We start from the raw sequence: 72089 nt of genomic DNA on the forward strand, positions 1-72089 counted from the left end.
AAATGAGGCTGCTGTGATCTGTGATCCTGATCCCAGAGGTGGCAGCTGCCACCAGCTGTGAGCAGGCACAGGTTACTGCTCACACACTGCTGGGAGCCTAAGCAGTTTGACTTTTCCCGGGGACCCACGAACTGAGGCCAATTCCTCTGGGAGAGAGTACACAACATCCAGTAGGTTTCTAGCACTGCAGACACTCCCCAGTACATCGTAATTGTGGCTGCCATACCCCTCTCTTTTCCCAATCCAAGTGAGCAAGTGAACTCTGATAAGCCTTGGCCTTTGTCCCCTGTTGCGTGGGTAGGGAACAGACACTGGAGATCAACCTACAAACAGAGCCAGGGCCCAAACCAAAGCAGAACACCAAGGGACGTGTGATGGAAGAATAGAAAGGGAATTAACTCCTGCAGCCACAGGTGCAGTGGATTAAATCCCACAGTTACCCTGAGACTATAGACTTTAGGGGCAACTATGTGCTTTGGGTGAAGAAGGTGATGGCAGCCCACTCCAGTACTCTTGCCTGGAAAATCCCATGGACGGAGGAGCCTGGTAGGCTGCAGTCCACGGGGTCACGAAGAGTCCGACATGACTGAGTGACTTCACTTTCACTTTTCACTTTTATTCATTGGAGAAGGAAATGGCAACCCACTCCAGTGTTCTTGCCTGGAGAACCCCAGGGATGGGCGAGCCTGGTGGGCTGCCGTCTATGGGGTCGCACAGAGTTGGACACGACTGAAGCGACTCAGCAGCAGCAGCAGCATGTGCTTCGGGAGCCAGTATAAGATGGTGTGGGACTCCCCTGGTGGCTCAGTTTGTAAAGAATCTGCCTGCAATGCAGGAGACCCAAGTTTCATCCCTGGGTTAGGAAGATCCCCTGGAGAAGAGAATGATAACTCACTCCAGTATTCTTGCCTGGAGAATTCCATGGAGAGAGGAGCTTACCATGGACAGAGGAGCCTGGCGGGTTAAGTCCATGGGGTCACAAGGGTCAGACATGACTTAGCTATTAAACCACCACCACAATTAGCTGGAGTAAGGTCAGGTCTGAGACTGACCTGACCCTCCACTGCCTACAAAAGGTGCAGAGACCTTCCTAGAAATACTAGAGGGCTTTGTGAGTATGCAGATTGACTGAAGCACACTGTCTGGAGTAGAAAATAGAGGAACCATGAGGACATTCCTCTTACTACCACTCTATCTAATTTTTTCTGTTTTTTTCTTTCCCTTTTTCTTTTTCATATTCTTATTCTTTTTATATTAATCCTTTAATCTTTGATAATCTTTCATAATTGAGTTTATCCTTTTTAAACATCTTGTTCTTAAATAACTTCATTTTATTTTATTTGCCTATTTTCCCAGGACCCTTTGTTGTATTTTTTCCCATGGTTTTGATTTTGTATTCTTTCTGGGCTGATTCTCAGTGTTCATTTTCTATTATGGCTTTGTTTATTGGCTTGAATGCCCTACTGTTTTTTTGAGTATTATTATTTTAAATTTATTTATTATTTTAATTGGGGGATAATTGCTTTACAATATTGTGATGGTTTTTGCCATATATCAACATGAATTAGCTATAGGTATACATGTGTTCCATCCATTTTGAACCACCTTCCCATCTCCCTCCCACCCTATCCCTCCAGGTTGAAATAGAGCAGTGACTTTGAGTGCCTTGCATCATACATCAAACTCATACTGATTATCTATTTTACATATGGTAATATTCATGTTTCAATGCTATTCACTCAAATCATCCCACCCTCTTCGTCTCCTACTGAGTCCAAAATCTTGTTCTTTACATCTGTGTCTCCTTTGCTGCCCTGCACATAGGATTGCCAGTACCATCTTTCTAGATTGTGTATGTTTACATTAATATATGATATCTTTCTTTCTCTTTCTGACTTAACTTCACTCTGTACAATAAGCTCTAGGTCCATGCACCTCATTAGAACTGACTCAAATGCATTGCTTTTTATAGCTGAGTAATATTCCATGTGTACACATACCACAACTTCCTTAACTATTCATCTGCTGATGGACATCTAGGTTGTTTCTGTGTTCTTGCTATTGTAAATAGTGCTGCAATGAATTTTGGGGTGCATGTTTATTTTTCAGTTCTGATTTATTCAGGGTATACGCCCAGTAGTGGGATTGTTGAATCCTATGGTAGTTTTATTCCTAGTCTTTTTTTTTTTTTAGGAATCTACATTCTATTTTCCATAGTGGTTTGTATCAGTTTGCACTCCCACCAACAGTGTAAGAGGGTGTGCTTTCCTCCGCACCCTCTCCAACATTTATTTTTTTGTAGACATTTTGATGATGGCCATTCTGACCAGTGTGAGATGATAACTTATCATTGTTTTGATTTGCATTTCTCTAATAATGAGTGATGTTGAGCATTTTTTTCATGTGTTCATTAGCCATCTGTATGTCTTATTTGGAGAGATTACTGTTAGGTCCTCCACCCACTTTTTTATTAGATTATTTTTCTGATATTGAGCTGCATAAGCTATTTTTGTATATTTTGGAAATTAATTTTTTGACAGTTGTTTCTTTTGCTATTATTTTCTCCTATCCTGAGGGCTGTCTTTTAACATTGCTTATCGTTTCCTTCATTGTGCAAAAGCTTTTAAGCTTAATTAAGTCCCATTTGTTTATTTTTGTTTTTATTTCCATTTCTCTGGGAGGTGGGTCATTAGAGGATCTTGCTGTGATTTGTGTCAGACTGTTCTCCTTTTTATAGTTTCTGGTCTTGTGTTTAGGTGTTTAAACAATTTTGATTTTATTTTTGTGTATGGTGTTAGAAAGTGTTCTAATTTCATTCTTTTGCACAAGGTTGACCAGTTTTCCCAGCACCACTTGTTGATAAGATTGTCTTCTCATTGTACACTTTTGCCCCCTTTTTCAAGGATAAGTTGTTCATAGGTGCATGGGTTTATCTCTGGGCTATCTGTTTTGTTCCTTTGATCTATATTTCTGTTTTCGTGTCCATACCATACTGTCTTAATGACTGTAGTTTTGTAGTATAGTGTGAGTGGATAAGGAAGTTGTGGTACATATACACAATGGAATATTACTCAGCTATAAAAAGGAATGCATTTGAGTAAGTTCTAATGAGGTAAATGAAATGAGCCTATTTTACAGAGTGAAGTGATAGCATATGGTGAACGGTGTCAGATTCATGATCTCCAAAGATGATTTAGCTTTGGGACCAGGGACCAGGCTTGATCACTCAAGAGCTTTTGTGTAGCAGAGTTTTATTAAAGTATGAAAAGGGACAGAGAAAGCTTCTGACAGACATCAGAAGGAGGTGGAGAGTGCCCCCCACAATTATTAATACCCAGGGTTCCTCAGGTGTAATTAGGATGGGAGCTTGTGTGGGGACCCCTGGGCACTTTCAGTCCTGCTTGTCTTGAGAGTCCGACCCCTGAAACCTATGCCTTTGGGGGCAGTCTCTCCTCCAGTGTGGTCCTTTGCAGACTGGACATGGAGCTGGGGGCGGTTTAGATGCCTGAGGGCAATCCCGCTTGAGGTGCCCCTCCTTTCCACAGTAATAACAAGCCCATCCTTTTCACCTGGGTCCCTCTGGGCATTTTTCTCAGGCTATTTAAGAATGGTTCTGACAGCCATTACAAGGGCCTCTGCCTGTTCCTTCATCTTTTGCTACTTCTCTTTCTTTTCCTCATATTCCCTCCATAATAGACTGAGCCAGTTGCAACAGATGGCTTGTAAAGACTGATTTGGTCCATACGCTTGTTTTAATAGCTTATGGTGGATACCTGGAGCTGAATGAGTGAGAAATCTATCTTTTAAGATCACTCTTCCCTCTTTGCTTTTGGGATCAATCTCAGTGAATCTGGGAAGGGCTTCCCTTAGTCTATCTAGGAATTTACCAGGCGCTTCCTTCTCCTCCTGTTCTATGTTCACCAATTTGGCATAAAGTCTTGGCCACATGCTTGCCTGAGTCCTGCAAGAACACATCTGACAAAATGACTCTGATCCCATCTTCCTTTAGCTGTGTTGTAGTCCCAATCTGGTTCTATAATTGGGACAGCCTGATTCCCACTGGGGAGAGCGGCTATCTCATCCTTCCTCTTCCCTACTAATTTATTACCAAGCCATTCATCTCCACAGGGAATTGCTTTTCCCAAAACTCAAGTTCTTGAGTCAGGAGTTAGCGTCTGTCCCAGAACATACATCACATCCTTCCAAGTAAGGTCATAAAGCAGAGTAACACCCTTAAAGGCTCTAATATATTTTTCTGGGTCCTCTAAATAGTCTCCCAGATCCTCCTTGATTCTTTGTATTTCTTGATAAGAAAAGGGCGTATTAACTCTCATAGACTGATTATTTCTCCCAGTGGGTGCTTTATGGAGAGGCAACAGCTTGTGTGGCTGTTCCTCAGCCTCTCTGGCTGCTCAGCACATATGATCCCAGGGACAGATTGGAGAGACCTCTTTTTCTTTATCTCTTTGTCTCCTGTCCTCCATCTCATCCTGCATTTCACCCTTAGCTTTTGCTGTCTGAGCTTCTCTTACTTCGATTGTCTGAATTTCTATTGAAATCAGAGTAGTCTGAGGTTGTACTGAGACAGGGGTTGTTTGGACCTCTACTTGGGCATTTTGAATCTCAGTTTGGGTTGTTACTGAGACCAAGGCAACCTTTCCTGGGGCGGGGGTTGGGGGAGGCAGGTTCCTCTGACTTTCAGTTTGCTCAGTTTGCAGCCTATGAAACGGGGAAAAAGTAGGAGGACAGGAGGGAGCTGAAAGTTTCATATCCAAGTCTATACTCTTAGGACATAAATCTGGGATGTCTCACAGAGAGAAAAAGGACAACATGTATGCTACTTCTACCCTTTTCCCTTGTTTTCTACAGAACTGGACTAATTGTCAAACAGTATTATAATTAAGAGATCCTCCAACTGGCCACCATCGCCGTCCTCCAGTGGGTACCGTGGCCATGCAGTATCACATAGGAATATCAGGAGTGTCTCCTTTAAGCCCTGGGGATTAAATCTACCCCAGTTTTTCAGGATACAGTTCAAAGGAGTGAGGCTGGAATTGTTAGCTCCCATCTGTAAGAGAGAAAAAAGCAACCAGCACCATCTTTCTACTGGAAGCAGCCTTCCCTGCTCTAGATGGGAGTATAGACAGACTTTATACCGAACCTTTTCTTCCCTCGTCAGACTTAGCCTGTCCCTTACTGATGCAGGCACCATAGTTGTCCCTCCTGTTTTTACCACCGAGGTGGGGTGGAGATGCACCAAGGGTAGACCTGATGGCCTCCCAGGCTAGTGTCCAGTTCCTCACCATTAAAAACTTTCCTTGCCTCTGATGCCACTGGGGTGCAATCAGAGTAACCTTCCAGAATGCCTTCCAAGCTAAGACTGCTGGGGGAAACATTCATCATCTAAGTGCCCGTGTATGACCCTGAGTATATTCCTGACCACAATAAAACTGGTATGAACATAAAACCAAGATGTTCCTTCCAAGCAACACCACACCAGTATAAGCGATAGCAAAAGAGATGGTGAAGGGCTGGCTAGTGAGGAAAAAGTGATTTTTGTCCTCGAGTTATTAGGGCCAGTCCTTCCAGTTCATTCCCACAGATTCCACAGAAAGAATATCTGAGGAGTTGGGACAAAAGCCACCAGAGAGCCTCCTCTGGTTTACTAAAAGCTAGCACTACCAAAGGAAGATGCCACTGTACTTTCTATCTGAGCAACTTTTAACCTGAGAGATGCTCTTGGAGCTAGAGCGCCATCTAGCTTCTGAACTTTAAACTCCCAGTGAAGCTAGGCACTTCCTGACTACCAATCTAAGATTGGGACCTAAGTAACAGTATACAGTAAGAGCATAGATCATAAGTCCCTTGAAAGTCTATGGTCTGACAGATTAGGTTAGTAGTTCTAATTCCCCAAGCAATTAAGAAATGGTCAAAGAGACCAGGAAAATGTGACCGAGAAAAGAAAGTTCGGTCCACATGCTTTGCCCATTTCTGGCTGCTCCCCTCACAGGGAGGTTGGGTGTCTCTTGGCATTGGCAAGTCGGTATAAACTTCAGTCATTATGAGGCACCTCGAAACCACAGAGCAGGGCTCATCACTTGCTTCATGCAGGTGTGTCATTTATTCATACAAGCACATCCTAGAGTTAGTGAAGTAAAGCAGAAAACGTGTATACTGAGAAAGCAAAGAGGCTACAGATCTGAGTGCTTCTACCTTGTCCTGAAGATCCCAGATGAGGCCCCAAGATGATAGCTTACTGTGAATGGTGTCAAATTCAAAGATTTAACTTTGGGACCAGGGACTAGACTTGATCGCTCAGGAGCTTCAGTATAGCTGAGTTTTATTAAAGAGAAAGGCACAGAGAAAGCTTCTGACAGACATCAGAAGGGGGACAGAGAGTACCTCAAGCTAGCTTTAGCAAGCTGTTTTATGTCTGTTAGAAAGCCATTAGTCAGATAAGAGAGACACCTCAAGGCTGATGGAGTTTCACCAGGCCCCTCTCCCACAATATGCATTTTTAAGATAGGATGGCATGAGGTGTGTCATCCCCCAGCCATAAAATAATAGATATGAGTACTGGTTTGTTGAGCTGTTATCAGCCCAAGGTTTGAGAAAAGAAGAAAATGTGAGTCTTGCCTTGAAGAAAGGCAAATTTGGATGGAAATACATAGTTTCATTTAGCATAGATTAAAAAAATTTCCATAGAGAGTTTGTTTCCTCCTGCCATTTAAGGGGGAGATAAAAAATGTTTGACACTTGCAATTAAACTTAAAAGCTTTTCCACAGCAAAGAAAATGATAAATAAGTTGAAAAGACAACCTTCAGAGTTGGAGAAAATAATAATAAATGAAACAATTGACAAAGCATACAAGGAGCTCTCACAATTCAATACCAGAAAAACAAATAACCCAATCAAAAAGTGGACAGAAGACCTAAACAGACGTTTTCCAAAGAAGACATGCAGATGGCATTCCGTTGTCCGACTCTTTGTGACCCCATGAATCGCCAGGCCTCCCTGTGCATCACCAACTCCCGGAGTTCACTCAGACTCACGTCCATCTAGTCAGTGATGCCATCCAGCCATCTCATTCTCTGTTGTCCTCTTCTCCTCCTGCCCCCAATCCCTCCCAACATCAAAGTCTTTCCAAAGAGTCAACTGTTCATGTGAGGTGGCCAAAGTACTGGAGTTTCAGCTTTAGCAACATTCCTTCCAAAGAACACCCAGGGCTGATCTCCTTCAGAATGGACTGGTTGGATCTCCTTGCAGTCCAAGGGACTCTCAAGAGTCTTCTCCAACACCACAGTTCAAAAGCATCAATTCTTCAACTTTCTTCACAGTCCAACTCTCACATCCATACATGACCACAGGAAAAACCATAGCCTTGACTAGACGGACCATTGCTGGCAAAGTAAGGTCTCGGCTTCTCAAAATGCTGTCTAGGTTGGTCATAACTTTCCTTCCAAGGAGTAAGTGTCTTTTAATTTCATGGCTGCAGTCACCATCTGCAGTGATTTGGGAGCCCCCCAAAATAAAGTCTGACACTGTTTCGCTGTTTCCCCATCTATTTCCCATGAAGTGATGGGACCGGATGCCATGATCTTCGTTTTCTGAATGTCGAACTTTAAGCCAACTTTTTCACTCTCCTCTTTCACTTTCATAAGGAGGCTTTTTAGTTCCTCTTTTTATGCCATAAAGGTGGTGTCATCTGCATATCACTCATATTCAGTAAGTTCAGTCGCTCAGTTGTGTCCGACTCTTTGCGACCCCACGAATCACAGCACGCCAGGCCTCCCTGTGCATTACTAACTCCCATAGTTCACTCAGACTCACGTCCATCGAGTCAGTGATGCCATCCAGCCATCTCATCCTCTGTCGTCCCCTTCTCCTCCTGCCCCTCATCCCTCTCAGCATCAGAGTATTTTCCAATGAGTCAACTCTTCGTATGAGGTGGCCAAAGTACTGGAGTTTCAGCTTTAGCATCATTCCTTCCAAAGAAATCCCAGGGCTGATCTCCTTTAGAATGGACTGGTTGGATCTCCTTGCAGTCCAAGGGACTCTCAAGAGTCTTCTCCATCACCACGATTCAAAAGCATCAATTCTTTGGCTTTCAGACTTCTTCACAGTCCAACTCTCATATCCATACATGACCACTGGAAAAACCATAGCCTTGACTAGACGGACTTTAGTTGGCAAAGTAATATCTCTGCTTTTGAATATGCTGTCTAGGTTGGTCATAACTTTTCTTCCAAGGAGTAAGTGTCTTAATTTCATGGCTGCAGTCACCATCTGCAGTGATTTTTGAAGCCCCCAAAAATAAAGTCTGACACTGTTTCTAGTGTTTCCCCATCTATTTCACATGAAGTGATGGGACCAGATGCCATGATCTTCGTTTTCTGAATGTTGAACTTTAAGCCAACTTTTTCACTCTCTTCTTTCACTTTCATCAAGAGTCTTTTAGTTCCTCTTCACTTTCTGCCATAAAGGTGGTGTCATCTGCATATCTGAGGTTATTGATATTTCTCCTGGCAGTCTTGATTCCAGCTTGTGTTTCTTCCCATCCAGCATTTCTCATGATGTACTCTGCATATAAGTTAAATAAGCAGAGTGACAATATATAGCCTTGACACACTCCTTTTCCTATTTGGAACCAGTCTGTTGTTCCATGTCCAGTTCTACCTGTTGCTTCCTGACCTGCATACAGATTTCTCAAGAGGCAGGTTAGGTGGTCTGGTATTCCCATCTCTTTCAGAATTTTCCACAGTTTGTTGTGATCCACACAGTCAAAGGCCTTGGCATAGTCAATAAAGCAGAAATAGATGTTTTTCTGGAACTCTCTTGCTTTTTCAATGATCCAGAGGATGTTGGCAATTTGATCTCTGGTTCCTCTGCCTTTTCTAAAACCAGCTTGAACATCAGGAAGTTCACGGTTCACATATTGTTGAAGCCTGGCTTGGAGAATTTTGAGCATTACTTTACTAGCGTGTGAGATGAGTGCAATTGTGCGGTAGTTTGAGCATTCTTTGGCATTGCCTTTCTTTGGGATTGGAATGAAAACTGCCCTTTTCCAGTCCTGTGGCCACTGCTGAGTTTTCCAAATTTGCTGGCATATTGAGTGCAGCACTTTCACAGCATCATCTTTCAGGATTTGAAATAGCTCAACTGGAATTCCATCACCTCCACTAGCTTTGTTCGTAGTGATGCTTTCTAAGGCCTACTTGACTTCACATTCCAGGATGTCTGGCTCTAGATGAGTGCTCACACCATTGTGATTATCCGGGTCGTGAAGATGTTTTTTGTACAGTTCTTCTGTGTATTCTTGCCACCTCTTTTTAATTATCTTCTGCTTCTGACAATACCCAGCTGTGGATGTGACTGGTGATAGAAACAAAGTCCAATGCTGTAAAGAGCAATATTGCATAGGAACCTGGAATGTCCGGTCCATGAATCAAGGCAAATTGGAAATGGTCAAACAAGAGATGGCAACAGTGAACGTCGACATTTAGGAATCAGCACACTAAAATGGACTGGAAGGTGCGGATTTAACTCAGATGACCATTATATCTACTACTGTTGGCAGGAATCCCATGAGTAGCCATCATGGTCAGCAAAAGAGTCTGAAATGCAGTACTTGGATGCAATCTCAAAAACTCAGATCTCTGTTCGTCTCACAGTAATCCAAGTCTATGCCCCAGCCAGTAATGCTGAAGAAGCTGAAGTTGAATAGTTCTATGAAGGACCTACAAGACCTTTTAGAACGAACACCCAAAAAAGATGTCCTTTTCGTTATAGGGGACTGGAATGCAAAAGTAGGAAGTCAAGAAACACCTGGAGTAACAGGCAAATTTGGCCTTGGAATGCAGAATGAAGCAGGGCAAAAACTAATAGTTTTGCCAAGAAAATGCACTGGTCATAGGAAACACTCTCTTCCAACAACACAAGAGAAGACTCTACACATGGACATCACCAGATGGTCAACACCAAAATCAGATTGATTACATTCTATGCAGCCAAAGATGGAGAAGCTCTATACAGTCAGCAAAAACAAGACCAGGAGCTGACTGTGGCTCAGGTCATGAACTCCTTATGGCCAAATTCAGACTTAAATTGAAGAAAGTAGGGAAAACTGCTAGACCATTTAGGTATGACCTAAATCAAATCCCTTATGATTATACAGTGGAAATGAGAAATAGATTTAAGGGCCTAGATCTGATAGATAGAGTGCCTGATGACTATGGAATGAGGTTCGTGACATTGTACAGGAGACAGGGATCAAGACCATCCCCATGGAAAAGAAATGCAAAAAAGCAAAATGGCTGTCTGAAGAGGCCTTAGAAATAGCTGTGAAAAGAAGAGAGGCGAAAAGCAAAGGAGAAAAGGAAAGATATAAGCATCTGAATGCAGAGTTCCAAAGAATAGCAAGAAGAGATAAGAAAGCCTTCTTCAGTGATCAATGCAAAGAAATAGAGGAAAACAACAGGATGGGAAAGACTAGAGATCTCTTCAAGAAATTAGAGATCACTCATTATTAGATAAATGCAAATCTAAAGTATAATGAGGTTATCACTTTACACCGGTTAGAATGACTATTGTCAAGAAATTTACAAGCAATAAATGCTTGAGAAAGTGTGGAGAAAGGGGAAACTTCTTATATTGTTGGTGGGGATGTAAATTGATATAGCCACTAGGGAGTTAACTATGGATATTCCTTAAAAAAATTAGGAATAAAACTACCATGTGACACAAAACACCACTAGTGAACATAAACCACAAGAAAACCACAATTGAAAAAGATACATGTAGTCCAATGTTAATCACAGAACTGTTTACAATAGCTAGGACTGAGCGACTTCACTTTCACTCTTCACTTTCATGCATTGGAGAAGGACATGGCAACCCACTCCAGTGTTCTTGCATGGAGAATCCCAGGGACGGAGGAGCCTGGGGAGCTGCCGTCTATGGGGTCACACAGAGTCGGACATGACTGAAGCGACTTAGCAGCAGCAGCAGCAGGACATGGAAACAACCTAGATGTCCACTAATAGATATTGTGCTCAGTCACTCAGTCGTGTCTGACTCTTTGCAACCCTATGGACTGTAGCTTTCCAGGCTTCTCTTTCCATGAGGATTCTCCAGGCAAGAATACTGGAATGGATTGCCATACCCTCCTCCAAAAGATCTTCCCGACCCAGGGATCAAACCCATGTCTCACACATTACAGCCAGATTATTTACAATCTGAGCTACCAGGCAAGCCCCAAAATACTGGAGAGGGTAGACTATCCCTTCTCCAAGGGATCTTCCTGACCCAGGAATCAAACCAGGCTCTCCTGCATTGCAGGCAGATTCTTTACCAGCTGAGCTACAAGGGAAGCCCATATGGATAAAGAATTGTGGTACATATATATAATGGAATATTACTGAGCCATATAATGGAGTGCATTTAACTCAGTTTTAATAAGGTGGATGGACCTAGAGCATATATTATACAGTGTAAAGTAAAAGAGAAAAGAGAAAAACAAATATCATATACCAATGCTGGCTTATAACTCATTACTCAAAAAACCAAGATAATCACATCTGGTTCCATCACTTCATGGCAAACAGAGGTTCCAAAATCACTGTGGATGGCAACTGCAGCCATGGACTTAAAAGAGGCTTGTTCCTTGAAAGAAAAGCTACTATAAACCTAGACACTATGTTTAAAAGCAAAAACATCACTTTTCTGACAAAGGTTAATTATAGTCAAAGCTATAGTTTTTATAGTAGTCATGTATGCATGTGGGGTTTCCCTGGTGTCTTACATGTTAAGAATGCACCTGCAATGCAGTAGACCTGGGTTCAATCTCTGAGTTGGGGAGATCTCCTGGAGAGAAGAACAGTTACCCACTCCAGTATTCTGGCCTGGAGAATTCCATGGACAGAGGGGCTGGAAAGCTACCGTCCATGAAGTCACAAAGAATGTCAGATCATAAAAAAGGCTGAATGGCAAAGAACTTATGCTTTAAACTGAGGTGCTGGAAAAGACTCTTGAGAGTCCCTTGAAAAGCATGGAGATCAAACCAGTCAATCCTAAAGGAAATCAACTTTGAATATTAATTGGAAGGGCTGATGTTGGAACTGAAGCTCCAATACTTTGGTTCCCTGATGCAAAGAGCTGACTCAGTGGAAAATACCTTGATTCTGGGAACAACTGAAAACAAAAGGAGAAGAAGGAGACAGAGGATAAGAAGGTTAGATAGTATCACTGGTTCAATGGACTTGAATCTGAGCAAACATAATGAAGGACAGAGAAGCCTGGCATGCTGCCAACATTATTCCACAGTTTTGGAAGTCCTAGCTACAACAACTAGAGAAGAAAAAACAAAAAATGAAAATAGTTTGTAAAAGAAGGAAAGCCCTCACCATTTTCAGATGACATGATTCTAGATATAGAAAATCCTAAATATGCCATTAGAAAATTGCTAGAGCTAATCAATGAAAATAGTAAACTCACAGGACATAAAATCAATACACAGAAATTCTTAGCATGGAGTCACAAGGAATTGGACATGACGTAGTGACTGAACAATAGCCATGCATATATATGAAATCTAGAAAGACTTGGACTATGTGGATCACAACAAACTGGAATTCTTAAAGAGATGGGAATGCCAGACCACCTTACCTGTCTCCTGAGAAGCCTGTATGCAGATCAAGAAGCAACAGTTAGAACTGCACAATGGAAAGATGGACTGGTTACAATTTGGGAAAGGAGTACATCAAGGTTGTATATTGTCACCTGCTTATTTAACTTATATCCAGAGCATATTATGTGAAATGCCTGGCTGGATGGCTCGCAAGCTGAAATCAAGGTTGCCAGGAGAAATATCAACAACCTCAGATATGCAGATGAACCACACTAATGGCAGAAAGATGAACCACCCTAATGGCAGAAAGAGCCTCTTGATAAAGGTGAAAAAGCTGGCTTAAAACACAACATTCAAAAAACTAACATCAGGGCATCTGGTCCCATCACTTCGTGGTGAATAGATGGAAAAAAAAAATGGCAACAGTGACAGACTATTTTCTTTGGCTTCAAAATCACTGTGGACGGTGATGGCAGCCATGAAATCCTTGGAAGAAAAGCTATGAAAAACCTAGACAGCAGTATTAAAAAGCAGAGACAGCACTTTGCCAACAAAGGTCTGTATAGTCAAAGCTATTTTTTTTTTTTTTTCCTGGTAGTCTCCTTTGGTGTCTGCCACCGAGGACTGTGGGTCTCTGGACGCACGCGGGGCTCTGGGCTTCTGGGCTGCCAGCTGGTGCCCGGTTCGTCCCTTGCCGCTGGAGCCGCCCGCCTGGGCCTGTGCGCCGGCTCCTGTGTGGTGTCGTCTGGCTGACCCGACCCTCGGTGCCACCTCCGGTCTCTGGGTGACCCGAGGGTGGCGGGGCGAGGTGGCGCGGGTCTTCTACCCTGTGCGCCCCTCACCCCCGCTGTGGGCACCTGGTGGCGGCTGGGACGACCCCCGCCCTGTGGGCTCCGTGTCAGGTGTTCTCTTCTTGGGGTCGTTGGCTGCTCTCGCCTGAGGCGAGGTGGGGGGGATGGAGGTTGCCGGCGAGGCTTAAAGCGGGCCCCTCTGGTGACTGTCCTCACCGTGCCTCCCCCCGCCCCACCTTGGCTCCACGGATCGATGTGGTGTGGTCGTGTTCTCCCGGGCCGAGCCTAAGCCGTGCCAGACGAGGGACGGGCATTCCCAGTGAACGTGTCCGCTCTTCTCGGTCTGTCCGCGGGGCCCCTCGCTTTGTCTTCCCCCCTGCTGCCCATCAGGGAGGGTGAGGAAGGCAGGGGTTGGGTGTGTGGCCTCTGGCCCTGATCTTCGGTCTCCTGTCCCTTGCCTCGGGGCGTCAGTGGGGGCCGAGTGTATGGATGTGAGATTTGGACCATAAAGAATGCTGAGAGTGGAAGAATTGATGCTTTCAAACTGTGGTGCTGGAGAAGACTCTTGAGGGTCGCTTGGACTGCAAAGAGATCCAACCAGAATCCTAAAGGAAATCAGTCCTGAATATTCATTGGTAGGACTGATGCCAGAGCTGAAACTCCAATACTTTGGTCACCTGATGCAAAAGCTGACTCATTGGAAAGAACCTTGATGCTGGGAAAGATTAATGGCAGGAAGAGAAGAGGATGACAGAGGATAAGATGTTTGGATACCATCACCAATTCAGTGGACACGAGTTTGAGCAAATTCCAGGAGGTAATGAAGGACAGGGAAGGCTGGCGTGCTGCAGTCCATGCAGTCCACAAAGAGTTGAACATGACTGAGTGACTAAACAACAACAAATTACAAGAAAAACACAAGGAAACAAAATGTCCACTCATGCATGAACAGGTAAATAAAATAGGTATATCATACAACAGAATATTTTTTCATCTTTAAAAAGGAAGAAAATTCTGCAATATGCTACAACCTGGATAAACCTTGATTACATTATGCCAAGTGAAACAAACCAGAAACAAAAAGACAAATATTGTAGGATTCCATTTATATTAAATTTATACCAAATACTTAGAGAAGTAAACATAATTAACAAAGAAATATAATTGTGGTTTCGTGGGGCTGGAGGAGTGAAACAGGGACTTATTTTTTAATGAGCATAGAGTTTCAATTTTATAAGATGAAAAGTATCATGGGGATATATGGTGATGATGGTTGCACAACAATGGAATGTATTTAATACCACTGGACTGTACACTGAAAAATTGTTAAGACGGTTAGAGGAAGGAATAAAGAAAGGCAAAAAGTAAAATAAGGAGTCAAGAAGGGGAGGAAGGAAAAGAGCAGGCAAGGAAGGAAGGAAGGGAAAGAAAGAAGCAGGGGTAGCTATATTAATTTCGATAGAGCAGACTTTAAAGCAAGACAAGTTGTCAGGGATTTTTAAAAAGAGCATTGCATATGATAAAGAGGGAAATTCTTCATGAAGACATTAACATGAAGATATGAATCCTTAATGTACATGCACCTAAAAAGTGTGTCAAAATGAATGAGGTGAAAACTGAGAACTGAAAGGAGAAAAAGATGAATCCATTATCGTAATTGAAAACCTCAACACTCCTTTATCATAAATGGATGAATTCATTAGGCAGAAAATCAGTAAGGATATAGTTGAACCCAACAATATTAACCAACTGGACATAATTGACATCCATAGACCATTTCATCTAACAACACCAGAATACACATTCTTTTCAAGTTCACATGGTAATTCACCAGTTCTCAGCCATTAGACACATCTTAACAAACTAAAAGAATAGAAGCCACATAATGCGTGCTTTCAAACGACCAGAAACCAGTAACAGAAAAATAACAAGAAAATAAAAAATATATGGAAATTAAACAAACCAAACAAAACACTTCTCAATAACACATGGGTCAAAGAAGAAATCACAAGACAAATTTTAAAATATTTTGAACTAAATGAAAATTAAAACACAACTTACCAAAATTTGTGGGATAAAGTGAAATAGCTCTTAGAGGAAATTTTATATTATTCATTTACATGAACGCATGTATTAGGAAAAAGAAAGTTATAAAAATCAATAATCCTACTTTCATTAGGAAATTAGAGATGAGAAAGCTAAATCCAAAGTAAATTGAACAGAAAGAGCTAAGAATTAAGCAGAATCAATGAAATTGAAAGTGGAAAACCAATAGAGAAGAATCAATGAAATCAAAAGCTGTTTCCATGAAAAGATCAATACAATCAATAAGCATCTAGACTAAGAAAAAACAAAAAAGACCCAAAATATTAATAATATCAGAAATGAAAGAGGGAATATCACTACAGATCCCATGAAAATTAATAATAAAATAATAATATGAACATCCCTTTGCCCACAAATTTGATAACCTACAAGAAACAAACTTCTTGAAAGACACAATCAGCCAAAACTCATACAAGAAGAAATAGATTCTGGATAGGCCTGTTCTATTAAAGAAATTGAATTAATAATGAATAACTTTCCAAAACAAAAAGCACCAGGCCCAAGTGGGTTTATTGGTGAATTCTACCCAATTCTTATTAATTATCTAAATAATTAGCAGCAATTTTACACAATCTTTTCCAGAAAACAGAAGGAGAGGGAACATTTCCAAAATTACTTTGGGGCAAGTACCACGCTGATACTAAAATCAGACAAAGACAATACAGAAAGAGAAAACAACAGGCCAACATGTCTCCTGCTTAGATGCATTGCTCCTCAACAAAACACTGGCGATTTGAAACCAGCAGTGTAAAAAAACAATTATACCCCATAACCAGGTAGGATTTACCCCAGTCATTAAAAGCTGTGCTAATGTTCTAAAATCATTTATATAATCCATCATATTCAACTAAAAAAGAAAAAAGAAAAAAGAAAAGACTAAAAAAGGAAAATCACATGATATTATCAGTAGTTGCAGTAAAAGGATATGACAAAATCCAATACCATTCATGATAAAATCTATCAATAAATGAAGAATAGAGGGGAAGAAAAAAAAATATGGAAACTTTCTCAGTTTAATAAAGACTATGAGCTACCCACCGTTAAATCACAGTTAATAAGGAGAAACTCAGTTTTCCCACTAAAATTAGGTACAAAATGAAGATGTCTATTTTTACCATTCCTTTTAAAAAAATTAATTTGTCTTAATTGGAGGATAATTACTTTACAATATTGTGATGGTTTTTGCCATCCAGTTAACAAATGAGCTAAAGACCTTAACAGATGTCTAACTGAAGAGGATATACAGATAGCAGATAGCAAATAAGCATATGAAAAGATACTCCACATCATATGTCAATAAGGAAATGCAAATTAAAACAGCAATGAGAAACACCACGACACATCTATTAGAATGACCAAAATCCAGAACTCTGACAAGAAATGCTGGCAAAGATAGGAGCAACAGAAATTCTCATACACTGCTAATGGGAATGCAAAATGGTATAAGCACTTTGGAAGACAGATTAGCTGTTTCTTATGAAACTAAACTTACTCTTACCATATGATCCAGCAATTGTGCTCCTTAGTGTTTGCCCAAAAGAGCTGAAAACTTATGTCCACACAAAAGCCTGCATACAGATCTTTATAGCAGCCATAGTCATAATTGCTGAAACAGAAGCAACCAAGACATCCTTCAACAGGTGAAAGGATAGATGGTGGTAATCCAGATAATGGAATATTATTCAGTGCTAAAAAGAAATAAGCTATGAAGTAATGAAAAGAAATGGAGGTACCTTAAACACATATTACCAATTGAAAGAAGTCAATATGAAAAGACTACACACAGTCTAATCCCAACTTTCTGGAAAAGGAAAAACTATGGAGAGTGTTAAAGCATAAGTGGGGATTGGGTAGTGGGTAAAAGAATGAATAGGTAGATTACAGAGGACTTCTAGGGCAGTGAAAATACTCTGAATGATATTAAAATGGTAGATACATGTCATTTATACATTTATGTCATTTATACTAAACCCATAGAATGTACAATTCCAAGAATGAACCTTACTGTAAACTGTGGACTTTGAGTAATAATGATGTGTCATTGTGGATTAATCAATTATAACAAATGCATCACTCTGAGGAGTGGTGTTGATGCATATGTAAGGGCAAGGGGGTAAATGGAAAATCTCTGTATCTTTTTTCAGTTTTGCAGCAAACTTAAAACTGCCCTAAAAATTATCTTTAAAAAAGAATGCTAATTACACAAGTAAGCTGTATTTTCTTGATTCATTAGCAAAATATCACTACCAAATGAAAACTTTTATCAATAGTGTGTAAATTGCAGATTATAAGTATGCATCCAAGGATCACAGATTGAGAACCAGCTGCTGTACAAGCTCCCCGTGTCGGCACCATGAAAGATTTCCTATGGATACTCATTGTTATTGCAATAGCGATGGTGTTCCCAATATTTTTTTTCATTAAAGAAAACCCCTTTGATACTGCAAGTTTCCTGTCTTTGGTAAGTACCAGAAAGTATGGGTGGGGTAAAAGTTGAAATCTCTGGACTAGAAAAACAGGGGGACATCAAGTGTCTATTTATGTGAAATTATCACTAAATAGTAGACACTCGAAGAAAGTAAAAGTGAAGTCACTCACTTTGAGTATCTGACTCTTTGCAACCCCATGGACTTTAGTTGGCCAGGCTCCTCTGTCCATGGGATTTTCCAGGCAAGAATACTGGAGTGGGTTGCCATTTCCTTCTCCAGGGGATCTTCCTGACCCAGGGATCGAACCCGGGTTTCCCACATTACAGGCAGACTCTTTACTGTCTGAGCCACCAGGGAATCCTAGACACTCAAAAAAGAAAGATAACAAATCTTAAGGACTCAAAATATCATTTTTCTTTGATGGAAACAGTAAGGGATGTGGCATTCTGAAAAGAGAGAATTCAGGGCTGGGAAGAAATAACACTGTTTAATGTTTACTTAAAGCTGCCCTCCCCTCCTTTTTTAACAGCAATCGATAAGGTAGAAAATATTTTCCTTGTTTAAAAAAATTTAGAAAATTTCCCTTGGTTTCCAAGTTATACATTTCCCCCCATTTTTATACAATAGGATCTCAAACCTCAGAGAAGTTGTCATTTCCCCAAGCCAAGAAAATTCTAGGGAGTTGGGCTTCCCTGGTGGCTTAGACGGTGCTCATGATGCAGCAGATCCAGATTTGATCCATGGGTGAGGAAGAAACCCTGGAGAAGGGAAAGGCTACCCACTCCAGTATTCTTGCCTAGAGAATTCCATGGACAGAGAAGCCTGGCTGTCTAGAGTCCATGGAGTCGCAAAGAGTCGGACATGACTAAACAATGAACACTTTCACTTTCAAGAAAATTTCACCAGAAAACGGTAACAGCAAAGAAGAAAAGGGAGAGTGGTGAATGAATTTGGAAGGGTGAAGTGCCACCAATGGGAAAGAGTTTAGATTGGGGCATTGGGGTAGTATTACCTGGTCTCCCATAATTCTAAAGGAGACAGGTTGTCTGCTGTATCTCTTGGGCTTCCCAGGTGGTGCAGTGGTAAAGAGTCCACCTGCTAATGGAGGAGATGCAGGAGACATGTTCAATCCCTGGGCCAGTAATATCACCTGGAGAAGGAAATGGAAACCCACTCCAGTACTCTTGCTGGAAAAATCTCATGGACAGAGGAGACTGTCAGGCTACAGTTCATGGAGTCACAAGGAGTTGGACATGACTAAGCAACTGAGCACTCCTGTATCTCTCACACCTAACATGTTTTGCCCTTCATGGGATTAAATGACCCATGTCAGACTGTAGTCATAAAGATGATTGTGGGTGAAAAATGGCATAGACTGACATTATCTCATTCCCTACATAAAATGGAAGATAACTAAATAAATACCATCTCCCTTCACTCCAGGACCCATAACCTATACAAGAACCTCTGGTGTAAAACTTTTTCAGAAGATAAGTAAGAAACTGAAATGAGCCCTGAGCAAGCTGCCCTCTGTCCTGGAGACAGGTTATTTATGTTGTACAAAGGGGAATCCAGGCATTATTCTCACAAGGCATGAATGTTATAAGTGAGACTTACCCTTTTCTCAGCAGGAAAAGGAGATGGTAGCTTGGCAAAGAGCCCGAATGCAGATCAGCCCTAGTAGAACAAACTACGTGGAAACCTTCAAAGATATGCAGAAAAACTCAGAACCACTAAAAAATGTGGATTCCTGTATCTTGATTGGAGCTCCTCCTGTGAAAAAAAGTGAGTGTGCTCAAGAGGATATGCGATGCAGGGGCAGGTTATGTAAGGGTATATAGAGAAGGCAGGTGGAAAGCAAAAGGGACCTATGACAACATTTGACACAGATCACTCTCTTTCAACATTCTTTAATTGCTTCCAAGGATCCTAGATTCTTATGATTTTCCTCTAAATTTCTTGATAGTTCCTCAGTCTCATGCTGATTTATCTTCTGGCTCCAACATCTAAATGTTAATATATCCCAGAGCTCAGTCCTTATCTAGACTTACTTTTTTAAAAGTTGAAGTATAGTTGACTTTCAATACTGTATTAGTTTCATTGTATAGCATTGTGATTTGATTTTTTGCAGGTTATATTCCATTATGGGTTGCAATACCCAGTACCCTATAAGCTTAGTTTCTTGGTTCACTCACCCAGTCTCATGGTTTTCAGTATCATCTACAGCAGCAGCCTATAATCTTGAGGTAAGTGTAACTGTTATCCTCACTGGCCTCTGCTGCAGTATCCCTTTCTCTCTTGTCCCTGACAACCATGCTGGCATCTGTTACTGAAGTCTATGGCTAGCTAGGGAACATGAGACCTTTTAAATCAGGACTTTTAATACTCTTCATAAGGAAAACACCTTTTTTTTCTTTACATTTAAGTGCATTTTTGAGTTGAATGCATTTTCAAATATCGGTATTGAACTCATAATGTGTTTTATCTCTTAAAAATGTTTCAGCTCTGTTCACTAGAGCCTAGAAATGACTTACTACAATGAGCACTCATTACATAAATCCCATTTTTCACTAGAAAGAACTTCCTCTAAAAGGAGTTCCTTGGAAAAAGGCTGACTCCGGGTCACAGGCAGGAACTATTCCATATAGAAAGGAAGCTTTTGAATACAGCTAAAGTTGTATCAAAAGGGCTCAGGACCCAATTTTAAGAGGCTGATTATCTCTCATAATTAATTATCCTACCAAAGATAGGACAATTTGAACATCAATAAAGATAAAATTTCAATGGTATGAAAACCATGAGTACATAGATATATAAACAACAACAACAACCAAAAAGCAAAAATATTGTCACTATGGAGAACGTGAGGGAACCAGCTCCTAGCATTATTTTGAAAGCTAGTAAATAAAGGGAAAGAATCAAATATTTATCTCACTTTCCTTATGTGAACTATACTACTTGGAAACCAAGAAGTAGATGAAGGGAATTTTCTCTTTTTTTAAAAAATATAAATTTATTTATTTTAATTGGAGGTTAATTACTTTACAATATTGCATTGGTTTTGCTATACATCAACATGTATCCGCCACAGGTATACACATGTTCCACATTCTGAACCTCCATCCCTCCTCCGTCCCCGTACCATTCCTCTGGGCCGTCTCAGTGCACCAGCCCCAAGCATCCAGTATCATGCATTGAACCTGGACTGGTGACTCGTTTCATATACGATATTATACATGTTTCAATGCCATTCTCCCAAATCATCCCACCCTCTCCCTCTCCCACAGAGTACAAAAGACTGTTCTATATAGCATTCCAGTTAACAAATGAATAAGGAATGTTACCCTTAGAATATCACCATATTGCAACCTCTGGAGTATTAATGAATCTAGACACTGAACTTCAAAGTCTGCTAACATCCTAAAAACAGAAATAACCTGCCATTATATGCCTTCTGATAGAGGAAAGTATCACCAACTCATAAAGTATTATTGCCAGAAAATATAACCTGAATTTGATCAAATCCTCATGTCAATATTTTCTACAAACTCTGATCTCTACAAGTTTGTTCTTTTGCCAAAGAATTTGATTTCCTTTCCAATCTCTTTGAGACTGGATTTAATATATTTGAAATGTTCTTCTATGCACTGTTTCCTGTTAGTTTCTATTTTCAGAGTTCTGTTCTTGGTTGAGTTGTTTTTCTTCCTTTATATTGGTGATTCTTGTTTCAAGCTTTATAATCAAATGTTTGGCGATTTATCTTTCAGATTAATATTCAAGAATCTAGATTGTTCATTTGTTCTCTCTAAATAGCCATCTCTGTTTACCACTCTGTTACAGTGGGTTGTGATTAAGAAAGCTTGCCTCATTAGATTGCAGGGAAGAAGTGACATAAAGAGAAAGCAAGGAATGTGGGTAGCTGATTCGGGTGAACTAACCCTTTGTCTCTTCTATTAGAGCTCTAAGTCACCTGTGCTATTTACCTCCTTATCTGCTTAGATAAACTTCTCTGGCAACCTCTATAGTTCTGAATATCTACTTCATGTTCTTCAAGGAACCATACGTAGAACTTTACCATATAAACAAATGCCAGCCAGCTGTGTTTTTTCCTTTTTTCCTCTTGCGTCTAGAGTTCTTGGCTTCCATTCTTAAGTTCTCTCCAGCCATAGGACTCACACCCTGGCAGATCTCTCACCAGCCACTTGGTGATCACTGGTTCAGTAGTTTTGGAAATAATTTCGTGATTAACTATCCAGGTGACCATCCCAGGTCCCTTTCCTTTGTGTTTGGTGGCTCAAACTTAGAATTCTTCTGAGGCTTTTAGAATAAAGACGTATCTGTGCAGTCATTTTCTCTGTGTGTCTTTTGAAATATGAATTCTTATGCTTAGATTTCTCCAATCCTATTGCATATTCTCTCATTCTTGCAGGAATTCATTAAATATTGCAATTCTCTCATGGTAACCTTTCTGGTTTTTCAATGCGATTTTGGGAAGGAGGAGACGCAGCTGCAAATGTTTTTAGTCTATCATCTTTATTTCTTCTACAATAGTTTTTCAAAGTTAACACTAAAAAAACCCTCACAACTTGTGATGAAGCATTACTCCTAACATAGTCCATACTCAGGTCTAGGGGGAAGAAAGTGTAAAATAGCTATAATAATACAGAGAGTTGGCATTTTGGAAAGACATAAGAAAATCTTATAACCTCAACCATAGCAACTATTTCCTTCACTTCCCTACGTTGATACAAGTTCTTTTTTTCCCCCTCAATCCTAGGATTGCTGACCATAGGGATTTCCTCAATGAAGCGTCCCCAAAGGAGCTACCTCTTGGACACCCTGGAATCTCTCTTTTATTCTTCCTCCTTATCTGAGCAGAAACACTTCATTGTTCTGGTACACTTGGCAGATCCTGATCCCATGTGGCATAGTCAAATGATCTCCAATATCTCAACCATCTTTAAACCATATATCCAGGCCAGCCAGCTAGTAGTGATTAACACGCCTCTTAAAAGCTATCTTCCCTTGAAGAGCCTTAAGAGAAACTTTAATGACACTCCTACCTATGTAGCCTTCCGTTCCAAGAGGAACATGGATTACGCCTTCCTCATGAACTTTGCTACCAACCACTCTGACTATTTCTTGATGATTGAGGATGATGTGAAATGTGTCCCTGGATTTGTCACCCAGATAGCTACTACAGTGTCTGCATGGGAAAACAAACCTTGGGTGACTCTGGAATTCTCTCCGTTGGGCTTCACTGGAAAACTCTTTCGTACTAAAGACCTCCCTTGTTTTGTTAATTTCCTTCTCCTCTTCTACCAAGAAATGCCCTGTGACTCCCTCCTCTCCCATTTTCATGATCTTCTCATGCAGCAAACACCAGTCCAGTTCCTCCCTTCCCTCTTCCAGCACATGGGCAATTACTCCTCCTCTGAAGGCAAATTCAACAGTCTCAAGGATATAGAGTTTGAAGAGGATGACATTAGTTCTCCCAACAACCCTGCTGCCTCCATCTATACTAGCCTGAAGGCTACCAATGACTCTGTTCCCATGAATGCCTATAGCTTGAATAGGAATTTCTTTTATGCCAAGTCAGCTGAGGCTGGAAGACATCTGACTGTGGTTTTGGACTCACCTGCTAACGTGTTCCGAGTTCAAGTATTGACTGGCTCTGACCTAAAAGGTGAGAATCAGCTGAAAGAGGGACAAATAGAACTTGGCTATTCTTATACTAATCAGATCAATGACTGTGATGACTATATTCTGCTGGGACTACTGGTAAATGGCATCCTAAATAAGCAAGTATTATCTAACAAGTCTGGGAAGAAGGTAAAATGTGTGAGATTGCTAGTGACAGCAACTTCATCCTCTGGAATAATAGTCAGGCACATTAACATCTGGGTTAAGTGAAGTTTAAGTAATATGTAGAGAAGCCATTGGGAGTTCTGGAGTGGTTATACTGGAGGTTAGAGTACACAGAGTTTAAAAAATTAAAGTCTTGAAATTGGCCAGGGACATTTCATTGTTGGGTCTTTTCAATATTATTAATAATAATAATTAATAATAGCATGCTGAAAGGCAGAGTGAAGGTAACATCCTCTTGGTACCAGAGAGCCACTAGTGGAAGAAGTAGGCTTGTCAAACCCTTCACTGTTTTTCTATCCAAAAGGATCTACCATCCAAAATTTGTTCCTTGGGTGAGAATACCAGGCTTCTAGGGACAACAACATGTAGGTAGGACTGATTGATGCTCATATCACATCCAAGAGATTCATTCCTTCCTGTGTGGCAGGAAGAAGTAGATTGGTCAGGAGGGAAAAATGACCTCTCCGTAATCTCATTTGCCATTATAAGACAGTTATTCATTTGACAAGTGTTTATTGATTATCTCTATGGTTAGGTAGAATCCTCTTCTACATAACCACTCAACATGCCAGAATATTCTTTTCTACATGGAATTAAAATTATTAAAAATAATTTTCTTTGATTTCTGGTAGATCCTGTCCCCAGCATAGTTTTATCTCTGGGACTATAAATTTTATTTCCATAGGTGTATCTCTGGATGTTTCTGATAGGAAAACTTTGGATGTTTTATTAACATTTTTTAAGTTCAGTTTGGATATGAGATCTTTACACTCAAAAAGTTTGAGCTCTGAGCCCTGAGCTCAACTAATGAGCAGTGTATGGTTTTTCCTAGCTTGAGAACACCTTCTGTGAAGGCATGGGATAAGGAAAAAGAAAGGACAGTTTTAGGAGAACTATTTGAGGAGAACTGAAATGAAATAAAAAATCTTAGAAAGATCTGGAAAGTTTTGAAATAGGAGAATAGGATGGAAACAAGGAAAGGGATTGGGGAAAGTAAAAATGGAAAGTAAATGCTTTGAGAGCATCAGGTGCAGGGGAATGGGGCCAGTGTATCCCATAGATGTGAAAATGCACAATTCAAATCTCCTGCTACAGGCAGGATGATTGACTGATAACTCCACGAATTGCCCTCTGAATTCACTCCAGTGTTGGTGTGTCAGGGCCATGTTTCCCACAGAATGCTCCCAGTCAATGACTGACACACCAGGAACACTATCAAGTCCCATTCTGGCAAGATGGTGGAGTCCCAATAGGTGATATCAGCTCAAGGACTCACCATCGACCTGTTTGAAACTTTCTTAGAATAATGCTGCAATCCTAGACTCTTCCTAGCCAGTTCTTCTTTCTCTGTCACCTTTCACAGTTTTCAGAACTTCACCACAATCTGAAGCCTTGCCAGTAAAAATCTCCCTCCATCAGTAAATCTCTTGACTCTCAAATCCCATTTTCAGCTTCTTGGCAAATGTGAACTATTAAAAAGGTATTGAGAATATGCTAAGAAAATGGCTAGTAAGATGAAGATTCTTTAATTTCTGTGTATTATGAAATCTTTAATAATCTTCTTTTACTTGATTTCTAGTTTCATTCCATTGTGGTAGGAAAAGATACTTGATGTAATTTCTATCTTCTTGAATTTTTTGAGAATTGTTTTGTGGTGTAATATGTGATGTATGCTAGAAAATGTTTCATATACACTTGAGGAGAAACATATTCTGCTGCTTTTGGATGAAATGTTCTATATATGTATATTAGGTTCATTTTGTAATAATGTTCAAGTTAACTTTTTTTTTTACAGTTTATTCTCTGTTTGGGTGATACATGCATTGTTTAGAGTGAGGTATAATATCTGAAACTATTATCATATTGCTGTTTATTTATTCTTTTCTTTTAGTGTTTATTTATATAGTTAGGTGCTCTGACATTGAGTGCATAAGCATTTACCTTTATTATTTCCTTTAGATGAATTGGCATCTTCATATAATGAAATTCTTTGTCCCTTATGATCATTGTTAGCTTAAAGCCTATTTTGTATGATAAAGTTATAACTACCCTTATCATCTTTAGGTTATCATTTGCTTGAAATATCTTTTTATATCTCCTCACTCTCAGCCTCCATGTGTTCTTAAAGCTAAAATGAATCTCTTGAAGGTAACGTATTGTTGGATATTATTTTTTTTATCCATTCAGTCTTTCTCTTTTTATTATAAAATGTAATCCATTTACAATTAAGTAAGTATTGGTATATAAGGAATTGTGTCACCATTTAAAAATTGTTTTCTGAATCTTTTGCAAATCCATTTTCTCCTTTCCTCCTCTCTTCTTGTCTTTTGATGTCTTGCTGTGACTTAATAATTCTTTATGGTGATTTTGTAACTTTTAAGATGGGATGATGACTCTTTATAATATTTTGTTTATGGACTTCAGGCTTTTCCTTTGTAATTACTATGATACATAAAATATGTTACAATATCCTGTTTTAATGGTTAATTTAATAGCATACAGAAACTTTACACTTTTATGTCTTCACCTTACATTTCAGGTTACTGATATAATTTATTTTTCTTATTGTGTATTCAGTATAAAATTATTAGAGTTATGGTTGCTTTCAATATTCACTTTTAACTTTCTGATAGTTGTAAATTATCTACACATGACCATTACAACATCAATCTAACTTTGACTATGTACTTAAATTTCCCAGTGAGTTTTCTTATATTTGTGTTTTTATGATGTTAATTAGCATCCTTTCATTTCAGTCTGAAGTACAACCGTTTGTATTTCTGGTAAGATAGGTCCAGTGGTGATGGAAAGCCTCAGCCTTTTTTTTTTTTTTTTTCATGGAAAGTCTTTTGTTTATGAAGGGCAGTTTTGCCTAGTATGATATTTTCTTTCAATATTTTGAATGCATCATTTCAATCTCTCCTGGCTTGTAGTTTATGCTGAGAAATCTGCTTCTTGCCTTATGGAGGCTCCCCTTGTATATGGTGTGTTGTTTTCCTCTTCTTTCAAAATTCTCTCTTTGCCTTTAACTTGACAATTTAAGAAGGCAATGACAACCCAATCCAGTACTCTTGCCTGGAAAATCCCATGGACGGAGGAGCCTGGTGGGCTACAGTCCATGGAGTTGTGAAGAGTCGGACATGACTGAAGCGACTTAGCAGCAGCAGCAGGAGCAGCTTGACAATTTAATTATAACATCTCTTGGGGTAGCCCTTTTCAATTTCAACTTATTTTGGGGTTCTGTGGGTCTCGTATGTCTCTCTATATATTTCTCTCTCCATGTTTTGGAAGTTTTCAGCCATTATATAGACTCTCTACCCCTTTCTCTTTCTGTTCTCCTTTTAGGACTTGCAATAAATTGTTTCTCTTACTGGTGTCCCTTAATTGCTGTAGGTTTTCTTCATTCTTTTTCATTTTTGTCTATTTTTTCCTCTGACTGGGTAATTTCAAACAATCATCTGAGTTCATGGATTCATTTTTCTGTTTGGTAGTTTGTGAGCTGCTGTTCAAGGGCACAATAGTTTTTTCTATTCAACCATTCCATTTTCCTGCTTTAGGATTTCTGGTTTTATGTGTGTGTGTGTTGGTTGGGGGGGGGGGGAGGGAGGTAGTTTTCATTTATTTGTTGAACGTCTCATTTTGTTTATGTATTGTGCCTTAATTTCAAGTAGCTATGTGTGTGTTTATAGGTCTCTAAATGCCTTTAAGAGGATAACTCTGAATTATTTGTCAGACAGTTCATTGATCTCCTATTATTCAGGGTGGGATATTGGCATTTTATTAGTTTCCTTTGCTGGTGTCATGTTTACCTGATTCTTCACTTATATGAGGAATCTAAAAAATGATGCAAATGAACTTATTTACAAAACAGAATTAGACTTTATGACTATAAATGCCTTTTATACATATGACTTTAAATAGTGTATTCCATGTATCACAGTAGGTTGTAAGTATTTTTAATGGAATATTGTGTTTACTTATATATATGGATAAATATAAATCTATATAAATTTATATTTACATATAAATTAATATCTTATTGAAATATAGTTGCTTTACAACTTTGTATTAGTTTCTGCTGTATACACTGTGCTCTTTCAATACTCTCTGTCCCAACACATTCTTAGAACTTCTAAAAAGAAAAGATACATGCACCCCAATGTTCATAGCAGCATGATTTGCAATAACCAAGAATGGACTATTACACAGACATTAAAAAAGAATGAAATAATGTCACTTCCAGAAACATAGATGGACCTACAAATTGTCATATGAAATGAGCTAAGTTAGAGAAAGACAAATATCATATGATATTGGTTATATGTGGAATGTAAAAAGAAGACACAAACTTCTTTGCAAAATAGAAATAGACCCATAGACATGGAAAACAAATTTATGAATACCAAAGGGGAAATGGGGGAGGGATATATTAGGAGTTTTGGATTAAAATATATATATGCTCATATATGTAAAATAGATAATCAACAAAGACCTTTAGTATAGCACAGGGAACTAGTCTTGTAATAACCTCTAAGGGAAAAGAATCTGAAAAATTCAAATATGTATACATGAATTATATTTACAGTACATCTAAAATTAACACAACATTGTAAATCAACTATACTTTAATAAAAACTAAAATAAGCTTTAAAAACTCATTTCTAAGTATAAAATTGTGAAGATAAGTAAGGAGAGTGTAACTCTAATAAATGCATATCTTTTAAAAATAGAAGTATAGTTGACTTTCAATATTATATTAGTTTCAGGTGTAAGTTGTGTCTGACTTTTGGACCCAAGGCACTGTAACCCACCAAGCTCCTCTGTCCATGGGATTTCATAGGCAAGAATACTGCAGTGGGTTGCCATTTCCTTCTCCTGGGGATCTTCCTGATCCAGGGATTGAACTCATGTCTCCTTCATTGCAAGCAAATTCTTTACCCACTTAGCCATCTGGGAAACCCTTTAGTTTTTAATCTTTTGTCCATTAGTCTTTAATCATCAACCACAAATGGATAGTCATAATAAAAGAAATAGACACAAACTTTGGACCTTAGACATAAATTCTCTCAACATCAACTTAAATAAAAAACTATAAAAATTATAGTTGGAAACTTCACATGAGAAAATTTACATAAGCTAGTTTGATGTTTAGTTTTTATATATAACATGAGGAGCATGATCCATGAAGGAAAAATCAGTAATATAGACTTTATTAAATCTAAAATGTACATTCTGTGGAAAACAGAAAATATTCAAAGAATGGAAAGGTAAGTCTCTAGAATATATTTGCAAAACACATTATGTGAGGAAAGACTTTCATTAAAAATACTAAAAAAAAAAAAAACAAAAACCAAACAACCAGTAAAACTTCACAGTAAGAGAAAAATCCCTGAATTGAAACAAGTAGACAGATATATAAATAGACATCTTACCAAAGCATATATAAAGTCCTCAACATTGGGGAAATATGGAAAATAAAATGCATCATGCACAAGAGAAAGCAAAGGAAAAAACAGTGATATGCTTATCCATCTATTAAAATGGCTAAGAAATAAAAACTGAGACTACCAATTGCTGGTGAAGATGTAAGACAACAGAAAAACTTCCTCTTTGCTGATGGGAATCCAAATGGTAAAGCTGCTTGGGAAGACATCGTGCCAGATTCTTGTGAAGCTAAGCATACAATCTCCATGCTGTGCTGTGCTTAGTCACTCAATCATGTTTGACTCTTTGCAATCCCATGGACTGTACCATGCCAGCCTCCTGTCCATGTGGATTCTGCAGGCTTAATAAACTGTTAATAAAATTAATAGTTTTCTAAATTTCTATATTTTCTAAAACTAATAGTTATTCTCCAAGTTAATAAAATACTAGTTCAGTTCAGTCGCTCAGTCATATCCGACTCTTTGCGACCCCATGAATTGCAGCACGCCAGGCCTCCCTGTCCATCACCATCTCCCGAAGTTCACTCAGACTCACATCCATCGAGTCCGTGATGCCATCCAGCCATCACATCTTCGGTTGTCCCCTTCTCTTCCTGCCCCCAATCCCTCCCAGCATCAGAGTCTTTTCCAATGAGTCAACTCTTCGCATGAGGCGGCCAAAGTACTGGAGTTTCAGCTTTAGCATCATTCCTTCCAAAGAAATCCCAGGGTTGATCTTCAGAATGGACTGGTTGGATCGCCTTGCAGTCCAAGGGACTCTCAAGAGTCTTCTCCAACACCACACTTCAAAAGCATCAACCCTTCAGGGCTCAGCCTTCTTCACAGTCCAACTCTCACATCCATACATGACCACTGGAAAAACCATAGCCTTGACTAGACGGACTTTAGTCGGTAAAGTAATGTCTCTGCTTTTGAATATACTATCTAGGTTGGTCATAACTTTTCTTCCAAGGAGTAAGTGTCTTTTAATTTCATGGCTGCAGTCACCATCTGCCGTGATTTTGGAGCCCCCTAAAATAAAGTCTGACACTGTTTCTTCTGTTTCCCCATCTATTTCCCATGAAGTGATGGGACTGGATGCCATGATCTTCGTTTTCTGAATGTTGAACTTTAAGCCAACTTTTTCACTCTCTTCTTTCACTTTAATCAAGAGGCTTTTTAGTTCCTCTTTGCTTTCTGCCATAAAGGTGGGGTCATCTGCATATCTGAGGTTATTGTTATTTCTCCCAGCAATCTTGATACCAGCTTGTGTTTCTTCCAGCCCAGAGTTTCTCATGATATACTCTGCATAGAAGTTAAATAAGCAGAGTGACGATATACAGCCTTGATGTACTCCTTTTCCTATTTGGAACCAGCCTGTTCCATGTCCAGTTCCACCTGTTGCTTCCTGACCTGCATACAGATTTCTCAAGAGGCAGGTTAGGTGGTCTGGTATTTCCATCTCTTTCAGAATTTTCCACAGTTTATTGTGATCCACACAGTCAAAGGCTTTGGCATAGTCAATAAAGCAGAAATAGATGTTTTTCTGGAGCTCTCTTGCTTTTTCCATGATCCAGCAGATGTTGACAATTTGATCTCCGGTTCCTCTGCCTTTTCTAAAACCAGCTTGAACATCAGGGAGTTCACGGTTCACGTATTGCTGAAGCCTGGCTTGAAGAATTTTGAGCATTACTTTACTAGCGTGAGATGAGTGCAATTGTGCAGTAGTTTGAGCATTCTTTTGCATTGCTTTTCTTTGGGATTGGAAAGAAAACTGACCTTTTCCAGTCCTGTGGCCACTGCTGAGTTTCCAAATTTGCTGGCATATTGACTGTAGCACTTTCACAGCATCATCTTTCAGGATTTGAAAGAGCTTCACTGGAATTCCATCACCTCCGCTAGCTTTGTTCATAGTGATGCTTTCTAAGGCCCACTTGACTTCACATTCCAAGATGTCTGGCTCTAGATTAGTGATCACATCATCATGATTATCCGGGTCTTGAAGATGTTTTTTGTACAGTTCTTCCGTGTATTCTTGTCACCTCTTCTTAATATCTTCTGCTTCTGTTAGATCCATACCATTTCTGTCCTTTATCGAGCCCATCTTTGCATGAAATGTTCCCTTGGTATCTCTAATTTTCTTGAAGAGATCTCTAGTCTTTCCCATTCTGTTGTTTTCCTCTATTTCTTTGCATTGATCGCTGAAGAAGGCTTTCTTATCTCTTCTTGCTATTCTTTGGAACTCTGCATTCAGATGCTTATATCTTTCCTTTTCTCCTTTGCTTTTCGCCTCTCTTCTTTTCACAGCTATTTGTAAGGCCTCGCCAGACAGCCATTTTGCTTTTTTGCATTTCTTTTCCATGGGGATGGTCTTGATCCCTGTCTCCTGTACAATGTCACGAACCTCATTCCATAGTCATCAGACACTCTATCTACCAGCTCTAGGCTCTTAAATCTATTTCTCACTTCCACTGTATAATCATAACGGATTTGATTTAGGTCATACCTAAATGGTCTAGTGGTTTTCCCTGCTTTCTTCAATTGAAGTGTGAATTTGGTAATAAGGAGTTCATGCTCTGAGCCACAGTCAGCTCCTGGTCTTGTTTTTGCTGACTGTATAGAGCTTCTCCATTTTTGGCTGCAGAGAATATAATCAATCTGATTTTGGTGTTGACCATCTGGTGATGTCCATGTGTAGAGTCTTCTCTTGTGTTGTTGGAAGAGGGTGTTTGCTATGACCAGTGATTTTTCTTGGCAAAACTCTATTAGTCTTTGCCCTGCTTCATCCCACATTCCAAGGCCAAATTTTCCTGTTACTCCAGGTGTTTCTTGACTTCCTACTTTTGCATTCCAGTACCCTAGAATGAAAAGGACACCTTTTTGGGGTGTTAGTTCTAAAAGGTCTTGTAGGTCTTCATAAAACCATTCAACTTCAGCTTCTTCAGCGTTGCTGGTTGGGGCATAGACTTGGATACCTGTGATACTGAATGGTTTGCCTTGGAGACGGACAGAGATCATTCTGTCATTTTGAGATTGCATCCAAGTACTGCATTTTGGACTCTTTTGTTGACCATGATGGCTAGTCCATTTCTTCTGAGTGATTCCTGCCCGCAGTAGTGGATATAATGGTCATCTGAGTTAAATTCCCCCATTCCAGTCCATTTTAGTTCACTCATTCCTAGAATGTTGGTGTTCACTCTTGCCATCTCTTGTTTGACCACTTCCAATTTGCCTTGATTTATGGACCTGACATACCAGTTTCCTATGCAGTATTGCTCTTTACAGCATAGGATCTTGCTTCTATCACCAGTCACATCCACAACTGTGTATTGTTTTTGCTTTGGCTCCATCCCTTCATTCTTTCTGGAGTTATTTCTCCACTGATCTCCAGTAGCATATTGGGCACCTAGTGACCTGGGGAGTTCCTCTTTCAGTATCCTATCATTTTGCCTTTTCCTACTGTTCATGGGGTTCTCAAGGCAAGAATACTGAAGTGGTTTGCCATTCCCTTCTCCAGTGGACCACATTCTGTCAGACCTCTCCACCATGACCCGCCCATCTTGGGTTGCCCCACAGGCATGGCTTGGTTTCATTGAGTTAGACAAGGCTGTGGTCCTAGTGTGATTAGATTGACAAGTTTTCTGTGAGTATGGTTTCAGTGTGTCTGCCCTCTTGCAACACCTACTGTCTTACTTGGGTTTCTCTTACCTTGGGTGTGGGGTATCTCTCACGTCTGCTCCAGCAAAGCACAGCCGCTGCTCCTTACCTTGGATGAGGGGTATCTCCTTACTGCCACTGTTCCTGACCTTCATCGTGGGATAGCTCCTCTAGGCCCTCCTGTGCCTGTGCAGCCATCACTCCTCGGGTTGCTCCTCCCGGGCCGCCAGCCCTGGCCTCGGGCTCGGGGTGGCTCCTCAGGGTTACTGCTCCAGGCATCGGGCGCGAGGTGGCTTCTCTCGGCCGCCCCTGACCTCGGACGCGGGGTAGCTCCTCTCAGACGCCACTGACCTTGGACGCAGGGTAGCTCCTCTCGGCCGTTCCTGTGCTGTCACAGCCTGGCACTCTAGGCCACTGCCCCTGACCTTGGACGTGGGGTAGCTCCTCTCGCCTGCACTTAGCCGGCTGGCAGCCCCCTGCGCTTAGTGCGCTGGCTCGCAGCCGCCTGCGCTTAGTAAAATACTAGTAAAACTAATTAAACAAAAGAAAAAGGAAGAAACCACAAATATTCAGTATCAGAAATCAATTGAGAAGAATTCTTTATATAGCACTTAGATGATGCTGTGAAAATAAATGCTGCACTCAATATGCCAGCAAATTGGGAAAACTCAGCAGTGGCCACAGGACTGGAAAAGGGCAGTTTTCATTCCAATCCCAAAGAAAGGCAATGCCAAAGAATGCTCAAACTACTGCACAATTGCACTCATCTCACGCTAGTAAAGTAATGCTCAAAATTCTTCAAGCCAGGCTTCAGCAATACATGAACCGTGAAATTCCAGATGTTCAAGCTGGTTTTAGAAAAGGCAGAGGAACCAGAGATCAAATTGCCAACATCTGCTGGATCATCAAAAAAGCAAGAGAGTTCCAGAAAAGCATCTATTTCTGGTTTATTGACTATACCAAGGCCTTTGACTGTGTGGATCACAACAAACTGTGGAAAATTCTGAAAGAGATGGGAATACCAGACCACCTAACCTGCCTCTTGAGAAATCTGTATGCAGGTCAGGAAGCAACAGGTGGAACTGGACATGGAACAACAGACTGGTTCCAAATAGGAAGGCTGTATATTGTCACCCTGCTTATTTGTCTTACATGCAGAATACATCATGAGAAACTCTGGGCTGGAAGAAGCACAAGCTGGAATCGTGATTGCCCGAAGAAATATCAATCACCTCAGATATGGAGATGACACCACCCTTATGGCAGAAAGTGAAGAGGAACTAAAGTACCTCTTGATGAAAGTGAAAGAGGAGAGTGAAAAATTTGGGTTAAAGCTCAACATTCAGGAAACGAAGATCATGGCATCTGGTCTCATCACTTCATGGGAAATAGATGGGGAAAGAGTGGAAACAATGTCAGACTTTATTATTTTGGGTTCTAAAATCACTGCAGATGGTGATTGCAGCCATGAAATTAAAAGACACTTACTCCTTGGAAGGAAAGTTATGACCAACCTAGACAGCATATTCCTTTGCCAACAAAGGTCCGTCTAGTCAAGGCTATGGTTTTCCCAGTGGTCATATATGGATTTGAGAGTTGAATTGTGAAGAGAGCTGAGCGCCAAAGAATTGATGCTTTTAAAGTGTGGTGTTGGAGAAGACTCTTGAGAGTCCCTTGGACTGCAAGGAGATCCATCCAGTCCATCCTAAAGGAGATAAGTTCTGGATGTTTATTGAAAGGACTGAGAGTGAAGCTGAAACACCAATACTTTGGCCACTTCATGCAAAGAGTTGACTCATTGGAAAAGACTCTGATGCTGGGAGGGATTGCAAGGAGGGGGAAAAGGGGAAGACAGAGGATGAGATGGCTGGATGGCATCACCAACTTGATGGACGTGAGTCTGAGTGAACTTCAGGAGCTGGTGATGGACAGGGAGGCCTGGCGTGCTGTGATTCATGGGGTTGCAAAGAGTTGGACACGACTGAGCGACTGAACTGAACCGAACTAGACCTTGACAAGGTACTTAGAGAACTTTGTAAAATACTTAGGACGAATAATTAAACAACAGAGGTCAAAATTCAGTATGTTATAAATACCAATGTATCATAATTGACACATAAGAATAGAATAAAATAAGAAAAGTGTATATATCTACTAAATAAATCAAATTAATAATTAGCTATAAAAAGGAACACACTTGGGTCAGTTCTAATGAGATGGATGAACCTAGAGACTATTATACCTGGAGAAGGAAATGGCAACCCACTCCAGTACTCTTGCCTGGAAAATCCCATGGATGGAGGAGCCTGGTGGTCTGCCGTCTATGGGGTTGCACAGAGTTGGACACGACTGAAGCGTCCATGGGGTAACAAAAAGTTGGACACGACTGAGCGACTTCACTTTCACTTTTCACTTTCATGTATCCGAGAAGGAAATGGAAACCCACTCCAGTGTTCTTGCCTGGAGAATCCCAGGGATGGGGGAGCCTGGTGGTCTGCCATCTATGGGGTCACACAGAGTTGGACATGACTGAAGTGACTTAGCAGCAGCGGCAGCAGCAGCAGAGACTACTATACCAAGTGAAGTCAGAAAAAGAAAGATAAATATTGTATACTAACACACACACACATATATATATATAGAATCTAGAAAGATGGTATTGATGAATTTATTTGCAAGGCAGCAGAGGAGAAATAGACATAGAGAACAGACATGGACATGGTAAGATGGGAGGAGAGGTCAAGAAGTAGGGAGAGAGTAACATGGAAACTTACATTACCATAAGTAAAATAGATAGTCAAGGGAGTTGCTGTATGACTCAGGGGACTCAAACAGGGTCTCTATCAACCTAGAGGGGTAGGATGGGGAGGAAGATGGGAGGGAGGTTTAAGAGGGAGGGGACATATGTACACCTCTGACTGATTTATGTTGACGTTTGATAGGAAACAACAAAATTCTGTAAAGCAATTATCCTTCAAGTAAAAAATAAATAAATCTTTAAAAAAGAAAAAAAATAGTTAAAAAGCCAGACCAACTAACCACAGAAGCAACAAAAACTTTCCACAGACAAAATTATAGGTCTGCAATTATAAAATACCCAAATAATTAAAAAAATTTTAACTCATAAATAATCTGCATTTGCCATTTGTGGAGAAAAATGAAAGATTTTCCAGTTTCTTTTGTGAGGCCACCATTGCACTGACACTGTAATTCTACCAGGACATTAGAAAATAAAGTATAGGCCATGTTTTTCATAAGAAAGGTGAAGATATTCTAAGCAAAGTATTATTATATAAGTTAAGCTATATAATAAATCACAATTGTATAATATCAAGTGGAACATACTTGAACAGGGGTCCTCAACCCCCAGGTTATGGACCACTATCAGTCCATAGCCTGTTAGGAACTGGGCTGCACAGCAGTAAGTGAGTGACAGGTAAGTGAGCAAAGCTTCATCTATATTTACAGCTATTCCCCATTGTTCACATTATACTCTGAGCTCCACTTCCTGTCAGATCAGCAAAGGCATTAGATTCTTATGGAAGGGGGAGCCCTACCATCAGTTGTGCATGCAAGGGATCTAGGTTGAGCACTCTTTATGAGAATTTAATGCCTGATGATCTGAGGTAGAGCTGAGGTGGTAAAGCTAGTATAGGGAAGTGGCCACAGATGGAGATCATCATTAGCAAAGAGGTTTGGCTGCACAGATATCATAATAAATCAACTGTTTACAGACTCATATCAAAACCCTATCAGTGAATGGCAAGTGACAATTAAGCTGCATCTGGTGGCAGACTTTAAATCAAAATCTGATACTTATTTTAGTGCATGCATAGCTCACATATTATTTTATTTATCGCTTCTATCCATGACTATTTCATGTACTGCATTTGTCTCAGTTACAGTTTTGATAAGCCCAAAAGCTAACCTACCCAAGATGAGTAAAAAGCAAATGTCTTTGGAGAGCTTCTTTGAACAGGGGGAAAGACCCAATGATGAGATAGCAGAAGACTCTAAGACTGTCAACAAAAAGAAACCTGAATTTTAAAGAACACCAAGAGTCCTAAACTATGGGTTCATTGCAACAGGTTAGCCACATTCTCTAAGCCCTCTTTGTATAATATGTGGTGACTGGCTAACCAATGAAGCCATGAAACCTTCAAAACTTCTTTGCCACATGGAGACTAAGCACTCTGCATTAAAAGACAATCTTTCCCAGCAGTGGAGATGCAAACATAGAGAACAGACTTGTGGATACAGTGGAGGAAGGAGAGGGTGGGATGAATTGAAAGAGTAACATTGAAACATACACGTTACCACCTAAAATAGATAACCAGTGTATGATGCAGAGAGCTCAAATCTGATGCTCTATGACAACACAGGGGGGTGGGATGGGGTAGGAGATGGGAGGGAGGTTCATGAGGGAAGGGCCATATGTATACCTATAGCTGATTCATGTTTATGTATGGCAGAAACTAACAAAATATTGTAAAGCAATTATCCTCCAATTAAAACTTTTAAAAAGTGAAACAAAGTCTTTGGAGTTTTTCAAAAGAAAAAAACATAAACACAAAGAACAGAAGGAATTATTGAAGGTCACCACTTCATCAAATATGTCTGCACTTCCTTTCCAGTATATTTTCCAGGAAAGTGTGCATATGTTATATGCACTTTTGTCACTAACATCGCAGCTGCAGAATTATTCAAGTCTTTGAATGATTACATATCAGGAAAACTGAACTGTTTCTGATTTCAGTACTTGGGACAAAAAGGTAGCTTCTGACCATAGAACACAGCCTATATAATCTATAGGGAAATGCTAACTAGCCAAGAAATATTACCTGTATTAACAATGATTTGTGGGCTGTGATTAAAATTATCAACCGCATTGAAGTACATAACCTCAAGTCACATCTGTTCATTCAGCTTTATGGAGATGAATGCAGAGCACACACATCTTCTTTTATACACGAAGTGAGATGGCTTTCTAAAGGTAGATGACTGGCCAGAGTTTTTGAGTTATGAGAACTGCTCCAGAGATTTATGCCAAAGCCTTTGACTGTGTGGATCACAAGAAACTGTGGAAAATTCTGAAAGAGATGGGAATACCAGACCACGTAACCTGCCTCTTGAGAAATCTGTATGCAGGCCAGGAAGCAACAGTTAGAACTGGACATGGAACAACAGACTGGTTCCAAATAGGAAAAGGAGTACGTCAAGGCTGTATATTGTCACCCTGCTTATTTAACTTATATGCAGAGTACATCATGAGAAACACTGGACTGAAGAAACGCAAGCTGGAATCAAGACTGCTGGGAGAAATATCAATAACCTCAGATATGCAGATGACACCACCCTTATGGCAGAAAGTGAAGAGGAGCTAAAAGCCTCTTGATGAAAGTGAAAGAGGAGAGCAAAAACGTTGGCTTAAAACTCAACATTCAGAAAACGAAGATCATGGCATCCGGTCCCATCACTTCATGGGAAACAGATAGGGAAAAAAGTGGAAACTGTCAGATTTTATTCTTTTGGGCTCCAAAATCACTACAGATGGTGACTGCAGCCATGAAATTAAAAGACGCTTACTCCTTGGAAGAAAAGTTATGACCAACCTAGGCAGTATATTCAAAAGCAGAGACATTACTTTGCCGACTAAAGTCCGTCTAGTCAAGGCTATTGTTTTTCCAGTGGTCATGTATGGATGTGAGAGTTGGACTGTGAAGAAGGTTGAGCCCTGAAGAGTTGATGCTTTTAAAGTGTGGTGTTGGAGAAGACTCTTGAGAGTCCCTTGGACTGCAAGGAGATCCAACCAGTCCGTTCTGAAGGAGATCAACCCTGGGATTTCTTTGGAAGGAATGATGCTAAAGCTGAAACTCCAGTACTTTGGCCGCCTCATGCGAAGAGTTGACTCATTGGAAAAGACTCTGATGCTGGGAGGGATTGGTGGCAGGAAGAGAAGGGGACGACCCAGGATGAGGTGGCTGGATGGCATCATAGACTCGATGGACGTGAGTCTGAGTGAACTCTGGGAGATGGTGATGGACAGGGAGGCCTGGAGTGATGTGATTCGTGGGGTCACAAACAGTCGGACATGACTGAGTGACTGAACTGAACTGAACACAAAACTTGCTTACTTGTTTAACATATTCAACCTGCTCAGTGAACTATATCTGTCACTTCAGGAGAGAACAACTGTGTTCAAGTAAGCAAATAAAGTGGCTGCATTCAAAGCCAAATTGGAATTATGGGGAGTGATGAGTGATCTTTCATATTTTTGAGATTTCACATATTAATAGAGATTTTTGAAAGGGACTGAACTGGGGCTTTTTTCTCCCAGCTGGTGCACGGTCACCTATCTCAGCTTTCAAAAGAGTTTGAGCATTACTTCCCAACCACAAAAGACCCCTGAACTGTGAAGGAATGGATCCATGACCCATCTGTGAATAAGCCAGATGAATCTACTTTGTCTGTGCTACAAGAGGATCAACTGCTTGAGATGGCAAATGATGGTGGTTTTGAAAGTAGGTTTGAAGCAACTTCAAATCTCCATGCATTCTGGATTAAAGTCAAAGTCCTGAGATTGCCACAAAAGCACTGAAAAGTCTGCTTCCGTTTGCAGCATCTTATCTTCTGCAGTGACAGCAATCAAAACAAGATTATGGAGTAGATTGGACATGAACAACAAACTTCAGGTGTTATTGTCTCTCATCACACCCAGATGAGACTATCTAGTTTCAGGAAAACAATCCCAAGGCTCCCACTGATACTGCATTATCGTGAGTGGTATAATTGTTCTTGTTGAGTTGCTCAGTCATGTCCGACTCCTTGTGATCCCTGCCAGATGAATCTACTTTGTCTGTGCTACAAGAGGATCAACTGTAGCATGCCAGGCTTCCCTATCTTTCACTATCTCTGAGAGTTTGCACAAACTCATGTCCATTGAGTTGGTGATGCCATCCAACCACTTCATCCTCTGTTGAGTGCTTCTCCTACAGCCTTCAATCTTTCCCAGCATCAGGGTCTTTTCTAATCAGTTGGCTTTGCATCAAGTGGCCAAGGTATTGGAGCTTCAGCATCAGTCCTTTCTATGAATATTCAGGGTTGATTTCTTTTAGGATAGACTAGTTTGAACTCCTTCCAGTCCAAGGGACTCAAGAGTCTTCTCCAACACCACAGTTTGAAAGCATCAATTTTTCCATGCTCAGCCTTCTTTATGGTCCAACTCTCACATACATATATGACCAGTGGAAACATGATAGCTTGGACTATATGGATCTTTGTTGGCAAAGTAATGTCTCTGCTTTTTAATATGCTGCCTAGGTATGTCAAATCTTTTCTTCCAAGGAGCAAGCATCTTTTAATTTCGTGGCTGCAGTCAAAATTCATGGTGATTTTGGAAGCCAAGAAAATGAAATCTGCCAGTGTTTTCATTTTTTCCCTTTCTGTTTGTCATGAGGTGATGGGACAGGATCTCATGATCTTAGTTTTTGAATGTTGAGTTTCAAGCCAGCTTTTTCACTCTCCTCTTTGACCTTCATCAAGAGGCTCCATAGTTCCTCTTAGCTTTTTGCCATTAGGGTGCTATCATCTGCATATCTGAGGTTGTTGATATTTCTCCTGGCAATCTTCATTCCAGCTTGTGAGTCATCAAGCTAGGGATTTTGCATGATACACTTTGCATATAAGTAAAAAAAGCAGGATGACAATATACAACCTTGACATACTCCTTTCCCAATTTAGAACCAGTTCATTGTTCCATGTCTTGTTCTAACTTGCTTCTTGACATGTGTACAGGTTAATCAGGAGACAGGTAAGGTGGCAGAGTGTTCCCATCTCTTTAAGAATTTCCTACAGTTTGTTGTGATCCACACAATCAAAGACTGTGTAAATGTATGTGTATATGTATGGCTTGGGAGCAGAAGAAGATGATGGATCAGTAAGACAGGGAGATTGCCAGCCTCCTCACAAATTTTGATACATCAAAAATTCATCAAAATATGGGACAACTCCCACAAAGCAACCTCTAGGTGACAGCAGAAGGCCCCAGGCCTCCAGAGGGGCAGGCTAAGCTCCCTGGAATGAGGTAGGAGAGAGAATGGAGACAAAAAGGGGAAAAGACAAGAGAACTTCTTGATGGAGCTTGTGCCTTGAAGGAGGGGAGAGTCATGAAGCAGGAAGAGTTCCCATGCACTGGGAAGCTCCCTCATAGGAGGGCCCAAGGGGTAGCTGTGGAATCTCAGATAACAGGGCAAAACACAGGATTAGAAGGCAGAAAACAGAGAAAACTGCACTTCTCAGCCCATAACAACTCATGGACTTGGCCCCAACCAGATTTCAGGCTTGGGGAACTGAGAGAAGCCCACAGAAGCCCCACAGCACAAAGGGCGAGCCTGGGGTGCCAAGAGAGGTGTGGCGTACAAACCTCTCCAGCACACACAAACCTAGTGGCACAGAGAGTGGGTCCCAGGGACTGAAAGAACACACACATTCCGTGATGTAAAGGGTGGGTCCAGTGAGTCAAGACAAGTGCACACAAGCCCTACAATGCAGAAGGCAGGCCCAGGAAGCTGAGACAAGTGCACACAAGCCCCATGACACAGAGGGAAAGCTCAGCAGCCTGAGGGAATCCCACACAATTCTCAGTGACACAGAGGGCAGGGTTGGGGAGCTGAGAAAAGATCCACTCAAGCCTCTAACTAGCAAGTTTTGGCCTGCAATGCAGAGAAGAACTGGGGAACAGAAGAACCAGCAAAGATTCCAGGGACAAGTAAGGGGGCTGGCAGCAGTGAAAGATATGCTGAGAAGGCCACTTTGATAGTGGCTATGGAAATAGACATGTCTAACAGTGCCAAAGCCAGAAGGACTGCCCAAAGACATACGGAATCCATAGACATCCCCAAACCTACTACTGTACACTGCACTGTCCTTCAGAGAGACAAGATCCAGCTCCATCAATCAGAACACAGTCACAAATTCCCCCAACGAGGAAAACATTGCAGGACACTAACCCAGCCCCATCTACAGGGGCAGACTCCACAACCAAGAACTATGATCTTGAAACTTTTAAAAATTTTTCGTATACATCACACATTTTTTCCCCTACATATTTCTACATTCACATTAGCCCTTTGCAGTGCTGTGGAGTTTCCCTCTTTTTATTTGTTAAAAATTTTTAAAGGTTTTTTTTTTTGTGATTTTTTCCCCCCTGATTTTGTTTTTGGTATATTTGACTGCTTTTCTTAGTTCTTTATCTGCTACAGCTGCTCCTGACTATATAACAATCTTTTTCACATGGAGTTATTTATCTTTGCTTTTCTAATTTTCCTTTTTTCACTCTTTCTTTTTTAACCCTTTCCACCCCTTCCCTTTCTCTTTTCTCTCTCTTCTCTTTTTTTCTCTTTCTCTTCCCTTTTGCTTTCACTCTTTCTTTTTTGTAAGTTAAATTGTTGAGCTCTCTTTGCTATATTCCCCAGTTGGCACCCTGCTCAGGCTTAGTTTTTCAGGTTGAGCATTAGCTAGCTCTTCTTTTAATTGGTTGATATCCCTTTTGGTTTCCCTTGTTCACCAAGATAATCTCCTGTACTCTTTTCTTCAGAATACTTTGGTTATAACTCTGTGTGAAAGTGTGTGTATATGTCCTATTATTTCTCTAATGACCTTTTTGATCTCCTCCAACTAGAAAATAGGCACAAGTCACCCCTAACAAGAAAACCAACACAAACCACTCAACCAACATTTCCCTCCAAAGGCAAAAACCAAAAGGAAGAAGGAATACACCCTAAGGCCAGGGAAAAGGAGACCTCAAGCAGAGTAAGAAAAAAATTGAAAAGACAGAAATACAGCACAAATGGAAGAACAAGGGAGAAGCTCACAAACAAAATAAACAAAAAGGAAATAAGCAATCGACCTGAAAGATAATTCAAAATAACGATAGTCAGGATACTCCAAAGACTTGGATACGAATTTTTACCCCTAGGCCAAGTATCCACATGGACACACAGGGTGTTTTCCCCACAAGATCCAAGAATGTCCCAGACAGACCTAGGCTTACTAGCTCTCTCCTGCAGAGGAAACGTGACGGAACTGACATTTGGAGTTTGCTTTGACATTCCCTGGGAGTGTGGAAGCCCTCCCTGGGAGCAGGGACTCAGGGGCCATTGCCACTGGAAAATGACCTCCAAGCAAGCACTTTCCAGCCATGTGTGACTCTCAGTATGCAGAAGGCTGACAAAGCTATCTTCCTTGGAAGAAGGAAAGGCATCCACAGAGATTTTGTTTTCAGGCCTCTATTTGCAGCAAGTGTTTCACTTCTCAGATGTCAGACCTCCAGACCTGGACTGAGGGTCTCAATTCCAGAGTCAGGGCCATATGTCTCCCTGCACTTTCTTAGACTTGCAAACATATTCCTAGGTCAGAGTAGTATTGCCCAGGAGGAATCAGGCTGTGAGAGTGTGTTTGAGGACACTGGGTGCCATACTGGGGTCACCTGGTCGAGGGTACCTTGCAACTCCGATGGGCCAGAGCTGAGGAGTTGTGGGCCTCCCCCTTGCTTCAAAAATCCCAAAGCAGGGAGCCAGGCTAGCTCTGTCAGAAGGAAGCAAGCAGCAACTGGATAGATTTTCAAGCAGTTGCTAGGCCACACCCCATTAGGGCTCGTCTGAAGAAAATGGCAAATTTTGGCCTCTAGGTCTGGCCTTCTGGTAGACTTACAGGGAGTTTTCCACCCAGGATCCAAGAATGTTCCAGAGACACCTAAGCTCACTAGCTCTCTCTGGCACAGGAACATGAAGGAACAGACGTATGGAGGTTGCTTTGAGGTTCCCAGGGAGTGTGGGAACCCTCCCTAGGTGCATGGTCCCAGAGGCCTTTGCCCCTGAAAAATGACCTCCAAGCAGGCGCTTTCCAGCATTGTGTGACTCTCAGTATGCAGGAGGATGGCAAAGCTATCTTCTTTGGAGGAATGAAAGGCATTCACTCAGATTGTGTTTTGGGCCCCAGCTGAGGAGTTGCGGGCCTCCCCTTTGCTTCAGAAATCCCATAGAGGGGAGCCAAGCTAGCTCTGTCAGAGGAAGCAAAGAGAAACTGGATGGATTTTCAAGCAGTTGCTAGGCTGCACCCTCTTAGATGTCCCTGGGAGATAAAGGTGAGTTTTGGCCACTAGGCCCTGTATCCAGGTTAAAGCACAGGGTGTTTTCCTGCAGGATCCAAGAAGTTTCAGACCTAGGCTCACTACTTCTCTCCTGCACAGGAAACATGAAGGAACAGATGTTTGAAGGTTGCTTTGATGTTCCCTGGGAGTGTGGGAGCCCTCCCTAGGCGCAGAGCCTCAGAGGACTTTGCCACTGAAAAATGACCTCCAAGCAGGTGCTTTCCAGCCATGTGTGACTCTCCATACACAGGAGGCTAGCAATGATATTTCCTTGGAGGAAGGAAAGGCATCCCCAGAGACAGTGTCTTCAGGCTTCTAACTTGCACCAAGCATTACGCTTCTCATATGTCAGACCTCCTGGCCTACTCCAAGGGCCTCAATTCCAGAGTCAGGGCCGTGTGTCTCCGTGCACATTCTGAGCCTTGTAAACACATTCCTAGGTCACAGCGGTACTACCCATGAGGAATCAGGCTGCGGGAGTGTGTCTGGGAAGGCTGGGTGCCATACTGGAGTCACCCGGTCGAGGGCACATTGCACCTCCAATAGGCCCCAGCTGAGGAGCTGCGGGTCTCCCCCTTGCTTCAGAAGTCCCAAAGTGGGGAGCCAAGCTAGCTCTCTCAGAAGGAAGCAAACAGAAACTGGATGGATTTTCAAGCACTTGTTAGGCTGCACCCCGCTAGGGCTCCCCAGGAGAAAAAGGCGAATTTTGGCCCCTAGGCCCAGCAACCAGGTGGATGCACAGGGTGTTTTCCATGTAGGATCCAAGAACTTTCCACCCTACTAGGCTCACTAGTTCTCTCCTGCACAGGAAACGTGAAGGAACAGATGTTTGGAAGTTGCTTTGACGTTTCCTGGGAGTGTGGGAGTCTCCCTATAGCCAGAGCTTCAGAGGCCTTTGCCACGGAAAAATGTTCTCCAAACAGGCCCTTTCCACCTGTGCATGACTCAGTATGCTGCAGGCTGGCAAAGCTATCTTCCTTGGAAGAAGGGAAGGCATCCACAGAGATTGTGTTTTCATGCGTCTAACTTGCAGCAAGCTTTTTGTTTCTCAGATGTCAGACCCTCTGGTCCAAGGGCCTCATTTCCAGAGTCAGGGACATGTTTCTCCATGTACTTTCCAACCATTGCAAACACATTTTGAGGTCAGAACAGTACTGCCTATGAGGAATCAGGATTTTGGAGTGTATCTGAGGAGACCGGTTGCCATACTGGTGTTACCTGGTTGAGGGTACCTTGCACCTCCAACAGGCCCCAGCTCAAGAGTTGCCAATCTCCCCTTTGCTTCAGAAATTCCAAGGTGGAAGCCAAGCTAGCTCTGTCAGAAGGAAGCAAACAGCAGCTGGATGGATTTTCAAGCAGCTGCTAAGCCACACCCCGCTTGGGCTCCCCAGGAGTAGAAGGCGAATTTTGTCCTCTAGGCCCGGCAACCAGGTGGATGTACAAGGTGTTTCCCCGCAGGATCCAAGAACGTTCCAGATGCACCTAGGCTCACTAGATCTCTCCTACATAGGAAACGTGAAGGAACAGACATATGGAGGTTGGTTTGACGTTCCCTGGGAGTGTGGGAGCCCTCCCTAAGTGCAGAGACTCAGAAGCCTATGCCACTGAAAAATGACCTCCAAGCTGGCACTTTCCAGCCATATGTGAGTCTCAGTATGCAGGAGGATGGCAAAGATATCTTCCTTGGAGGAAGGAAAAGCATCCAGAGAGATTGTGTTTTCAGGCTTCTAACTGGCAGCAAGTGTTTTGCTTCTCCACTATCAACCACAGGCCTGCTCTGAGGGCCTCAATTCCAGAGTCAGGGCTTTGTGTCTCCCTGCATGTTTTGAGCCTTGCAAACACATTCGTAGGTCAGAGCAATACTGTTCATGAAGAATCAGGCTGCAAGAGTGTGTTTGAGGAGGCTGGGTGCCATACTGGGGTCACCTGGTCAAGGTCATCTTGCACCTCCAACAGGCCCTAGCTCAAGAGTTGCCGGTCTCCCCCTTGCTTCAGGAATTCCAAAGCAGGAGCCAAGCTAGCTCTGTCAGAAGGAAGCAAACAGCAACTGGATGGATTTTCAAGCAGTTGCTAGGCTGCACCCTGCTAGGGCTCCCTAGGAGAAAAAGGCGTATTTTGGCCCCTAGGCCCAGCATCCAGGTGGAGGCACAGGGTGTTTTCTATGCAGGATCCAAGAACGTTCCAGACACACTTAGGATCACTAGCTCTCTCCTGCACAGGAAACGTGAAGGAAGCCTGCTGGAAAGGGCCTGTTTGGAGGACATTTTTCCATGGCAATGGCCTCTGAGGCTCTGGACCTAGAGACAGCTCCCACACTCCCAGGGAACATCAAAGCAACCTCCAAACGTCTATTCCTTCACAGAAGTTTGGAGGTTGCTTTCATGGTCCCTGGGAGTGTGGGAGCCCTCCCTAAGTGCAGAGACTCAGAGGCATTTGTCATTGAAAAAAACTCCAAGCAGGCCTTTTAAAGCTGTGTGTGACTCTCAGTATGTGGGCAGCTGGCAAAGCTATCTTCATTAGAGGAAGGAAAGGCATCCAGAGAGATTGTGTTTTAGGCTTCAAACTTGCAGCAAGAGTTTTTATTTTTAGAAGTCAGACCTCTAGGTCTGCTCTGAGGGTCTCAAATCCAGAGTCAGAGCTGTGTGTCTCCCTTCACATTACAAGCCTTGCAAACACATCCTAGTTCAGAGTGGTCCTGCCCATGAGGAATCAGGGTGCGAGAATGTGTCTGAAGAGGCCGGGTGCCATACTGGTGTCACCGGTTTGAGGGCATCTTGCACCTCCAATGGTCCCCAGCTGAATGTTGCAGGCCTCCCCCTTGCTTCAGAAATCCCAAAGTGGGGAGCCAAGTTAGCTCTGTCAGAAGGAAGCAAACAGCAACTGGATGCCTTTGCTAGCAGTTGCTGGGCTGCCCCGTGTTAGGGCTCCCCAGGAGACAAAGGCCAGTTTGGGACCCTAGACCCGGGATCCAGGTGGGTGCCCAAGGTGTTTTCCCTGCAGGATCCAAGAACATTCCGGACATACCTAGGCTCATGAGCTCTCTCCTGCAGAGCAAATGTGATGAAAGAGCAGTGTGGAGGTTGCCTTGACATTCCCTGGGAGTGTGGGAGCCCTCCCTGGGTGCAGGGCCTCAGGGGCCATTGCCACTGAGAAGTGACATCCCAGCCAATGCTTCCCATCTGGGTCTGACCCTCTGCCTGTAGGCGGCTGGGGAAGCTCTTTTCCTTGGAGGCAGGAACAGCAGCCATAGAGAGTGGGTTTTCAGGCCTCTATCTGGCAGCAAGTGTGTGGCTCTTTGGATGCCAGACCTCTGGGCCTATCCGAGGGCCTCAATTCCAGAGTCAGGGCCATGTGTCTGCCTGCACTCTCCGAGCCTTGCAGTTTCCTAGGTGAGAGCAGTCCTCCCCATGGGGAAGGAGGCTGTGGGAGTGTGTCTGAGGGGGCAAGGTGCAATGCTGGGGTCACCTGGCTGAGGGCACCTGACACCTCCCATGGGCCCCTGGGGAGGATTGGCTGGCTGCACCCTGGCTTGCCAAATGCCAAAGCGGGGAGCAAAGCTAGCTATGGCAGAAGGAAGCAAACAGCAATGGGATGCCTTTGCAAGCAGTTGCTGAGCTGCCTCGCTTTAGGGCTCCCTGGGTGAAACATGTGAATTTCGTCCCCTAGGCCCGGGATCCAGGTGGTTGCCCAGGGTGTTCTCCCCACAGGATCCAAGCACGGTGCAGACAGACCTAGGCTCACAAGCTCACTCCTGCAGGGCAAACATGACTGAACAGTCATTTGGAGGTTGTCTTGACGTTCCCTAGGAGTGTGGGAGCCCTCCCTGGGCGCAGGGCCTCAGGGGCCATTGCCACTGAGAAGTGACTTCCCAGCCAGTGCTTCCCATCCGGGTCTGACCCTCAGCCTGCAGGCGGCTGGGAATGCTTATCTTCCTTGGAGGCAGGAATGGCAGCCCCAGAGAGTGGGTTTTCAGGCTTCTATCTGGCAGCAAGGTATGGCTCCTCAGAAGCCAGACTTCCAGGCCTGCTCCGAGGGCCTCAATTCTCAATTCAGGGCCATGTGTCTCCCTGTACTCTCAAAGCCTTGCAAACACATTCCTAGGTCAGCTTGGTCCTGCCTGTGGGGAAGGAGGCTGTGGGAGTGTGTCTGAGGGGGCTGGGTGCCATGCTGGGGTCACCTGGCTGAGGGCACCTGGCACCTCCGAAGGGCCCCCGGTGACAAGTGGTGGGCCAGCTGCTGTGAAATGATGAAGTGCAGAGCAAAGCTAGCTCTGGCAGAAGCTCTGGAGATCTTTGGAAGAAGCTCTGGAGACTTTGGAGGTGTGATCCTAGGTGCATGGTATGGGAAGTGGGGTAAACCAGGAGACTGTGTATATATGACCCCAGGTACAGGGTCTGGGGGATGGTCACTGTGGAAAGTGTGGACATGTGCCCCTAGGTATAGGTTAGGGAAGGGTCACCCAGGAGACTGTGGATATGTGACTCCAGGTGCAGGGTCTGCGAGGGTTTCACCATGGAGCCTGAATATGTATGACCCAGGTACAGGGTCTGGGAAGTGGTGACACATAGGAAACTGTGGACATGTGACCCCTATTGCAGGGTTTTGGAAGGGATAAACCTGGTGACCTGGGAGGTCGGGTCACCCTGAGACTATGGAAGTGTGACCCCAGGTACAGGTTCTGGGAGTTGGGGTCATCCTGAAGACTGTGGACATTTCACCCTAGGCACAGCTTCTGGGAGGTGGGGTCACCCTGGAGACTCTGGACATGTGACTCCAAGTGCAGGATCTGGGAAGCAAACTCATCCTGGAGACCGTGGACTTGTGACCTCAGGTTCATGGTCTTGAAGGTGGGGCTATCCTGGAGGCTGTGGGCTTGTACCAAGTACAGAGTTTTGGAGGGGAATCACTCTGGAGACTGTGGAAGTGTGAACCCAGGTGCATCTTAAGGAAAGTGGGGTAACCTAGGAGACTGGATATATGACTCCAGGTGCAGGGTCTGGGGAATGTCACCACAGAGAGTGTGGACATGTGACTTCAGGTGCAGGTTTGATAGAGGGCACCATAGAGACTGTGGTTGTGTGACCCCAGGTACAGAGTTCTGGATGAGTCACCCAGGGGACAGTAGATATGTGACACTAGTTACACTCTTTGGGAGGGTGTCACCCTGGAAACTGTGGAGATGTGACCCTAGTTGCATGGTTTGGTGTGGTGGGGTCAACCTGGAGACTGTGGATGTGTGAACCCTAGTAAGGGTCTGGGTGATGTCATCCGGGAGACTGTATGTGTACCCCAGAAGCAGGGTCTGAGGGGAGAGGCTCACCCTGGAGACTGTGGATGTGCGACCTGAGATAAAAAAGGTGCGGTGAGTTGGGGTCACCCTATGACTGTGGACAGTTAACCACAGATACATGGTCTGGTGTTGGGGTCCTTTAATGGACCAGAACCTGGTGGTCTGGAGTCAATGATAAGAAGGCGAAAGAGAGAGAGAGCCGGAGGGAGGGAGGGAGAGAGAGAGAGAGAGAAAGACATGGGGACCCAAGCTCTGATGGAGCAAAGGTATTTTATTAGCAGAAATGCAGGCTTATATATTTTTAGCAAGATAATTACTCAGCTATTACATAGGATTAAATTTTATCAATAGCCACAATATGGATAGTCTAATACATATAAGGTCGCTGAAGCTGAAAAGAGTTACTGAAGGGAGTTACTGAAAGGAATCCAAGCAGATACCATTTCTCATGATCTCAGTCTTGAGAGCTGCATGCAGGTCTACTCGCTCTAGGAATAGGAACTGATAAGGAACAGAGAATTTATGAGAAACAGCATGTAGGAATCCTCCTGTTAAACATTCCCTGATAGTTTGGTGTGTTATTGTCACCCTGGAGATAGTGCACATGTAACCCCAGGTGCAGGGTCTTGGGAGGGGTGTCACCCTGGAATCTGTGGATCTGTGACCCAAGGTGCAGGAGGGAGTCACATTGAAGACTGTGAACATGTGACCCCAGGTGCAAAGTCTGGGAGGGTGGTCAACCTGGAGTCTGTGGACATGGACATGTACAGTGTTTGGGAGTGTTTCAACCTGCTGACTTGACCATGTGACCCCAGTAACAAGGTCTGGGAGCATGTCACCCTGGAGACTGTGGACGTGTGACCCCAGGTGCGGGGAGGTCATGCTAGAGGCTGTGCATGTGTGAGTGCAGGTACAGGGTCTGAAGGGTAGGGTTACCCTGGACACTGGACATGTGTCCCCAGGTACAGGGTCTGGGATGGGTGTTATCCTGGAGACTGTACATGTTTGACCCCAGGTGTACTGAGTGGGAGGGTCATCACCCTGGAGACCATGGATGTGTGACCCAAGGTTCAGCGTATGAAAAGGGTGTCACCCTGCAGACTGTGGACCTGTGACCACAGGTACACTGGGAGGATTGTCATCCTGGAGACTGGACATGTGACCGTAGGTACAGGGTCTGAATGGGGTCACCCTAGACTGCCGGGAGCCAGCGTGAGGAACTCCGCCCATGGCAAAGGTCATGAGGAACGAGGCTTGGCATACGCAAAGGCGTGATCAAGCCTCAGGAAACCCCCTGTTCCCAAGCATCTAACCCCAAGACCAGAGTCTGTTTTATGCTCTCACCTACACCTCTGACTTTACCGGGGGCTCTCCCCCATAACCATTTCTCTCGGAGAAGGAGTAAACGTGCAGCTCCAAGGCGATAAAAATTCTTGGGCGTGACAAGAGTGTTTCAGCTTACGGACTGCTCTGAAGGTTATCTAGCCCACCTGTATAGGTTCATCCGGCCGCATGTGATTGTTTACAGCCTCCCAACCTGAGAGGCATGAGAGGTTTTAGACTTACTAAAGGCGAATTCTTTGGGGGAGTTAGAAATTATTAGTATAGTGTGTTGGTTAGGAATTATATTGGTGAAGGGTTTTTCATTTGTTGTGTCAATAATTGCTGCTAATTCCCTGCTCTGGGTGGGACAAGGATGTTTCAGGTCAAACCTCTCTGCTGACAGACTAGCTTGTGTGACAGGATTATCCATACTCCTGCCACTATGCACATGATTGTTTACTACCTCTCAACCATAAACAGCACAGAGAGTTTTGGAGTATTTTGAGAGTCTTAATTAGCACAGGGCTTTTTCTTCTAGTGGAGTCAATGATTGCCACCAGGCCTCCATATCCTTAGGCACCTGGGAATATATTAATCAATGTATTTGGAATATAGCAAAGGAAATATAGTAGTTTTTGATGTTAGCAATACTAGACTTTTTGAGTTAATGGATTTTCTCTTTTGTAATAGATCACTGTACTTTGTTATAAATCACTGTGTCCTTGCTATGTAAAAATGTAACTTTATCATATCTTAAGACTAAATAGATCTTAAGGGGAGCATTGGTGAAAGGATTTTCATTTGTTGGGCTGATGTTTGCTGCTAAATCTCCATGTTCCCTACCCTTATAATGAATATAACTAACATATAGGAGAAATAAGTATTAACCTTTAAGCATATAGGAGAAATAAGTATTAACCTTTAAGACTAATCATGTTAACCTTGGGTTAAATAAATTCCTTTCTTGATTGTAACTCACTACACCCTCACCCTATAGGAATGTAACTTTATTTGGAGGGTGGTGCCTGGTTTAAGAAAAACACCCTCCGGAAGAAATAAGTTTTTTGGTTATCAGAAAGAAAGGATCATAAAATGTCAGCAGGTCTCACTCATGGCCAGAAGATGATGTACCTTTTTTATACATTTATGTGAAGCACCTGATTTTGATAAAGGTCAGGACTGCTGACTCCCACGTGACTCTGTATTCATCCCTATGTGTAACAAAAGATATAAGCAAACCCCAAAATAAAGAAATCGGATCAGTTTCCGGAAAGACTGATTGCCCCATGTCGCTTCTTTCTTGCTCCCGTTTTTCTGGCTGAGTTCCCATCTGGAGCATGGATGCTATTCCACGTAATCCAAGTTATTCAGCCTCTTTTTCTCCACTAATCCTCCTACTACACTATCCATTTCTAATCTCTCTGTATCTGTGATTAAATATGTATTTTTCCAAAGACGCTGACTCCGTCCCCACCTTCGGATCACCCTGGATCCACCGGGGCTGGACCCTGGCACTAGACACTTGAATATCTGAACCCAGGTACAGGGTCTGGGACTGGAGTGACTCAAGAGACTCTGGACATGTGAGCCCAGGCACAGTCTATAAGGGGGTCACTCTGGAGACAGCAGACTTTTAACCACAGGTAAAGGGTCTTCAAAGGGTGTCACCTTGGAGAATGTGGATGTATGAGCCCAGGTGCACTGTGTGAAATGGAGTTCACACCGGACACTGTGGACATGTGACTCCAGGTGCAGGGCATAGGAGGATGGTCATCCTGGACACTGCGGATGTGTGAAAAGAATACAAGGTCTGGAAGGGGGGTCACCCTGGAAACTGTGGACTACTCACCCCAGGTACAGATCATAAGAGGTGGGGTCACACTGGAAACTGAGGACAAGTGATCCCAATTACATAGTCTCAGAAGGGGCTTACATTGGAGCCTGTGGACCTGTGACCACAGGTGCAGTGTCTGGGAAATGACATCACACAAGAGACTGTGAACATGTGCAGGGTCTGGGAGGGAGTCACCCTGGAGACTGGACATGTGACCCCAGGTACAGGCTCTTGAGGGTGGGGAAACCCTGGAGACTGTAGACATGTGACCCCAGGTACAGGATTTTGGATGAGTCACTCTGGAGACTGTGGACTCCAGGGGGAGTGTCTGCAAGGGGGTTCACCTTGGAGCCTGTGTATGTGTGACCCCAGGTACAGGGTCTGGAAGTTGGGGTCACCATGGTGATTGTGTCCATGTGGCTCCAGGTACAGGATGTGAGATATGGGGTCACCCTGGAGATTGAGGCCACGTGACCTGAGGTACAAGGTTTGGTGAGGTGGGGTCACACTGGAGACTATGGAAAAGTAATCCCAGCTGCAGGGCTTGGGAGGGGTGTCACCCTGGAATCTATGGACGTGTGACCCCAGGTACAGAAGGGTGGTCACATTGGAGACTGTGGGTATGAGGCCCCAGGTTCAGGGTCTGTGATATGGGGTCACCTGGAATCTATGGATATGTGGCCCCAGGTGCAAGAGGGGAGTCACATTGGAGACTGTAGCCACGTGACTCCAGATGCAGAGCCAGAGACATGGGGTCACAGTGGAGACTGTGGATGTGTGATGCCAGGTACAAGAAATGGGAGGAGTGTTAACCTGGAGACTGTGGATGTGTGAGACCAGGTGCATGAACTGGGAGGGGTTACACCGTGGTGAACGTGGATGTGTGATCCAGCTTCAGGGTCTGTGAAGGGTGTCACTCTGGAGAATGTGGAAATCTGATCCTAGGGTTCCTCTCAAGTTGCAGCGGAGACCTCAGGATTCCTCTTGAGTTGCGTCAGGGGACTCAGAACTCCCCTTTAGTTGCAGTGGGAATTCAGTGTTCCTCTCCAGTTACAGCGTTGGACTCAGGGTTCCACTCGAGGCATGGCAAGGAACTTGTGTTCCTCTCAAATTGGGGGAGTACTCAGGGTTCTTCTCAACTTGTGGTGGGGCCTCCTCTTGAGTTTCCTCAGGGCAGTTCCTCTCTAGCAGCGATGTGCAGGGTGGCTCCTGCCTTGTTGCAATGTGCGGGTGGCTACTCACCAGTTTTGGCATGGGATTTCTCTAGTTGTAGTTGGGGTCAACTCTGTAGTTGTGGTGGATCCAATTCTCTCTAGTTGTGGTGTGCAAGTTCCTCTCTAGTGGTGGTGTGAGGTTCATCTCTATTAGCAACAGAGAGGCTCCTCTAAATATGTGATGTCCATTGGGTTCCTCTTGAGTAGTGGTGGAGGGCTCCTCTCAAGTTGCAGGGCTATGTCCTCTCTGGTTGGGGTGTGGGTGGGTCAATGGGGGTGGTCCTCTCTACTTTTGGTGCTAGGGGTTCCTCAGTAACAATAGTGGGATTACTTCTCTCTAGTTGTGAAGGATGCCACTTGACTTGCTTCAGGGAGCTCGTGTCTATTTGTGGCAGAGGAGCTTCTCTCTAGATGTGATGTCCTGGGGGAATCCACTTTAGTTTCTCTGGGGGAATCAGCTTCTGTTTTGTCCAGGGAGCCCTGCTATCATTATGGCCAGAGGCCCCTTTTCTTGTTATTGGCTAGGGCTCCTGTCAAATTGCAGCAAGGAACTCGGGGTGTCTCTTGAGTTATAACAGGTAACTCAGGGTTCCTTTAGTGTTGTGGTAGAGCCTCCTCTCGAATTGCATTGGGGCAGGTCCTCTCTAGTAGCTCTGTGCAGGCCAGCCCCTGTCTAGCTGCAATGTACAGGAGGCTACTCTCTAGTTGAGGCATGGGGCTCCATTCTAGTTGCAGTGGGGTCCAGTCTTTATTTGTGGTGAGTCAGCTCCTCTCTAGTTGTCATTTGCAGACTCCTCTCTAGTTGTGTCAGAGGGGCTCCTCTTTAGTTGTGGCAGTTGGCCTCCTCTCTAGTTGCAGAAGAGTGCTCTTCTCAGATTGTGATGGGGATGACTACTGTCTGGTTGTGATGTGAAGGGGTGCTTTTTCTAGTTTTGATGTGCATGAGGCTACTCTCTAGTTGTGGCAATGGGAGGCCTCTTTAGTTGTAGCACAGTGGGCTCCACTCTGCTTTGGAAGGGGCTTCTGTCTAATTGTGATGTGTGGGTATGCTCTCTAATGGTGATGTTCAGGGGGAATTATCTCTAACTGTGGCAGAGGTCTCCTCTCTAGTTTTGGTGTTGGCCTCCTATTTTGTTATTATTCATGTGGGAGTTCCACTCTAGTTGTGATGTGCATGGGCACTTTTTGCTAATTGTGATGAGCAGGGCGCGCTCACATCTACCTGTGGGAAGGGTGTCCACTCGAGCTGTGGCAGTGGTTCTCCACTCTAAATGCAATGTAAGGGAGGGTGGAGCACCTCTCTAGTTTTGGCAGTGTGCTCCTCTAGTTGCGCCTGAGGGTCAACTATCTAGTTGTGGTGTGTATTCAACTCTCCAGTTATGGCGGTTGGACTTCCCTCTAGTTGTGATGTGCCGGGGTGCTCCTCCCTAGGTGTGCTGTGCTTTGGAAAGTCCTCTTTAGCTGTGAAGTGGGAACTCCTGTCTTGTTGCATTATGCTGTGCTGCTCTTCTCAAGGTGAAGTTTTCTGGCTCATCTCTATTTGTGGTTTGATGGGGTACTCTCCAGTGTTGGTGTAGAGCCTCCTCTCTAGATGTGATGTATGAAATTGCTCCTCTCTAAGGGTGGGGTGTGGGGCCTCCTTTCTTCATGCGGTGTCTGGGTGGGCTCCTCTCTTGTTGCAGTGTGCGGTCTCTCTAGTTGTGGTGGGGGACTCCTCTCGAGTTTCATCAGGGGACTTGGTGTTCTTCTTTCGTTGAGGTGGTGCCTCCACTCGAGTTGTGGTATGGTGGTTCCTCTCTAGTAGCAATGTGCAGGGTGGTTTCTGTTTAGTTGCAATGTCTAGGTGGCTAAACTCCCTGCAGCATGGGGCTCCTATCTAGCTGGTGTGGGGTCAATTCTTAGTTGTGTCGGTTCGGCTTCTCTCTAGTTGTGGTGTGCAGTCTCCTCTTAAGTTGTGTTAGGGATCTCTTCTCTATTCATGGTGTGTGTGGGGGCACCTCTAGAGCTGCAGTGGAGTGTTCCTCTCGAATTGGGAAGGGGGTTTCCTCTCTGGTAGCGATGTACACAGGCACTCTTTCCAGGTGTGATATTTGCAAGCCTGCTCTCTAAATTTGGTATGGCTCCTCCACTTTAGTTGTGGCATGGGAGCCTCCTCTCTAGTTGTGGAAGGAGACCTTTGTCTAATTGCAATGTGTGGGAATGCTCCTCTCAACTGGTGATGTTCAGGGGGCTGCTCTCTGGTTGTGGCACGGGGTCTACTTTCTAGGTGTGGCAAGGTTATTCCTCTCTGATGGTAGTAGGGGAATGTACTTGATTTGTAGCAGGGGCTTATCTCCATTTGTGGTGGAGGGGACTCTCTCTAGGTGCAATGTCTAGGGTTTCCTCTTCTGTTGTGGTGGGACACTCTCCAGTTTTGGCAGGTGAGATTCTCTCTCGTTGTGGCCATGGGCTTCTCTTGAGCTGAAGCATAGGCCTCCTCTCAAATTCAAGAGGGAACTTGGGGCTCCTCTCTAATTGGGGTGCTGACTCCTCTGAGGGCTCTATGTAGGGAGTTTGTTCTCTCTACTTTTGGAATTGGGGTTCCTCACTAGTTTTCATGGGGTTCCTCCCATCTAGTTACAGGCTCATCTCAAGTACTTCAGGGACCTTGTCTCTATTTGCAGCAGAGGGGCTCTTCTCTAGGTGCAATAGAGGGGCTCTTCTCTAGATGCAATGTGCTGGAGGGGTCCTATCTAATTTTGGCAGGGGAATCCTCTCCAGTTTTGGTGGGGGTGGGGCACCTAGCTTTGTCACTAGGGAATCCTTCCTTGTGGTAGCACAGGGCTCCTCTTGAGATGTGGTGGGGGACTCAGAGTTCCTCTCAAGTTGGGACAGGTGACTTGGGGGTCCTTTAGAGTTGTGGTGGGGCCTCCTCTTGAGCTGCATGGGGCAGCTCTTCTCTAGTAGCAATTAGCAGGCTGCCTCCTATCTACTTGTGATGTGCGGTAGGCTACTGTATAGTTACAGCATGGGGCTCCACTTTAGTTGCAGTGGGGTCAACTGACGTTTTTGTTTCAGCTCCTCTCTAGTTGTGGTTTGAGGACTCCTCTCTAGTTGTGGCAGGGGAGGCCTCCTCTTTAGCTGTGGTATGGAGCTACTTCTCTTGTTGTGGTAGAGTTCTCCTCTTGAATTCTGGTGGCGGTGGCTCCTCTTGGGAATCCTCTTGAGTTGCATCAGTGTTTGGGGCTCATTTTGATTTGTGATGGGGAACTTGGTGTTCATCTCGAGTAGTAGCAGGGGAATTGGGCCTCTTCTTGAGTTGAGGTGGGTAACTCAGGGTTCCTCTCAAGTTTCAGTGGGAAACTCAGGATTCCTCTCGAGTTGCGATGGGGAACTCGGGGTTCATCTCAAGTTGCAGCAGGGGAATCGGGCCTCTTCTCAAGTTGAAGTGGGTAACTCGGGTTTCCTCTTGAGTCTCAGTGGGAAACTCAGGATTCCTGTTGAGTTGTGATGGGGAACTCGGGGTTTGTCTCGAGTTGCAACCGGGGAGTCAGGTCTCTGCTTGAGTCGAGGCGAAGAACTTGGGGCTCCTCTCTAGTTGCAACAGGGGACTTGGGTTTCCACTCGAGTTGTGGCTGGGAACACTGTGTTCCTCTCAAGTTGCAGCACGAATCTTGGGGTTCCTTTCAAGTTACATCAGGGTACTCAGAGCTCCCCTTGAGTTGTGGCAGGATCTCAGGGTTCCTCTCAAGTTGCAATGTGGGACTCAGGGTTCCACTTGAGCTGTGATGGGGAACTCAGTTTTCTTCTCAAGTTGGGGGGTTACCCATAGTTCCTCTCATGTTGTAACGGGGCCTTCTCTCATGATGTCTTGGGGTGACTGGTCTCTAGCAGGGATGTGCAGGTTGGCTTCTCTCTTGTTACAATGTGCAGGTGGCTGTTCACTAGTTTTGGCATGGGACTTTTCTCTAGTTAGGGTCGGGGTCAACTCTGTAGTTGTGGTGGGTTCGATTCTCTCCAGTTGTGGTCTGCAAGCTCATGTCTAGTTGTGGAGTGAGGGTTGTCTCTATTAGCAGCAGAGGAGCTCCTCTATATGTGTGATATCCAGCAGGCTCCTCTCGAGTTGTGGTGGAGGGCTCCTCTTGACTTATGGGGCTGTACACTCTCTGGTTGGGGTATGGATGGCGCCCCAGGAAAGGCCCTCTCTACTTTCGGTGCTAGAGGTTCCTAACTAATATTAGCGGGCTTGGCTTCTCTCTAGTTGTGAGGGACTCCACTCGATTTAATTCAGGGTGCTTGTTTATATATGCTTCAGAGGGACTTCTCTCTAGGTGTGATGTCCTGGGGGACTCAACTCTATTTCTGCCTGGGGAATCCACTACGGTTTTGCCAGGGAGTCTCCTCTGTCATTGTGGCCAGGGTATCCTTTCTTGTTATAGCATAGTGTTCCAGTCTAATTGCAGTGGGGAACTTGGCATTTCTCTTGAATTTCAGCATGGGACTCAGGGTTCCTTTAAGTTGTTGTGGAGCCTCCTCCTGAATTGCACTGGGATAGATCCTCTAGAAGTGATGTGCAGGCTGGCTCCTGTCTTGTTGCAATTTGTGGGACTCTACTCTCTAGTTGCAGTGGGGATCCACTCTTTATTTGTGGTGGGTCAGCTCCTCTCTAGTTGTCATTTGCAGACTCCTCTCTAGTTGTGGCAGAGGGATCCTCCTTAGTTGTGTAGTTGGGCTCCTCTCTAATTGCAGTAAAGAGCTCTTCTCAAATTTGATGGATGTAGCTCCTCTCTGGTTGTGATGTGAAGGGGCACTTTTTCTAGTTGCCATGTGCAGGAGGCTACTCTCTAGCTGTGTCAGTGGGTGTTTTCTTTAGTTGTGGCATGGTGGGCTCCTCTCTACTCGTGGCAGGGGGCTTCTGTCTAATTGTGATATGTGGGTATGCTCCTCTCTAATGGGGGGCTTATCTCTAGTTGCAGCAGGGTTCTCCTCTTTACTTGTAGTGTTGGCTTCCTCTTTCATTATGATCCGTGTGGGAGTTCCACTCTAGTTTTGATGTGCATGGGCACTTTTCTCTAATTGTGATGTGTTGGGCATGCTCCTATCTATCTGTGCAAGGGATCCTATCTGTCTACCTATCTGTGCTCCTATCTATCTATCCACTCTAGTTATGGCAGTGGTGCTCCACTCCAGTTGTGATTTAAGGTGGGGGTGGCACCTCTGTAGTTGTGGTGATATGCTCCTTACTAGCTATGCCTGAATGTCAACTATCTAGTTGTGTATATTCAACTCTCTAGTTTTGGTGGTTGGGCTTCACTCTAGGTGTGATGTGCTGGGGTGGTCCTACCTAGTTGTACTCTTCCGGGGGTTGTCCTCTCTAGTTGTGGAGTGGGAACTCCTGTCTTGCTGCATTATACTGTGCTGCTCCTCTCTAGGTGCAGTTTGCTATTCATCTCTATTTGTGGTTTGAGTGGCTACTCTCTAGTATTGGAGTGGATCCTCCTCTCTAGATGTGGTGTGCAAGACTGCTTCTCTCTAGGGGTGGGGTGCAGGGCCTCCTTTTTTCATGTGGTGTCTGGTTGGGCTCCTTTATTTCAGTGTGTGGGCTCCTCTCTAGTTGTGGTGGGGGACTCCAATCGAGTTGCATCATGGGAATTGTTGTTCCTCTTGAGTTGAGGTAGGGCCTCTACTCAAGTTTTTGGGGGTGTGTGGCTCCTCTGTAGTAGCAGTGTGCAGGGTGGCTTCTGTTTAGTTGTGATGTGTGGGTGGCCAAACTACCTGTGGCATGGGGCTCCTCTCTAGTTGGTGTGGGATGTCAACACTTAGTTGTGTTGGGTGGGCTTCTCCCTAGTTGTGGTGTCCAGGCTCCTTTCAAGTTTTGTTACGGGGGGTCTTCTCTAGTTGCGGTATTGTGGGGCCCCTCTAGAGTTGTGGTGGAGTGTTCCTCTTGAATTGTGATGGAGGCTTGCTCTCTGGGAGTGATTTGCACAGGCACTCTTTCCAGGTGTGATATCCTCAAGCCTACTCTCTAATTTTGGCATGGCCCCTCCTCTTTAGTTGTTGTGTGTGTGCCTTCTCTCTTGTTTTGGCAGGAGACTTCTGTCTAATTGTAATGTGCTGGAGTGCTCCCCTCAAGTGTCAATGTTCAGGGAGCTGCTCTCTCTTTGTGGTGTGTGATCTACTTGCTAATTTTGGCAAGTTTGTTTCTCTGACATTTGTAGGGGCATCTATGGGACCTGCAGGAGCGAGCCCATCTCTTTTTGCTGTGGAGGGGACCCTCTCTAGATGCAATGTCTGGAGTCTCCTCTTTAGCTGTGGTAGGGGGGATACTCTAGTTTTGGCAGATGGGCTCCTCTCTCATTGTGGCATGTGCTTATCTTGAGTTGTGGCATAGGCCTCCTTTCAAATTCAGGAGGGGTTTGGAGGCTCCTCTCTCATTGCACGGTGGCTCATCTGGGGTTCTCTGTGGGGTGGGTATTAGCTCTACTTGTTGTTTGGGGGTCCTAACTAGTTTTCACAGGGTTGCTCTGCTCTACTTGTAATGGGCTCCTCTCGAATTACTTTAGTGTATTCATCACTGTTTGCGGCACAGGAGCTCCTCTTTAGGTGCAATGTGCCAGAGAGCTCCTCTCTGGTTTTGGCAGGGGAATCCTCTCCAGTTTTGGTGGGGGGTGAGGCTCCTAACTTTGTCGCTGGGGGCTCCTTCCTTGTGATGGCAAAGAACTCCAGTCGAGTTGTGGTGGAGGGCTCAGTGTTCCTCTTGAGTTGTGACAGGTAACTTGGGGTTCCTTTAGAGTTGTGGAGGTCTGTTCTCTCAAGCTGCATGAGGCAGCTCCTCTCTACTAGCAATTAGCAGGCTGGCTCCTGTCTACTTGTGATGTGTGGTAGGCTACTGTATAAATACAGCATGGGGTTCCACTCTAGTTGCAGTGGAGGTCAACTGACATTTTTGTTTCTGCTCCCCTCTAGTTGTGGTTTCCAGACCCATTTACAGTTGTGGCAGGATGAGTGGGGGTTCCTCTTTAGTTGTGGTATGGGGATTCCTCTCTAAATGTGGTAACACACTCTTCTTGGACTGTGGTGAGGGTGCCTCTTCTCTGCTTGTGATGTGAAAGGGCACTTTTTCCAGTTGTGAGTTGAAGGAATATACTCTAATTGTGGCAAGGGACATCCTCTTTTGTTGTGGTGTGCTGGCCTCTTCTCTACTCATAGCAGGGGGCTTATGTTTAGCTGTGATGTGTTGGTGTGGTGATCAGTGAAATTAATGTCTAGTTCCCATGGGGTTCTCCCCTCTAGTTGGGGTGTGGGATTTCTTTCTTATTACGATCTGAGTGAAAGTTCCTCTCTAGTTGTGGAGGCTTTTTCTCTAGTTGTGTTGTGCAGGCTCCTCTCTAGTTGTGGAGGGGTGTTCCTTTTTAGTTGTGACAGTGGGCTCTAAGCTAGCTGCAGGGTGCATGAGGCTCCTCAACTTGTGGCTGGGGGTCCTCTCCAGTTGTAGCATGAGTAACCTCTTGAGTTGCTGCAGGGAGCACCTCTCGAGTTTTGGTTGGGAGGCTCATCTGTAATTGGAGATGGAAATGGCAACCAACTTCAGTACTTATGCCTGGAAAATCCCATGGATGGAGGAGCGTGATAGGCTATAGTCCATGGAGTTGCAAAGAATCGGACATTACTGAGCAAATTCACTTTCACTTTTCATCATAGGCCCCCAGTGACTAAGATGGTAAAGAATCTGCCTGGGATGCAGAAGAACTGGGTTTGATCCCTGCCTGGGTCAGGAAGATTCCCTGGAGAAGTGCAGGCAACTCACTCTGGCATTCTTGCCTGTAGAATCCCATGGACAGAAGAGCCTGGCTAGCTACACAGTCCACGGCATCACAAAGAGTTGGAGACAACTGAGCAGCTAACACAGTCATCTGTGATTGTGGTGGGGGACTCCTTTCTAGCTGTGGCATGGTGCCTCCTTTCTAGCTGTGTTGTGCTGGTGAGCTCCTCTTAAGTTTCAGTGGGCAGCTCCTTTCTAGGTGTGATGGTGGACTCATCTATAGCTGTAACATGGGGGCCTCTTTCTAGTTGCCGTGTGCAGGCTCCTCTCTAGTTGTAGTGAGATGCTCTTCTTTAGTTGGGATGTCTGTGGGGATTCCTCTCTCATTGCGACATGCAGGGGGGTCTTGTCTCTAGTTGTGGTGTGAGACTTGTCTCTCTGCAGTGAATGGGCTCCTCTCTAGATGTGGTGTTAGGAGGGGCTCCTCTCCAGTTGTGGATGGGGGCTTCTCTCGAGTTGGGTCGAACGTCTCCTCTAGAGTTTTCACAGGGTATTTGGAACTCCTCTTGAGATGTGATTGTATCTCCTGTAGCATTTGCCATGTGGGGGGCTTCAGGGCAAGGGGTCTTCTCTACTTTTAGTGCTATAGGTTCCTAACTCATTTTTGTGGGGTTTACCCCCTCTAGTTGTGATGATGGGTGGTCAACTCTCTAGTTGTGGTGAGGGAGCTCCTCCCTAGTTGCATTGGGCAGGGCTTTTCTTCAACAGTTACAGTGTGTATGGGGCTCTTCTCCACATAAGAAATGCAGGCTTCTCTGGAGTTTCGGCAGGAGGCTTGTTTATTGTTAAGGCGGGTTCCTCTCTAAGTCTAATTCCAGGTGCTCCTGTTTAGCTGTGGGAGGCTTCTCTCTAGTTGTGTTGGTTCCTCTCTAGTGGTGGCAGGGTGCAACTTTCTTACTGTGACAAAGGACTCCAAGCTAGCTGCATTGTTCATGGGGCTCTAGAGTTGTAGTTGTGGTGGTGGTCTCCTCTTTATTTGTCTCAGGAGGCACATGTCATTTTGCTGTGGGGGCTTGGGGCTCCTCTAAAAGTAGGCAGCAGATCTTGTTGAGATGAAGCAGGGGGCTCCTCTGGAGTTTCTGTGGGAGGGCTCCTCTCTAATTGTTCTTGGGGACTCCTCTCTACCCGTGGCATGAGGGTTTCTTTCTAGTTGTGGTGTGCTGGTGAGCTCCTCTCGAGTTACCAGTGGGGGCTCTTCTCTAGTTGTGGTGGGTGATTATCTCTAGCTGTGGTGTGATTGCTCCCTTCTATCTCTGGTGTGCTGGTGGGCTACTCTCCAGTTCTGGTGTGCAGGCTCCTTTCTAGCTATGGTGAGGGTCTCTTTAGTTGCAACATCTGAGGTGAGTCCTCTCTCATTGCAATGTGCAAAAGCCCCTCTGTATTATTGTGGTGGGGTAGCTCACCAATATTTGCCACAGTGTGATTCCTTTCTAGGTATGATGTGTGGGGGCATCTTCTTGCATTGTGTCCAGTGGATTTTCTCGAGTAGTAGTGGAGTGCTTTTCTTGAGTTTTGGCCGTGGACTTGGGGCTTTTCTCGAGTTTCAGTGGTCCCTTCTCTTAGGTTGTGATGGGCATCTCTACAGGTGGGTCCTCTCTTCTCAGAACAATAGGTTTTCCTTACAAATTTTAGGCTGGTTGCTCCTCTCTACTTGTGAGGGCCTCTTCTCAGTTTAATTCAGGGGGCTCCCCTCTGTTTGTGGCAGAGGAGCTCTTCTCTATGTGTGATGTCTTGGTGAACTCCTCTCTACTTGTGGTGGGGGAAACCTCTTCAGTTTTGCTGGAGGTCTCCTCTGTCACTGTGGCCAGTGACTCCTCTTGTGTTGCAGCAAAGAACTCTGTGGTACCTCCCTAGTTGCCTTGGGCAGTGGTGTTTCTCAGTCACTGCAGTATGCAGGGAACTCTATACATGTGTGGTGTGCAGACTCCTCTCTCATTTTGGCATGTGGTCAACAAGCTAGCTGTGGCCGGGGGCTCTCTCTAGTTGCACTGTACTAGGAGTTTCTCTCTAGTTGTGGTGTGCTGCTTCTTCAAGTTGTTGCAGTCATTATTCTAGTTGCTGTGGGCAAGGTGCCACTCTCTAATTGAGGTGGGTTATCCAATCTAGTTTTATGCAGAAGGCTCCTCTCTAGTTGCAGTGGGGGTCATCTCTCTAGTTGTGGTTCTTGGTTAAATCACTATCTGTGGTGGGCATCCTCTCTCTAGTTGCATTGGGCAGGGCTTTTCCTCATAGTTGTGATGTGTGGTGGGGCTCTTCTCCAGATGTGGTCTGTGGGCGCCTCTCTAGTTGTGGCGAGCTGCACTTCTCTAGTTGTGCCATGGGCGCTCCTCTCTTGTAATGATGTGTGCCCGGGCTCCTCTTTTGTGGTGGCATTTTGCTCCTCTCTAGTTGTGCTGAGGTCTTAGCTCAATTTCCCATGAGAGCTCCTCTTGAGTTGAGGCAAGGGACTCAGAACTCCTCTCAGTTTCTTGTGGTGCCTCCTCTTGAGTTGCAGCAGGGGACTCGGGGTCCTTTAGAGTTGAAGCAGGAAGCTCGGGGTTCCTCTTGAGTTGCACCAGGGGAATCAGGGCTCCTCATGAGCTGGAGTGGATATTCTGTGTTCCTCTCAGTTACAGTGCACAACTCGAATTTCGTCTCTAGTTGCCGTGAAAGGCTTCTCTTGATTTGGAGGCAGGGGCCTCAGAATTTCTTTCAAGTTGTGGTGAGAACACCGTTATTTTCCAGTTGCAGCATGGAACTCAAGGTTCCACTCGAGCCATGGGGGGAACTTGGGGTTCCTCTCTAGTTGTGGTGTGGCTTCCTGTCGAGTTACAGTGGGGCCTCCTCTTGAATTGCCTTGGGGAGGCTCATCTCTAGCAAGGATGTGAAGGGTAGTCCTGTTTTGTTGCAATGTATGAGTGGCTGGTCACTAGTTTTGACATTTGTCTTTTCTCTAGTTGTTTTCAGAGTAAACTCTGTAGTTGTGATGGGTTCGATTCTCTCTAGTTGTGGTGTGAGTTCATCTCTATTAGCAGCAGAGGGGCTACTCTCTATGTGTGAGGTCTAGTGGGCTCTTCTCGAGTTGTGGGGTTGTGTCCTCTCTGGTTAGGGTGTGGGAATTTCCACGGGGTACATCCTCTGTAATTTTGGCGCTAGGGGTTCCTCGCTAATAGTGGGGTTGCTTCTCTCTAGTTGTGAGGGACTCCACTCAACTTATCTCAGGGAGCTCATCTGTATGTGTGGCAGAGGGGCTTCTCTCTAGGTGTGATATTCTGGGGTGTCCACTCTGCTTGTGCCAGGAGAATTCACTTCACTATCACACTAGGACCACAGCCTTGTCTAACTCAATGAAACAAGCCATGCCTGTGGGGCAACCCAAGACGGGAGGGTCATGGTGGAGAAGTCTGACAGAACGTGGCCCACTGGAGAAGGGAATGGCAAACCACTTCAGTATTCTTGCCTTGAGAACCCCATGAACAGTATGAAAAGGCAAAATGATAGGAGACCAAAAGAGGAACTCCCCAGGTCATTAGGTGCCCAATATGCTACTGGAGATCAGTGGGCAAATAACTCCAGAAAGAATGAAGGGATGGAGCCAAAGCAAAAACAATACCCAGTTGTGGATGTGGCTGGTGGTAAAATCAAGATCTAATGCTGTAAAGAGCAATATTGCATAGGAACCTGGAATGTCAGGTCCATGAATCAAGGCAAATTGGAAGTGGTCAAACAAGAGATGGCAACAGTGAACGTTGACATTCTAAGAATCAGCGAACTAAAATGGACTGGAATGGGTGAATTTAACTCAGATGACCATTATATCTACTACTGTGGGCAGGAATCCCTCAGAAGAAATGGAGTAGCCATCATGGTCAACAAAAGAGTCTGAAATGCAGTACTTGGATGCAATCTCAAAAATGACAGAATGATCTCTGTTCGTTTCCAAGGCAAACTATTCAATATAACAGTTATCCAAGTCTATGCCCCAACCAGCAACGCTGAAGAAGCTGAAGTTGAATGGTTTTATGAAGACCTACAAGACCTTTTAGAACTAACACCCCAAAAAGGTGTCCTTTTCATTCTAGGGTACTGGAATGCAAAAGTAGGAAGTCAAGAAACACCTGGAGTAACAGGAAAATTTGGCCTTGGAATGCAGAATGAAGCAGGGCAAAGACTAATAGAGTTTTGCCAAGAAAATCACTGGTCATAGCAAACACCCTCTTCCAACAACACAAGAGAAGACTCTACACATGGACATCACCAGATGGTCAACACCGAAATCAGATTGATTATATTTTATGCAGCCAAAGATGGAAAAGCTCTATACAGTCAGCAAAAACAAGACCAGGAGCTGACTGTGGCTCAGATCATGAACTCCTTATTACCAAATTCAGACTTCAATTGAAGAAAGTAGGGAAAACCACTAGACCATTTAGGTATGACCTAAATCAAATCCCTTATGATTATACAGTGGAAGTGAGAAATAGATTTAAGGGCCTAGATCTGATAGATAGAGTGCCTGATGAACTATGGACAGAGGTTCGTGACATTGTACAGGAGACAGGGATCAAGACCATCTAGTCAAGGCTATTGTTTTTCCAGTGGTCATGTATGGATGTGAGAGTTGGACTCTGAAGAAGGCTGAGCTCAGAAGAATTGATGCTTTTGAAGTGTGGTGTTGGAGAAGACTCTTGAGAGTCCCTTGGACTGCAAGGAGATCCAACCAGTCCATTCTGAAGGATGGCAATCTTGGGATTTCTTTGGAAGGAATGATGCTAAAGCTGAAACTCCAGTACTCTGGCTACCTCATGCGAAGAGTTGACTCATTGGGAAAGACTCTGATGTTGGGAGGGACTGGGGGCGAGAGGAGAAGGGGACGACCGAGGATGAAATGGCTAGATGGCATCATAGACTCGATGGACGTGAGTCTGAGTGAACTCTGGGAGATGATGATGAACAGGGAGGCCTGGTGTGCTGCGATTCATGGGGTCGCAAAAGTTGGACACAATTGAGCGACTGAACTGAACTGAATGACTGGGGGTTTCCTATGTCATTTTCTAGGGTCTCCTGTCTTGTTACAGCACAGGGCTCCTGTAGAAGTGCAGCAGGGAACTCGGGGTTCCATTTGAGTTGCAGCAGGTGTTCAGGGTTCCTTTAGAGTTGCGCTGGACCCTCCTCTCTAACTGCAGTTAGGGAGATCTTCTCTAATAGTGATGTGCAGACTGGCTCCTGTCTAGTGGCAATAACTAGGCTCCTCTCTAGTTGCAGCATGGAGCTCCACTCTAGTTGCAGTGGGTTTCCACTCTTCATTTGTGGTGGGTGAGCTCCTCTCTAGTTTTTCTTTGCAGACTCCTCTCTAGTTGTTGCAAGGGGGCTCCTCTTTAGTTGTGGTATTTGGGCTCCTCTCTAGTTGTGGTAGTGCGCTCTTCTCGAAATGTGATGGGGCTGGCTCCTCTCCGGTGTGATGGGAAGGGGCACTTTTTCTAATTGTGATGTGCAGGCTACTCTCAAGTTGTGGCAGTGGGAGTCCTCTTTCATTGTAGCAGATGGGCTCCTCTCTACTTATGGCAGGGGTCTTCTGTCTAATTGGAATGTGTGGGTATGCTCCTCTCTAATGGTGATGTTCAGGGGGGCTTATATCTAACTGAAGCAGGGGTAGCCTCCTCTAGTTGTGGTGTTGGCCTCCTCTTTTGTTATGATCTGTGTGGGAGTCCCACTCTAGTTTTGATGCGCGTAGGCACTTTTTTCTAATTGTGATGTGTGTGGCAGGCTCCTATCTACCTGTGGCAGGGGTGTCTACTCCAGTTGTGTCAGTGATTTTAGATTCTAGATGCAATATATGGGGGGTGCCTCTCTAGTTTTGGCGGTGTGCTCCTCAATAGTTGCACCTGAGTGTCAACTATCTAGTTGTGGCGTGTATTCAACTCTCTGTTTTGGTGGTTGGGCTTCTCTCTAGTTGTGATGTGCCGGGGTGCTCCTCCCTAGATGTGCTGTGCCTGGGGGAGTCCTCTCTATTTGTGTAGTTGTAACTCCTGTCTTGTTGCTTTATGCTGTGTGGCTCTTCTCTAGGTGCAGTTTGCTGGCTAACTGCAAACTGTTGTTTGAGGGGCTACTCTCTAGTAGTGGTGTGGAGCCTCCTCTCAAGATGTGGTGTGCAAAATTGCTCCTCTCTAGTTGCAGGGCCTGGGTCCTCCTTTCCACATGCAATGTCTTGGTGGGCTCCTCTCTTGTTGCAGTGAGTGGACTCCCCTCTAGTTCGGCAGGAGACTCCTGTGGAGTTTCATTAGGGGTCTTAGTGTTCCTCTCGAGGTGAGGTGGGGCCTCCTTTCTGGTGGCAGGGTGGCCCTCTCTAGTAGCAGTGTGCAGGGTGGCTTCTGTTTAGTTGCGATGTGTGGGTGGCCACACTACCTGCGGCATGGGGATCCTCTCTAGCTGGTGTGGAGTGTCAACTTTTAATTACATCAGGTGAGCTCCTCTCTAGTTGTGGTGTTGAGATTCCTTCTTTAGTTGTGGAGGGTTGATCCTTTCCAGTGGCAGTGGCAGTCCGTTGCAGGGTGCATAAGGTTCTCGACTTGAGGTTGCAGCTCCTCTTTAGCTGTAGTGAGAGGAATCTCTCGAGTTACTGTAGGGGACATCTCTTGAGATTTTGTGTGGGGCTTATGTGTAATTTTGGTGGTGGACTCCTCTCTAGCTGTGGTGTGGGGCTGCCTTTCCAGTTGTGGTGTGCTGGTGATCTCCTCTTCAGTTTCAGTGGGCAGCTCTCTGATGCTGAGGCTTTTCTTCAATAGTTGTGGTGTGTATGTGGCTCTTCTCCACATGAGGAATGTAGGCTCTTCTGGAGTTGTAGCAGAAGGCTGGTGTATTGTCATGCAAGCAGGCTCCTCTCTGTCAATTTCCAGGGGCTCCTGCCTAGTTTTGGGGGGCTTCTCTCTAGTTGTGATGTTCAGGCTCCTCTCCAGTGGTGGCAGGGTGCAACTTTCTTATTGTGGCAATGGGCTCCAAGCTAGTTGTAGTGTTCACAGGGCTCTTGAGTTGTGGTGGGGGCCCTCTTTGTACTTGCGGTGGTGGGCTCCTCTCTATTTGTCTCAGGAAACACATATCAATTTGCTGTGGGGGCTTGGGCTCCTCCAAAAGGAGGCAGTGAATCCTGTTGAGATGAAGTAGGTGGCTCCTCTCAAGTTTCAGTGGCAGACTCCTCTCTAATTGTGGCTGGGGACTCCTCTCCATGTGTGGCATGGGGGTTTCTTTCTAGTTGTGGTATTCTGGTGAGCTCCACTAAAGTATCAGTGGGGACTCCACTCTAGTTGTGTGTGGGGGTTTTCTCCAGCTGTGATATGGCTGCCCCTTTGTAGTTGTGGTGTGCTGGTGGTCTACTCTCTAGTTCTGGTGTGTGGGCTCCTTTCTAGTTATGGTGTGGGTCTCTTTAGTTGCAATATCTGAGGGGAGTCCTCTCTCATTGCGATGTGCAGGGGTCTTTTTTCTTGTTGTGGTTGGGGCACTCATCTATAACTGCCACAGAGCGACTCATCTCTAGATACTATATCTGGGCACATCCTTTTGTATTGTGGTCTGTGACTTCTCTCAAGTATCAGCAGCATCCTCCTCTTGAGTTGTGACAGTGGGCTTGTGGCTCCTCTAGAGTTGCAGTTGTCACTGCTCTTATATTCTGCAGGGTGGCTGTGCAGGGTGGGCCTCTCCTCTTTTGGCACTAGGTTTTCCTCACAAATTTTTGTATGGTTGCTCCTTTCTATTTGTGAGGGCCTCCTCTTAAGTTACTTCGGGGGGCTCATCTCTATCCACAGCAGAGGCATTCCTATCTATGTGTGATGTCTTGGTGGGCTTCTCTCTAATTGTGGTGAGGGAAACTTCACCAGTTTTGGTGGTGGTGGGTGCGGGGGATCCTCTGTCATTGTGGCCAGTGGCTCCTCTCATGTTTCAGCAAAGGACTCGGTAGTTCCTCTCTAGTTGCCTTGGGTAGTGGTGTTTCTCAATCATTGTGGCATGTGTGGGACTCTTATCCAGATGTGGTGTGCAGGCTCCTCTCTACTTGTGGCAAACTGCACTTATCTAGTTGTTCCATGGGAGCTCCTCTCTGGATGTGATGTCCAGAAGGCTCCTCTCTCATTGAGGACAGTGGCTTTTCTCGAGTTTCATTGTAGGGCTCCTCCAGATCCACAAGGTACTCGGGTCTCCTTTGAGTTGCTGTTGTGCCTCCTCTCACGCTTGTCATGTGGGGACTCCACGGTGAGGGTCTTTTCTTTTAGTGCTAGGGGTTTCTCAATAACTTTGGAGGCGTTTACCCTCTCTAGTTGTGATGGGTGGTCAAGTCTCTAGTTGGGTTGAGGGAGCACTTGTCTAGTTGCTTTGGGTGGGGCTTTTCTGTAACAGTTACAGGATGTATGGGGCTCTTCTCCGCCTGAGGAATGTAATCTCCTTTGGAGTTGTGGCAGGAGGCTTGTGTATTGTTGTGCTGGCGAGCTCTTCTTGAAGTTGAATTCCAGTGGCTCCTGTATAGTTGTGCAGGTCTTCTCTCTAGTTTTGATGTGCAGGCTCCTCTGCAGTTGTGGCAGGGTTCAAGTTTCTTGTGGCAGGACACTCCAAGATAGTTGCGGTGTTCACTGGGCTCTTAAGTTGTGGTGATTGCATCTCTGTACTTGCGGTCATGGGCTCCTTTATAATAGTCTCAATAGGCACATATCAGTTTGTTGTGGGGCCTTGGGGCTGCTCTAAAATTATGCAGCGGATCCTGTTGAGATGAAGCAGGGGGCTCCTCTCGAGTTTTGGTGGTGGGCTCCTCTCTAGTTGTGGTTGGGGACTCCTCTCTACCTGTTGGTTGGGGGTTGCTTTATAGTTGTGGTGTGCTGGTGAGCTCCTCTTGAGTATCAGTGGGGTTTTTTTTTTAGTTGTTGTGGGGAATATCTCTAGCTGTGGTGTGGCTGCTCCTTTCTAGTTCTGGTGTGCTGCTCTCTAGTTGGTGTGTTGGCTCCTTTTTAGTTGTGGTGAAGTGCACAAGTGGGGCAGCTATGATGTCGCACAAGCGTGGGCAACTGTGACAGTGCACAAGCACAGCCAAGAGGAGCTACCCCACGCCTGAGGTCAGGGGCGGTGGCCGGGAGGAGCTACCCCACGTCCGAGGTAAGGAGCAGTGGCTGCACTTTGTTGGGGCAGCTGTGAAGAGATACCCTACGTCCAAGGTAAGAGAAAACCAAGTAAGATGGTAGGCATTGAAAGAGGGCATCAGAGGGCAGACAGACTGAAACTATAATCACAGAAAACTAGCCAACTGATCACATGGACCACAGCCTTGTCTAACTCAATGAAACTAAGCCATGCCATGTGGGGCCACCCAAGATGGCTGGGTCATGGTGGAGAGGTCTGACAGAATGTGGTCCACTGGAGAAGAAAATGGAAAACCACTTCAGTATTCTTACCTTGAGAACCCCATGAACAGCATGAAAAGGCAAAAAGATAGGACAATGAAAGATGAACTGACATGGGTTTGAGTGGACTCCAGGAGTTGGTGATGGACAGGGAAGCCTGGTGTGCTGCGGTTCATGGGGTCGCAAAGAGTCAGACACGACTAAGCAACTGAACTGAGCAGAACTAAGGTGCTATTTAGTTGTAATATCTGCAGTGAGTCCTCTCTCATTGAAGTGTACAGGGGCCTCCTTTCTTTTTTGGTGGAGGGGGGCTCATCTATATTTGCTGGAGAGTGACTCCTTCTAGGTATGATGTCTGGGATATCCTCTCACATTGTGGTAGGTGGCATCTCTAGAGTAGCGGTGGAGTCCTCCTCTTGAGTTGTGGCAGTGGACTCGGGGCTCCTCGATTTGCATTGGGGCCTCCTCTTAGGTTGTGATGGGGGGCTCTGTAGGAGGGTTCTCTCTTCTTTGAGCACTACGTGTTCCTCAAAATTGTAGCATGATTGCTCCTCTCTACTTGTGAAGGCCTACTCTTGAGTTACTTCAGTGGGCTCATCTTTATTTGCAGCAGAGGGGCTCCTCTCTATATGATGTCATGGTGGATTACTCTCTACTTGTGTTGGAGGAAACCTCTCCAGTTTTGGTGGGTAGCTCTTCTGTTATTGTGGCCAGTGACTCTGTTCATGTTGCAGCATAGGACTTGGTGGTTCCTCTAAAGTTGTATTGGGCAGTGTTGTTCCTCAATCATTGTGGGATGCAAAGCCTCTTGTCCAGATGTGGTATGCAGGCTCCTCTCTCATTGTGGCACCTGGTCAACACACTAGTTGTGCCCAGGGCCTCTCTCTAGTTGCACTGTACTAGGGGTTTCTAATGATTTGTGGTGTGGTGGCTCCTTTGAGTTGTTATAGTTGTTACTCTATTTGCTACTGGCAAGGGGCTGCTCTCTAGTTGTGGTGGGGTTTCCAATCTAGTTTTATCCAGAAGGCTCCTGTCTTGTTACAGTTGGGTAACTCTCTATTTGTGGTGGGTGGTCAAGTCTCTACTTGTGGTGGAGGTCTCCTCTCTAGTTGCATTGCACAGAGGTTTTCTGCAATAGTTGCATTGTGTGGTGGGGCTCTTCTCCAGATGTGGTGTGTGGGCTCCTCTCTAACTGTGGCAAGCTGCACAACTCTAATTGTGC

General features: G+C 44.3%; 1 protein-coding gene across 1 annotated transcript; it reads left to right on the top strand.

Moving 5' to 3' along the window:
• Positions 1 to 13666: 13666 nt before the first annotated feature.
• LOC101111513 (alpha-1,3-mannosyl-glycoprotein 4-beta-N-acetylglucosaminyltransferase C-like) lies at positions 13667 to 26289 on the top strand. Its single transcript, XM_042229228.2, has 4 exons — positions 13667 to 17984; positions 19581 to 19737; positions 20084 to 20198; positions 22730 to 26289. The coding sequence occupies exon 4, from the start codon at positions 22756 to 22758 to the stop codon at positions 23863 to 23865; it is 1110 nt and encodes a 369-aa protein (XP_042085162.1). The 5' UTR covers positions 13667 to 17984; positions 19581 to 19737; positions 20084 to 20198; positions 22730 to 22755; the 3' UTR covers positions 23866 to 26289.
• The last annotated feature ends 45800 nt before the right edge of the window (positions 26290 to 72089 follow it).

The sequence above is a fragment of the Ovis aries genome, chromosome 1 (assembly GCF_016772045.2).
Source record: "Ovis aries strain OAR_USU_Benz2616 breed Rambouillet chromosome 1, ARS-UI_Ramb_v3.0, whole genome shotgun sequence".
Lineage (NCBI taxonomy): Eukaryota > Metazoa > Chordata > Mammalia > Artiodactyla > Bovidae > Ovis > Ovis aries.

What these genes read in the sequence shown, in the direction of transcription:
- LOC101111513 (XM_042229228.2), top strand. Translation starts at nt 22,756, where the DNA reads ATGAAGCGTCCCCAAAGGAGCTACCTCTTGGACACCCTGGAATCTCTC.